General features: G+C 39.1%; 2 protein-coding genes and 1 long non-coding RNA gene across 3 annotated transcripts; all 3 read left to right on the plus strand.

Moving 5' to 3' along the window:
• Positions 1 to 17,326: 17,326 nt before the first annotated feature.
• LOC109203158 (uncharacterized) lies at positions 17,327 to 18,948 on the plus strand. The gene is made up of 3 exons (XR_002063081.2): positions 17,327 to 17,485; positions 18,427 to 18,455; positions 18,891 to 18,948. It is a non-coding gene; the product is annotated as an uncharacterized LOC109203158 (long non-coding RNA).
• A 4,852-nt stretch (positions 18,949 to 23,800) lies between these two features.
• On the plus strand, positions 23,801 to 31,159 carry LOC109203144 (uncharacterized). The gene is made up of 4 exons (XM_025909962.1): positions 23,801 to 24,904; positions 27,126 to 29,075; positions 30,664 to 31,000; positions 31,100 to 31,159. The coding sequence occupies exons 1-3, from the start codon at positions 23,801 to 23,803 to the stop codon at positions 30,667 to 30,669; spliced, it is 3,060 nt and encodes a 1,019-aa protein (XP_025765747.1). The 3' UTR covers positions 30,670 to 31,000; positions 31,100 to 31,159.
• Positions 31,160 to 50,618: 19,459 nt separating this feature from the next.
• Positions 50,619 to 61,606, plus strand: LOC102079583 (mast cell tryptase). The gene is made up of 6 exons (XM_019362108.2): positions 50,619 to 51,062; positions 51,646 to 51,660; positions 51,796 to 51,958; positions 58,590 to 58,858; positions 59,624 to 59,772; positions 59,951 to 61,606. Exons 1-6 carry the CDS (start codon positions 51,017 to 51,019, stop codon positions 60,263 to 60,265), a joined length of 957 nt encoding a protein of 318 aa, XP_019217653.1. The 5' UTR covers positions 50,619 to 51,016; the 3' UTR covers positions 60,266 to 61,606.
• The last annotated feature ends 9,626 nt before the right edge of the window (positions 61,607 to 71,232 follow it).

Raw genomic sequence — 71,232 nt, forward strand, 5'->3', positions numbered from 1 at the left:
TTATTATATTATTATATCTATTCCGTACGTTTTTTGTAGTCTACTCTTCAAAACCGTTCAACTTAGAAAAACCATTCAAACACCGTTAGATTCCTCTTCTTTTGGACATGACTGCTTCTACTTTCTCATTTTAACATTATATTTTTAATTTTATTCAACTTTTTTCAACAAAATTCCCATGTATTTCAATGGGAGACCCTTCAAATCCTCATTCAACTACTCATTTTAAACTGTATCTACTTCACATACGTTGACATAGATCCACCATTCAAACTTTAAAACGAAGACAAGACATTCACTATTCAACTTGTATTATCTTTTCAATATCTGTTATACTTTTCTTCAGTTCCAGTTTAAGTTCATGATGTTTTTCAGCCGTTCAGAGTTTATAATGGTGTGTATGGGACGGAATGTTGGGCTAGAGTGAGACGCTTCAACTGCCTAGAGTGAGAGGAGCGAAAAAATTATCTTAAAAATCTTTTTAAAACTGCTGCTGTGTCCGCAGCGTTTGCTCTACAGGTATGATTTTTACCCTCAAAACTAGCCATCGCTGTCCTCTTCATCCAATGTGTTTACTATTGTCCTAGGTGTTATGTCTTTCATAAATGTCACCAAAGCACAGACTCCTCCCTCCACTCCTCCATAGACTCAATGTTAAAATGGCTCAGAAGGTTCGTTTGAAAATCAGAAGAGCATGGTGTTTACACTGTCACCACGTCCATATAATAAACTCCACAGGCATGAAAACTGAGAATTAGGTAGACTGGACATTGCTGTCGCTCACGGTGAAAGAATTTTGTCAATAGGACCTGTACTTTTCATTTGGGAGCGATTTGTTTCGCCTGACTTTTCTGTTCATTTTAAGCAGCAAAAGTGAGGTGCATGTCTGTGTGCGTGTGTATGGAGCCATTGGGTGCAGTCACTATAGCAACCAGGCTCACACCTGCCTGCCTAACGAGCTCTCTCTCACTCTGCCAAGATTCATCTTAAACACTTCTCTTTCAACTGCTGCTGTGTCCACAGTGTGCTCTACAGCCATCATTTTACCCTCAAACGAAGCCATCGTTTTCTCTTTCCAACACTGTGTCTTTCAAAGCTCAGAGATGTAAACCTTTAAAACTGTGTGGATCCAAGTGGAGGGATCACATTTTAGTCATTCAGTGATTCAAAGAATATGAACTTTTAATATTCATTCAGATGTTTTCTGACTCTAAATTCTTTTCTCATTTCTTAGGTTTTTCTAATTTATTTAAAACTTTTCAGCTATTTTCCAACTTCTTCTGTGTTGTCAGCTTTTAGCAGTTCAGCACTTTTGTTTTCTGAAAATTTCTGTTTTTTCATCTCATTCAACATTTTTAACTTAAATTCAGCAATTAATTCATTTCAGTGCATACATTCAGATTCAAGCATTCACACTGCAGTTTCTTCAGAAAATGCACTTTCTAGTTATTAGTGTGAATGCTTGTAAAGCATTCACAGTATTGTTCTTCTAATCTTTATTATTATTTATTATATTTATTATATATTCCGTACGTTTTTTGTATCTATCTCCTTCAAAACCGTTCAACTTAGAAAAACCATTCAAACACCGTTAGATTCCTCTTCTTTTGGACATGACTGCTTCTATTTTTCTCATTTATAACATTTTATTTTTTAAATTATTCAACTTTTTTCAACAAAAATTTCCCATGTATTTCAATGGGAGACCTTCAAATCCTCATTCAACTTACTCCATTTTAAACTGTATCTACTTCACATACGTTGACATAGAGCCACCATTCAAACTTTAAAACGAAGACAAGACATTCAACTATTCAACTTGTATTTATCTTTTCAATATCTGTTATACTTTTTCTTCAGTTCCAGTTTAAGTTTCATGATGTTTTTTCAGCCGTTTCAGAGTTTATAATGGGTGTGTATGGGACGGAATGTTGGGGCTAGAGTGAGACAGCTCAACTGCTAGAGTGAGAGGAGCAAAAAAATTAATCTTAAAATTTTTTTAAAACTGCTGCTGTGTCCACGGTGTTTGTCTACAGGTATGATTTTACCCTCAAAACGTAGCCATCGCTGTCCTCTTTCATCCAATGTGTTTACTATTGTACTAGGTGTTATGGTTCTTTCATAAATGTCACCAAATGCACAGCCTCCTCCCTCCAACTCCTCCATAGACTCTAATGTTAAAATGGCTCAGAAGGTTCGTTTGAAAATCAGAAGAGCATGGTGTTTTTACACTGTCACCACGTCCATATAATAAACTCCACAGGCATGAAACTGAGAATTAGGTAGACTGGACATTGCTGCCGCTCACGGTGAAAGAATTTGTCAATAGGACTGTACTTTTCATTTGGAGCGATTTGTTTCGGCCTGACTTTTCTGTTCATTTTAAGCAGCAAAAGTGAGGTGCATGTCTGTGTGCGTGTGTATGGAGCCCTGGTCAGTCACTATAGCAACCAGGCTCACTCCTGCCTGCTAACGAGCTCTCTCTCACTGTGCCAAGATTCATCTTAAACACTTCTCTTTCACAGCTGCTGTGTCCACAGTGTTTGCTCTACAGCCATCATTTTACCCTCAAAACGAAGCCATCGTTGTTCTCTTTCCAACAGCGTGTCTTTCAAAGCTCAGAGATGTAAACCTTTAAACTGTGTGGATCCAAGTGGAGGGATCACATTTTAGTCATTCAGTGATTCAAAGAATATAACTTTTAATATTCATTCAGATGTTTCTGACTCTAAATTTTCTTTTCTCATTCTTAGGTTTTTCTAATTTACATTTAAAACATTTTCACTCTTTTCCAACTTCTTCTCTGTGTGTCAGCTTTAGCAGTTCAGCACTTTGTTTCAGGTAAAATTCTGTATTTTTCATCTCATTCAACATTTTTTAACTTAAATTCAGCAATTAATTCATTTCAGTGCATACATTCAGATTCAAGCATTCACACTGCAGTTTCTTCAGAAAATGCATTTCTAGTTAGTGTGAATGCTTGTAAAGCATTCACAGTATTGTTCTTCATCTTTTATTCTATTTTATTATATTCCGTACGTTTTTGTACTCTATCTCCTTCAAAACCGTTCAACTTAGAAAAACCATTCAAACACCGTTAGATTCCTCTTCTTTTGGACATGACTGCTTCTATTTTTCTCTTCATACATTTATATTTTAAAATTATTCAATTTTTTCAACAAAAATTTCCCATGTATTTCAATGGGGAGACCCTTCAAATCCTCATTCAACTTACTCATTTTCAAACTGTATCTACTTCACATACGTTGACATAGAGCACCATTCAAACTTTAAAACGAAGACAAGACATTCAACTATTCAACTTGTATTTATCTTTTCAATATCTGTTATACTTTTTCTTCAGTTCCAGTTTAAGTTTCATGATGTTTTTTCAGCCGTTTCAGAGTTTATAATGGGTGTGTATGGGACGGAATGTTGGGGCTAGAGTGAGACAGCTCAACTGCTAGAGTGAGAGGAGCAGAATTTGTTTCGGCCTGACTTTTCTGTTCATTTTAAGCAGCAAAAGTGAGGTGCATGTCTGTGTGCGTGTGTATGGAGCCTGGGTCAGTCACTATAGCAACCAGGCTCACACCTGCCTGCCTAACGAGCTCTCTCTCACTCTGCCAAGATTCATCTTGAACACTTCTCTTTCAACTGCTGCTGTGTCCACAGTGTTTGCTCTACAGCCATCATTTTACCCTCAAACGAAGCCATCGTTCTTCTCTTTCCAACAGCGTGTCTTTCAAAGCTCAGATATGTAAAGTTTTTAAACTGTGTGGATCCAAGTGGAGGGATCACATTTTAGTCATTCAGTGATTCAAAGAATATGAACTTTTAATATTCATTCAGATGTTTCTGACTCTATATCTTTTGTCATTTCTTAGTTTTCTAATTTAATTTAAAACTTTTCAGCTCTTTTCCAACTTCTCTGTGTGTCAGCTTTTAGCAGTTCACTTTTTGTTTTCAGGTTAAAATCTGTATTTTCAGCTCATTCAACATTTTTAACTTAAAATTCAGCAATTAATTCATTTCAGTGCATACATTCAGATTCAAGCATTCACACTGCAGTTTCTTCAGAAATGCATTTTAGTTAGTGTGAATGCTTGTAAAAGCATTCACAGTATGTTCTTTAATCTTTTTCTATTTTTTATAGATTCCGTACGTTTTTGTACTCTATCTCCTTCAAAACCGTTCAACTTAGAAAAACCATTCAAACACCGTTAGATTCCTCTTCTTTTGGACATGACTGTCTATTTTTTCTCATTTATAACATTTATATTTTTAATTATTCAACTTTTTTCAACAAAATTTCCCATGTTTTCAATGGGGAGACCTTCAAATCCTCATTCAACTTACTCATTTTCAAACTGTATCTACTTCAACATACGTTGACATAGAGCTACCATTCAAACTTTAAAACGAAGACAAGACATTCAACTATTCAACTTGTATTTATCTTTCAATATCTGTTATACTTTTTCTTCAGTTCAGTTTAAGTTTCATGATGTTTTTCAGCCGTTTCAGCGTTTATAATGGGTGTGTATGGGACGGAATGTTGGGGCTAGAGTGAGACAGCTCAACTGCTAGAGTGAGAGGAGCGAAAAAATTAATCTTAAAATATTTTTTAAAACTGCTGCTGTGTCCGCAGCGTTTGCTCTACAGGTATGATTTTACCCTCAAAACGTAGCCATCGCTGTCCTCTTTCATCCAATGTGTTTACTATTGTGCTAGGTGTTATGGTTCTTTCATAAATGTCACCAAGCACAGCCTCCCCTCCAACTCCTCCATAGACTCAATTTAAATGGCTCAGAAGTTCCTTTGAAAATCAGAAGAGGTGTCTTTACACTGTCACCACGTCCATATAATAAACTCCACAGGCATGAAAACTGAGAATTAGGTAGACTGGACATTGCTGCCGCTCACGGTGAAAGAATTTGTCAATAGGACCTGTACTTTTCATTTGGGAGCGATTTGTTTCGGCCTGACTTTTCTGTTCATTTTAAGCAGCAAAAGTGAGGTCCATCGCTGTCCTCTTTCATCCAATGTGTTTTACTATTGTACTAGGTGTTATGGTTCTTTCATAAATGTCACCATGCACAGCCTCCTCCTCAACTCCTCATAGACTCTAATGTTAAATGGCTCAGAAGGTTCGTTTGAAAACCAGAAGTACAGGCTGTCTTACACTGTCACAGTCCATATAATAACTCCACAGCATGAAAACTGAGAATTAGGTAGACTGGACATTGCTGTCGCTCACGGTGAAAGAATTTGTCAATAGACCTGTACTTTCATTTGGGAGCGATTTGTTTCGACTGACTTTTCTGTTCATTTTAAGCAGCAAAAGTGAGGTGCATGTCGTGTGCGTGTGTATGGAGCCATGGGTCAGTCACTATAGCAACCAGGCTCACACCTGCCTGCCTAACGAGCTCTCTCTCACTCTGCCAAGATTCATCTTAACACTTCTCTTTCAACGCTGCTGTGTCCACAGTGTTTGCTCTACAGCCATCATTTTACCCTCAAAACGTCGCCATCGTTGTTCTCTTCCAACACATGTCTTTCAAAGCTCAGATGTAACTTTAAAAGTGTGTGGATCCAAGTGGAGGGATCACTTTAGTCATTCAGTGATTCAAAGAATATGAACTTTTAATATTCATTCAGATGTTTTCTGACTCTAAATTTCTGTTTCTCATTTCTTAGGTTTTCCAAATTTACATTTAAAAACTTTTCAGCTATTTTCCACTTCTTCTGTGTGAACATCAGCTTTCAAAGTTCTGCACTTTTGTTTTCAGGTTAAAAACTCTGTATTTTCCAGCTCATTCAACATTTTATTTTAACTTAAAATTCAGCAATTAATTCATTTCAGTGCATACATTCAGATTCAAGCATTCACACTGCAGTTTCTTCAGAAAATGCACTTTCTAGTTAGTGTGAATGCTTGTAAAAGCATTCACAGTATTGTTGTTGTAATCTTTATTCTATTTTATTATCTATTCCGTACGTTTTTTGTACTCTTACTCCTTCAAAACCGTTCAACTTAGAAAAACCATTCAAACACCATTAGATTCCTCTTCTTTTGGACATGACTGCTTCTATTTTCTCATTTTAACATTTATATTTTTATTTATTCAACTTTTTTCAACAAAAATTTCCCATGTATTTCAATGGGGAGACCCTTCAAATCCTCATTCAATTACTCATTTTCAAACTGTATCTACTTCACATATTGACATAGAGCCACCATTCAAACTTTAAAACGAAGACAAGACATTCAACTATTCAACTTGTATTTATCTTTTCAATATCTTTATACTTTTCTTCAGTTCCAGTTTAAGTTTCATGATGTTTTTTCAGCCGTTTCAGAGTTTATAATGGGTGTGTATGGGACGGAATGTTGGGGCTAGAGTGAGAAGGCTCAACTGCTAGAGTGAGAGGAGCGAAAAAATTAATCTTAAATATTTTTTAAAACTGCTGCTGTGTCCACGTGTTTGTCTACAGGTATGATTTTACCCTCAAAACGTAGCCATCGCTGTCCTCTTTCATCCAATGTGTTTACTATTGTCTAGGTGTTATGGTTCTTTCATAAATGTCACCAAAGCACAGCCTCCTCCCTCCAACTCCTCCATAGACTCTAATGTTAAAATGGCTCAGAAGGTTCGTTTGAAATCAGAAGAGCATGGTGTTTTTACACTGTCACCACGTCCATATAATAAACTCCACAGGCATGAAAACTGAGAATTAGGTAGACTGGACATTGCTGCCGCTCACGGTGAAGAATTTGTCAATAGACTTATACTTTTCATTTGGGAGCGATTTGTTTCGGCTGACTTTCTGTTCATTTTAAGCAGCAAAAGTGGGTGCATGTCTGTTGCGTGTGTATGGAGCCTGGTGCAGTCACTATAGCAACCAGGCTCACACCTGCCTGCCTAACGAGCTCTGTCTCTCACTTGCCAAGATTCATTTTAACACTTCTCTTTCAACTGCTGCTGTGTCCACAGTGTTTGCCTACAGCCATCATTTTACCCTCAAAACGTCGCCATCGTTCTTCTCTTTCCAACAGCATGTCTTTCAAAGCTCAGAATATAAACTTTAAACTGTGTGGATCCAAGTGGAGGGATCACATTTCAGTCATTCAGTGATTCAAGAATATGAACTTTTAATATTCATTCAGATGTTTTCTGACTCTAAATTTTTTCTTTTTTAGGTTTTTCTAATTTACATTTAAAACATTTTCAGCTTTTTCCAACTTCTTCTCTGTGGTGTCAGCTTTAGCAGTTCGCTTTTGTTTTCAGGTCAATTTCTGTATTTTTCATCTCATTCAACATTTTTAACTTAAATTCAGCAATTAATTCATTTCAGTGCATATATTCAGATTCAAGCATCACACTGCAGTTTCTTCAGAAAATGCACTTTCTAGTTATTATTATTATTTATATTCCGTACGTTTTTGTATCTATCTCCTTCAAAACCGTTCAACTTAGAAAAACCATTCAAACACCGTTAGATTCCTCTTCTTTTGGACATGACTGCTTCTATTTTTCTCATTTTTAACATTTATATTTTTAATTTTATTCAACTTTTTTCAACAAAAATTTCCATGTATTTCAATGGGGAGACCCTTCAAATCTCTTCAACTTACTCATTTTAAACTGTATCTACTTCCACATACGTTGACATAGACCACCATTCAAACTTTAAACGAAGACAAGACATTCAACTATTCAACTTGTATTTATCTTTTCAATATCTATTATACTTTTTCTTCAGTTCCAGTTTAAGTTTCATGATGTTTTTTCACCCGTTTCAGAGTTTATAATGGGTGTGTATGGGACGGAATGTTGGGGCTAGAGTGAGACAGCTCAACTGCTAGAGTGAGAGGAGCAAAAAATTAATCTTAAAATCTTTTTTAAAACTGCTGCTGTGTCCACGGGTTTGTCTACAGGTATGATTTTACCCTCAAACGTAGCCATCGCTGTCCTCTTTCATCCAATGTGTTTACTATTGTACTAGGTGTTATGGTTCTTTCATAAATGTCACCAATGCACAGCCTCCCCCTCCAACTCTCCATAGACTCTAATGTTAAATGGCTCAGAAGGTTCGTTTGAAAATCAGAAGAGCATGGTGTCTTTACACTGTCACCACGTCCATATAATAACTCCACAGGCATGAAAACTGAGAATTAGGTAGACTAGACATTGCTGTCGTCACGGTGAAAGAATTTTGTCAATACGACTGTACTTTTCATTTGGGACGATTTGTTTCGGCCTGACTTTTCTGTTCATTTTAAGCAGCAAAAGTGAGGTGCATGTCTGTGTGCGTGTGTATGGAGCCATTGGGTGCAGTCACTATAGCAACCAGGCTCACACCTGCCTGCCTAACGAGCTCTGTCTCTCACTGTGCCAAGATCATCTTAAACACTTCTCTTTCAACTGCTGCTGTGTCCACAGTGTTTGCTCTACAGCCATCATTTTACCCTCAAAACGAAGCCATCGTTGTTCTCTTTCCAACAGTGTGTCTTTCAAAGCTCAAGATGTAAACTTTTAAACGTGTGGATCCAAGTGGAGGGATCACATTTTAGTCATTCAGTGATTCAAAGAATATGAACTTTTAATATTCATTCAGATGTTTTCTGACTCTAAATTTCTTTTCTCATTTCTTAGGTTTTTCTAATTTAATTTAAAACTTTTCAGCTATTTTCCAACTTCTTCTGTGTGATGTCAGCTTTTAGCAGTTCAGCACTTTTGTTTTCAGGTTAAAATCTGTATTTTCCAGCTCATTCAACATTTTTAACTTATAATTCAGCAATTAATTCATTTCAGTGCATACATTCAGATTCAAGCATTCACACTGCAGTTTCTTCAGAAAATGCACTTTCTAGTTATTATATTTTATTATATATTCCGTACGTTTTTTGTACTGTATCTCCTTCAAAACCGTTCAACTTAGAAAACCATTCAAACACCATTAGATTCCTCTTCTTTTGGACATGACTGCTTCTATTTTCTCATTTTTAACATTTATATTTTTAATTTTATTCAACTTTTTTCAACAAAAATTTCCCATGTATTTCAATGGGGAGACCCTTCAAATCCTCATTCAACTTACTCATTTTCAAACTGTATCTACTTCACATACGTTGACATAGAGCCACCATTCAAACTTTAAACGAAGACAAGACATTCAACTATTCACTTGTATTTATCTTTTCAATATCTGTTATACTTTTTCTTCAGTTCCAGTTTAAGTTTCATGATGTTTTTTCAGCCATTTCAGGTTTATAATGGGTGTGTATGGGACGGAATGTTGGGGCTAGAGTGAGACAGCTCAACTGCTAGAGTGAGAGGAGCAAAAAATTAATCTAAAATATTTTTTAAAACTGCTGCTGTGTCCGCAGCGTTTGCTCTACAGGTATGATTTTACCCTCAAAACGTAGCCATCGCTGTCCTCTTTCATCCAATGTGTTTACTATTGTCTAGGTGTTATGGTTCTTTCATAAATGTCACCAAGCACAGCCTCCTCCCTCCAACTCCTCCATAGACTCAATGTTAAAATGGCTCAGAAGGTTCGTTTGAAAATCAGAAGAGCAGGCTGTCTTTACACTGTCACCACGTCCATATAATAAACTCCACAGGCATGAAAACTGAGAATTAGGTAGACTGGACATTGCTGCCGCTCACGGTGAAAGAATTTGTCAATAGACCTTACTTTTCATTTGGGAGCGATTTGTTTCGGCCTGACTTTTCTGTTCATTTTAAGCAGCAAAAGTGAGGTGCATGTCTGTGCGTGTGTATGGGCCATTGGGTGCAGTCACTATAGCAACCAGGCTCACACCTGCCTGCTAACGAGCTCTCTCTCTCACTGTGCCAAGATTCATTTAAACACTTCTCTTTCAACTGCTGCTGTGTCCACAGTGTTTGCCTACAGCCATCATTTTACCCTCAAAACGTCGCCATCGTCTTCTCTTTCCAACAGCATGTCTTTCAAAGCTCAGAATTAAACTTTTAAACTGTGTGGATCCAAGTGGAGGGATCACATTTAGTCATTCAGTGATTCAAAGAATATGAACTTTTAATATTCATTCAGATGTTTTCTGACTCTAAATTTTCTTTTCTCATTACTTAGGTTTTTCTAATTTACATTTAAAACATTTTCAGCTCTTTTCCAACTTCTTCTCTGTGGATTTCAGCTTTTAGCAGTTCAGCACTTTTTTTCAGGTGAAATTTCTGTATTTTTCATCTCATTCAAATTTTTAACAAATTCAGCAATTAATTATTTCAGTGCATACATTCAGATTCAAGCATTCACACTGCAGTTTCTTCAGAAAATGCACTTTCTAGTTAGTGTGATGCTTGAAAAGCATTCACAGTATTGTTCTTTAATCTTTATTTATTTTATTATAATTCCGTACGTTTTTGTACTCTATCTCCTTCAAAACCGTTCAACTTAGAAAAACCATTCAAACACCGTTAGATTCCTCTTCTTTTGGACATGACTGCTTCTATTTTCTCATTTATAACATTATATTTTAAAATTATTCAACTTTTTTCAACAAAAATTTCCCATGTATTTCAATGGGGAGACCCTTCAAATCCTCATTCAACTTACTCATTTTCAAACTGTATCTACTTCAACATACGTTGACATAGAGCCACCATTCAAACTTTAAAACGAAGACAAGACATTCAACTATTCAACTTGTATTTATCTTTTCAATATCTGTTATACTTTTTCTTCAGTTCCAGTTTAAGTTTCATGATGTTTTTTCAGCCGTTTCAGGTTTATAATGGGTGTGTATGGGACGGAATGTTGGGGCTAGAGTGAGACAGCTCAACTGCTAGAGTGAGAGGAGCGAAAAAATTAATCTTAAAATTTTTTTAAAACTGCTGCTGTGTCCGCAGCGTTTGCTCTACAGGTATGATTTTACCCTCAAAACGTAGCCATCGCTGTCCTCTTTCATCCAATGTGTTTACTATTGTGCTAGGTGTTATGGTTCTTTCATAAATGTCACCAAAGCACAGCTCCTCCCTCCAACTCCTCCATAGACTCCAATGTTAAATGGCTCAGAAAGTTCTTTGAAAATCAGAAGAGCATGGTGTCTTTACACTGTCACCACGTCCATATAATAAACTCCACAGGCATGAAAACTGAGAATTAGGTAGACTGGACATTGCTGCGCTCACGGTGAAAGAATTTTGTCAATAGGACCTGTACTTTTCATTTGGGAGCGATTTGTTTCGACCTGACTTTTCTGTTCATTTTAAGCAGCAAAAGTGAGGTGCATGTCTGTGGCGTGTGTATGGGCCATGGGTCAGTCACTATAGCAACCAGGCTCACACCTGCCTGCCTAACGAGCTCTCTCTCACTGTGCCAAGATTCATCTTAACACTTCTCTTTCAACTGCTGCTGTGTCCACAGTGTTTGCTCTACAGCCATCATTTTACCCTCAAACGTGCCATCGTTTTCTCTTTCCAACAGCGTGTCTTTCAAAGCTCAGAGATGTAAACTTTAAAACTGTGTGGATCCAAGTGGAGGGATCAATTTTAGTCATTCAGTGATTCAAAGAATATGAACTTTTAATATTCATTCAGATGTTTTCTGACTCTAAATTTTCTGTTCTCATTCTTAGGTTTTCTAATTTACATTTAAAACTTTTCAGCTCTTTTCCAACTTCTTCTGTGTGATCAGCTTTACAGTTCAGCACTTTTGTTTTCAGGTGCAAATCTGTATTTTCATCTCATTCAACATTTTTAACTTAAATTCAGCAATTAATTCATTTCAGTGCATACATTCAGATTCAAGCATTCACACTGCAGTTTCTTCAGAAAATGCACTTTCTAGTTATTATTATATATTCCGTACGTTTTTTGGCATCTATCTCCTTCAAAACCGTTCAACTTAGAAAAACCATTCAAACACCGTTAGATTCCTCTTCTTTTGGACATGACTGCTTCTACTTTTCTCATTTATAACATTTATATTTTTAAATTATTCAACTTTTTTCAACAAAAATTTCCCATGTATTTCAATGGGGAGACCCTTCAAATCCTCATTCAACTTACTCATTTTCAAACTGTATCTACTTTAACATACGTTGACATAGAGCCACCATTCAAACTTTAAAACGAAGACAAGACATTCAACTATTCAACTTGTATTTATCTTTTCAATATGTATTATCCTTTTTCTTCAGTTCCAGTTTAAGTTTCATGATGATTTTTCAGCCGTTTCAGAGTTTATAATGGGTGTGTATGGGACGGAATGTTGGGGCTAGAGTGAGAAGGCTCAACTGCCAGAGTGAGAGGAGCGAAAAAATTAATCTGAAAATCTTTTTTAAAACTGCTGCTGTGTCCGCAGCGTTTGCTCTACAGGTATGATTTTACCCTCAAAACGTAGCCATCGCTGTCCTCTTTCATCCAATGTGTTTACTATTGTACTAGGTGTTATGGTTCTTTCATAAATGTCACCAAAGCACAGCCTCCTCCCTCCAACTCCTCCATAGACTCTAATGTTAAAATGGCTCAGAAGGTTCGGTTGAAAATCAGAAGAGCATGGTGTTTTTACACTGTCACCACGTCCATATAATAAACTCCACAGGCATGAAAACTGAGAATTAGGTAGACTGGACATTGCTGCCGCTCACGGTGAAAGAATTTCGTCAATAGGACCTGTACTTTTCATTTGGGAGCAATTTGTTTCGACCTGACTTTTCTGTTCATTTTAAGCAGCAAAAGTGAGGTGCATGTCTGTGTGCGTGTGTACTGAGCCATTGGGTGCAGTTACTATAGCAACCAGGCTCACACCTGCCTGCCTAACGAGCTCTGTCTCTCACTGTGCCAAGATTCATCTTAAACACTTCTCTTTCAACTGCTGCTGTGTCCACAGTGTTTGCTCTACAGCCATCATTTTACCCTCAAAACGAAGCCATCGTTCTTCTCTTTCCAACAGCATGTCTTTCAAAGCTCAGAGATGTAAACCTTTAAAAGTGTGTGGTTCCAAGTGGAGGGATTCACTTTAGTCATTCAGTGATTCAAAGAATATGAACTTTTAATATTCATTCAGATGTTTTCTGACTCTAAATTTTCTGTTCTCATTTCTTAGGTTTTCCAAATTTTAATTTAAAAACTTTTCAGCTATTTTCCAACTTCTTCTGTGTGAACATCAGCTTTCAAAAGTTCTGCACTTTTGTTTTCAGGTTAAAAACTCTGTATTTTCCAGCTCATTCAACATTTTTATTTTTAACTTAAAATTCAGCAATTAATTCATTTCAGTGCATACATTCAGATTCAAGCATTCACACTGCAGTTTCTTCAGAAAATGCACTTTCTAGTTATTATTATTATTATTATATATTCCGTACGTTTTTTGGCATCTAATTCCTTCAAAACCGCTCAACTTAGAAAAACCATTCAAACACCATTAGATTCCTCTTCTTTTGGACATGACTGCTTGTATTTTCTCATTATAACATTTATATTTTTAAATTATTCAACTTTTTTCAACAAAAATTTCCCATGTATTTCAATGGGAAGACCCTTCAAAATCTCCTTCAACTTACTCATTTTTAAACTCGTATTACTTCCATATACGTTGACATAGAGCCACCATTCAAACTTTAAAACGAAGACAAGACATTCAACTATTCAACTTGTATTTATCTTTTCAATATCTTTATACTTTTTCTTCAGTTCCAGTTTAAGTTTCATGATGTTTTTTCAGCCGTTTCAGAGTTTATAATGGGTGTGTATGGGACGGAATGTTGGGGCTAGAGTGAGACAGCTCAACTGCTAGAGTGAGAGGAGCAAAAAATTCATCTTAAAATTTTTTAAAACTGCTGCTGTGTCCGCGGCGTTTGCTCTACAGTATGATTTTACCCTCAAAACGTAGCCATCGCTGTCCTCTTTCATCCAATGTGTTTACTATTGTATAGGTGTTATGGTTCTTTCATAAATGTCACCAAGCACAGCCTCCTCCCTCCAACTCCTCCATAGACTCTAATGTTAAAATGGCTCAGAAGTTCTTTGAAAATCAGAAGAGCAGGTGTCTTTCCACTGTCACCACGTCCATATAATAAACTCCACAGGCATGAAAACTGAGAATTAGGTAGACTGGACATTGCTGCCGCTCACGGTGAAAGAATTTGTCAATAGACTGTACTTTTCATTTGGGAGCGATTTGTTTCGGCCTGACTTTTCGTTCATTTTAAGCAGCAAAAGTGAGGTGCATGTCTGCGTGTGTATGGAGCCATTGGGTGCAGTCACTATAGCAACCAGGCTCACACCTGCCTGCCTAATGAGCTCTGTCTCTCACTGTGCCAAGATTCATCTTAACTACTTCTCTTTCAACTGCTGCTGTGTCCACAGTGTTTGCCCTACAGCCATCATTTTACCCTCAAAACGAAGCCATCTGTTCTCTTTCCAACAGCATGTCTTTCAAAGCTCAGAATGTAAACTTTAAAATGTGTGGATCCAAGTGAGGGATACATTTAGTCATTCAGTGATTCAAAGAATATGAACTTTTAATATTCATTCAGTGTTTTCTGACTCTAAATTTTCTGTTCTCATTTCTTAGGTTTTCCAATTTTAATTTAAAAACTTTTCAGCTATTTTCCAACTTCTTCTGTGTGAACATCAGCTTTCAAACGTTCTGCACTTTTGTTTTCAGGTTAAAAACTCTGCATTTTCCAGCTCATTCAACATTTTATTTTTAACTCAAAATTCAGCAATTAATTCATTTCAGTGCATACATTCAGATTCAAGCATTCACACTGCAGTTTCTTCAGAAAATGCACTTTCTAGTTTTGATGCTGTAGCTTATTTTTCTATCTTTATTAGTGTGAATGCTTGTAAAAGCATTCACAGTATTGTTCTTCTAATCTTTATTATTAGTGTGAATGCTTGTAAGCATCACAGTATTTTTTTTTTTTTTATTATTAGTGTGAATGCTTGTAAAAGCATTCACAGTATTGTTCTTCTAATCTTTATTCTATTTTATTATAGATTCCGTACGTTTTTTGTACTCTATCTCCTTCAAAACCGTTCAACTTAGAAAACCATTCAAACACCGTTAGATTCCTCTTCTTTTGGACACGACTGCTTCTATTTTTCTCATTCATAACATTTATATTTTAAAATTATTCAACTTTTTCAACAAAAATTTCCCATGTATTTCAATGGGGACACCCTTCAAATTCTCATTCAACTCACTCCTCTTTAAACTGTATCTACTTCCACATACATTGACGTAGAGCCACCATTCAAACTTTAAAACGAAGACAAGACATTCAACTATTCAACTTGTATTTATCTTTTCAATATCTTTTATACTTTTTCTTCAGTTCCAGTTTAAGTTTCATGATGTTTTTTCACCCGTTTCAGAGTTTATAATGGGTGTGTATGGGACGGAATGTTGGGGCTAGAGTGAGACAGCTCAGCTGCTAGAGTGAGAGGAGCGAAAAAATTACTCTTAAAATATTTTTTAAAACTGCTGCTGTGTCCACGGTGTTTGGTCTACAGGTATGATTTTACCCTCAAAACGTAGCCATCGCTGTCCTCTTTCATCCAATGTGTTTACTATTGTACTAGGTGTTATGGTTCTTTCATAAATGTCACCAATGCACAGCCTCCTCCCTCCAGCTCCTCCATAGACTCTAATGTTAAAATGGCTCAGAAGGTTCGTTTGAAAACCAGAAGTACAGGCTGTCTTTACACTGTCACCACGTCCATATAATAAACTCCACAGGCATGAAAACTGAGAATTAGGTAGACTGGACATTGCTGTCGCTCACGGTGAAAGAATTTTGTCAATAGGACCTGTACTTTTCATTTGGGAGCGATTTGTTTCGACCTGACTTTTCTGTTCATTTTAAGCAGCAAAAGTGAGGTGCATGTCTGTGTGCGTGTGTACTGAGCCATTGGGTGCAGTCACTATAGCAACCAGGCTCACACCTGCCTGCCTAACGAGCTGTCTCTCACTGTGCCAAGATTCATCTTAAACATTTCTGTTTCAACTGCTGCTGTGTCCACAGTGTTTGCTCTACAGCCATCATTTTACCCTCAAAACTAAGCCATCGTTGTTCTCTTTCCACCAGCATGTCTTTCAAAGCTCAGAGATGTAAACCTTTAAAAGTGTGTGGATCCAAGTGGAGGGATTACACTTTAGTCATTCAGTGATTCAAAGAATATGAACTTTTAATATTCATTCAGATGTTTTCTGACTCTAAATTTTCTGTTCTCATTTCTTAGGTTTTCCAAATTTTAATTTAAAAACTTTTCAGCTCTTTTCCAACTTGTTCTGCGTGAACATCAGCTTTCAAAAGTTCTGCACTTTTGTTTTCAGGTTAAAAACTCTGTATTTTCCAGCTCATTCAACATTTTTATTTTTAACTTAAAATTATTTTTAACTTAAAATTCAGCAATTAATTCATTTCAGTGCATACATTCAGATTCAAGCATTCACACTGCAGTTTCTTCAGAAAATGCACTCTCTTCGTTTGAAAACCAGAAGTACGGGCTGTCTTTACACTGTCACCACGTCAATATAATAAACTCCACAGTTATGAAAACTGAGAATTCAGTAGACTAGACATTGCTGCTGCTCACGGTGAAAGAATTTTGTCAATGCGACTTTTACTTTTCATTTGGGAAGGATTTGTTTTCGGCTGACTTTTCTGTTCATTTTAAGCAGCACAAGTGAGGTGCATGTCTGTGTGCCTGTGTGTGGAGCCATTGGGTGCAATCACTATAGCAACCAGGCTCACACCTGCCTGCTTAACGAGTTCTGTCTCTCACTCTGCCATGGTTAAACCTAAAAATGTCTGTTGCATCTAAGCAGTTGTAGTAAGATTAACTTTTTCAATAGGTACAATAAGACAGATTTGACAGGGTTTTGCCACAGATTAATATCCCAACTAAGTAGACCATTGTGATTGGCCTGTTAAATTCAACCTTATAGTTTAGTGGTGGACTTGTCTTCTACACAGTGGTTTTTCAGATCTGGGCAGTTGGAGTCAGTTGATGACTTTAAAATAATCTTTTCTGACTGGATAATTAAAGCTCACAGCATTTACCTGTCTGTAGTTGATTTTCCCACATTTTAACTTTTAACTAATCTAATCTCATTTAATGTCTCTGTTTATAGTCTGTATAGTTTATCCCCCACTAACACACTTAAAGTAGTCTTAAAATAAAACCCACAAAACAGTTCAAGATGATATACTTTTATTTGCTCATTTAATGCCATTTGCCCTCTTTCTCTGTTTGTCACTCATTTGCTTATACTCACTCAAAGTACCAATTTGTACTGATGAGTCTAGTGTATTTTTTCCCTCTTTCTCTCTGTCTCACACACACAGACCAACACACAGACATGTATATGCTCATTATTGCTCTTCAAACTGATGGTCAAATTTCCAAGCACCACCTGAACGCCTCATTTGTTTTTAACCCATCACGGGACCAACTGTCGTCATTCCGCTTTGCTCTCTGCTGTGGTAAGTACAAAACACTCAGTATTGCACTGTTTTATTTTTATGATGGTAAAAATACATGTTTGACAATTAAACTCACATAACAAGTCCTTTTAAAGTTCAACAGAGTTCAAACAATAAAGAAAGCAAAAAAAAAGAATAACCTTCACTATTATTTATATAGGTTTATGACATTTTGCTGTTAGTAGCAGTGCTAATGCTAGCGTCAATGCTAATGCTAGCAACAATGCTAATACTAGCCTTAGTGCTAACACTAGCCTTAGTGGTTGTTAACTGTCAAAAAGAGTATTCCTGTGATATTCCTGTGATAGTTATTGGCAGTCAGTGAGACAAAAGTAACAAATGAGCTTTATTATTGCCACTGTGGCTCAGTTTTAACAGTAAGAGTGCTAGTGTTAGCACTGCTGCTAGCAGGAATGCTAACGCTAGCAGGAATGCTAATGCTAGCAGCAATGCTAATGCTAGCAACAATGCTAATACTAGCCTTAGTGCTAACACTAGCCTTAGTGGTTGTTAACTGTCAAAAAGAGTATTCCTGTGATATTCCTGTGATAGTTATTGGCAGTCAGTGAGACAAAAGTAACAAATGAGCTTTATTATTGCCACTGTGGCTCAGTTTTAACAGTAAGAGTGCTAGTGTTAGCACTGCTGCTAGCAGGAATGCTAACGCTAGCAGCAATGCTAATGATAGCAGCAATACTAGCGCTAGCAGCAATGCTAAGGCTAGCAGCAGTCTAACAGTAGCCTTATATAAGTGGAAATACTTCAGTTAATTAGTTTGAATTATAAAATGACTGCTGTGTCAGCTGGTGTGCTATATTACTCTATAATTAACCTGCTGACTATAAGTTCAGTGTATCATGTCGTGTGGGCTTTGTATTTCTGTTGATAGTCTGATAATACTGTACAGACAACTAACATTATTTCTCGTCTTACACTTTCAGGAACCTGACTGACATCTGTGCTTTGACTGGTAGGTGTGCACATACTGCAAGAGAAGTAGACCAAAATAAAAAGATAATCTGACTAATATAAGCTGTAAAGTGATGGGTTCAAACTTTGTGCTAGACCTTTTAAACACAATTTTATAATAAATACACATAAGTGCAGCTTAACAATTGGGCTAAAATATTTTTTCGTACATTTTTGTAGTCACACTACATGTGATTATTTAACGATTCACTCATTTATATTTTATTTAAAAATTTTATTATTGAATTGAATTAGATAATTATTATTCTAAAAAATACCCAACTTTTTAGATTAATAATTTTTTGCACATGGCAGCCACAACAGTTTAGCTTGAATATTTGTTTTGTCCTGTTTCAGTAGTCACAATTAGTTCATACAATTAACATGTGATATCATTTTAATAAAATTATTATTTTTTCTTCTTTTTTGTTCACAGTGTGCAGAAGAAGAACAAGGACGAGATCTCCAGTCTTCTGTCTCACATCCCAACCCCCATCCCCTCTATCCTCTGTCCTGCTCCACCTGTTGTCTCTGCCTTCTTTCCATCTGTATTTCACCCTGTGGTTTGTGAGAAATTTTGCCAAACCAAGAATCTTATTGCGGTTTGATTTCAAAGCCGTGTCTCTCCTGCTCTGTCTGTTCTCTCTGCTAAATTTTCTCTCTACCTGTTTTTCACTCTTTGGTTTGCTGCTGAAAAATGCACAAGCCAATAAAGCAATAAAGAGTGCATATTTTGCCTCAACCTATGAACAAACTGAACAAACAAAGAAAACTCTAATTCACGGTTAATTGGGATTTCCCAGCCGTGTCTTTCCTGCTCTGTCTGTTCTCTCTTCTAAATTTTCTCTCTACCTGTTTTTCACTCTTGGCTTGCTGCTGAAAAATGCCAAGCCATTAAAGCAATAAAGAGTGCATATTGCCTCTACCTGAGAACAAACAAAGAAAACTCTGCGGTTTGATTCCAAGCCGTGTCTCTCCTGCTCTGCCTGTTCTCTCTGCTAAATTTTCTCTCTACCTGTTTTTCACTCTTGGCTTGCTGCTGAAAAATGCCAAGCCATTAAAGCAATAAAGAGTGCATATATTGCCTCTACCCTGAGAACAAACTGAACAGAGAAAACTCTAATTCACGGTTTTATTTTGATTTACAAGCCGTGTCTCTCCTGCTCTGCCTGTTCTCTCTTCTAGATTTTCTCTCTACCTGTTTTTCATTCTGGGCTTGTTGCTAAATTGTGCCAAGCCAATAAAGAGAGTGCATAATATTCTCTCGACTGAAGAACAAACTGTCAAACAAACAAAGACATTGTTTTGAGAAATAAAAACTGAACTATAAAGAGAAAGAAAACATCTCCTGGTGTGTGCCACTCTTATTTTTGAATATATTTTCTAAAGACTAACAGAAACACTTAAAGGTGTGTAAAAATGCCAAAAAGCAGAAAAAGTCACAAGCTGCAAAACAACGCTGGAAGAAGTTCCATGAGTTTCACAAAGTACCAACATGTGAACAAGCTGAGTATGATTTTCCTCAGAGCTCTGCAGAAGACTGTGTGTCTGCAAAGACCAATGCTGATGGTGTCAAACGGGCAGGTCAACATGTTCCTGCACATGTACAACAGGTATCCTATGCGGATGCTGTAAAGAGTGGACTGCAGCATGAATTTAATGAACATCAGGTATATCATAGAGACCAACATAAGGTGTCAAGTACCCCACAGGTGGGTTATGCTGATGTTGTGAAAAGTTGCCGTCACACTGATGTGGCAGGACCATCTCATGCAGAAACAGTGAACCTTGAAAACCAGCCCTCTGTAACACATGTCTGTGCATCTCACAGCCAGGCACATCGTAAATATGGAGACTCCAGAAACAAGCAGTGCACATGTAACTCACTCACATTTCTTGCATTCCTTCATGAGAATGAAAACATGACTACAGCTGACCTTAATCTGGTCTTGGATAAAGGTGATGTGATGTACAAAGAGGCCAAGAAAAGATTTCCTAAAAATATTCATTTGGCAACCGATGAGCTGCCAGACAAAGTTTATGCTCGCAGGTCTATGTATCATGTCGACATGACACAGCCTTCCCGGTATGGGACATTTGAAGAACCTCCAGAAGAAGCAGTAGATACCTTTCTCAGCTTTGAAGCAGGACTGAGCTGCCTGTTGTCAGATGTGCAGTATGCCTTACTGATTATGAGTGGATTGTGTATCGCAGTGTTCAGATCCACATCAGGCAAATATGGTTTCTTTGATCCACACTCCAGAACAGCCTGTGGTCTTCCTCTACCACTACAGTCACGTAATCGTGGTACAGCTCTGATGCTCAAATTCACACTCCTCAGTGACATGATTAAGAGGCTCCAAGATTCTTATGAAATGATGGAGATATCACCTTTTTGTAACTATGAGCTGAAGCCTGTGCAATTCTACAGTATGAGCACAGTCAACCTGAGTGATACTATCACAGACACAGTCTGCAGACCAACAGCTGCCACTGCTGTGGCACCTACTCACTCTGATACAACTGTTGATGAAGCAAACTCCTCTACTCCAAGGAGAAATACAATCACTGATCTGACTGAGAACATCTTTTGTCAAATGTCCATTTGTACGCCACTGGTGAAACAAAAGAAGTCCACATGACTCAGTTCACATCATATGAAGATCAGAATGAACCTCCTAATATACCAACTGAAGAACTATGCAGTGAATTAAGTTTCCTTCCATCAAGGGATGCTTTTTCATGTCAATCAAATGCTGCAATAACAAATGTTGCTGCCTGTGATCTTTCTGATATAGTTTTACAAAAACTGAAAAAGTTAATAAACAACAAAGGCACAAAATGAAAAGAAGATTAATGGCATCAGAGAAACCCAGAAATCAGAGAAAAGAAAACCAAAAAAGGAAAGAACGACAAAAGTATGCTTCAAATAAAGATTACAAAGAAAAGAAAAAATCTTGCACAAGCGAGGCATATAAAAACAATCCTGAAGTTAGACAGAAAAAACAACAGTATGTTAAAAGACGTTACCATGCGAATGCTGAATTCAGAAAGAAACAACAACAGTATGTTAAAAGACGTTACTGTGAGAATGAAGAATTCAGAAAGAAACAACAACAATATGTTAAAAGACGCTACTGTGAGAATGCTAAAGTTAGACAAAAACAAAAACAATATATTAAAAGACGTTACTGTGAGAATACTGATTTCAGAGAGGAGAAAAAAAGCTACATCACTAAAAGGTATCGAGAAAACCCAGAATTCAGAGAGAGACAGAGACAACTGATGAAACAACTAATGCGAGACAGGTATCAAAGTAATCTTGCATTCAGGATTATGCACAACATGAGATGTGCCATGAAAATAAGAAGGAAATACAGATGGGTGAACAGACAAACCCAAGAGAGTGACAACAGTGTGATCAACGAGGCCATATCGGTGTTCAAATCACAAATCAAAGTTGGACCATCATACCCATGTACTGTCTGTTTCAAGGCTTCATTTCCAAACCAAGTACGACCCTGCACAAGGTCAAATTATGTCAAAAACCCACATGTGGTTGCAACATGTTTGACAGGAAAGTATGTTCATGTTTGTGATGAAAACTGCAGAACTGAGCAGTGCAATGTGCCTGATGAGAGAAAGAGAGAGTGGATTTGTCACACCTGCCACGATCATCTTAAAAATGGATCCATGCCAGCACTTGCTGTTGCCAATAAACTGGATCTTGCTGATATTCCACCTGAATTGTCTGATCTCAACATACTGGAGAGACATCTCATAGCCAAGTGCATACCATTTGCCAAGATTATTCCTCTTCCCAAAGGCAGGCAGAGAGCAATTAGAGGAAATGTGGTCTGTGTCCCATCAGAGGTACAGGAAACTGTTGAAGCATTGCCTCGATTGAGAATTAATTCTCAGGTGATGAGAGTAAAACTGAAGAGACGCTTGTCTTACAAAGGTCATCAGCTGTTTCAGACTGTAAGCTGGTCTAAACTTGTGCAAGCACTGCATAAACTCAAGCAGATTCATCCACAGTATAAGGATGTGAGCATCAGAGATGATGCTGAGCTGTGTGACCCAACACTTCCTGATGAAGATGATGAGGAGGAGGATGATGAAAACATGAATGAGGACGATTATGATGAGGCTGATTTAATGGAAATTGACAGCTGTGAGAAAAATGCACTGAGTGAAGCACAAAATAAAAATGAACAGGATATTGACATGTTACCCTGTGATGGTGAACAACCACATGAGCAGATGAGAGATGATTCAGAGCAAGCAGATGGACTGACTAATGGTGGTTTTGCACTTGAGTCCTGTTTGCAGCCCCCTGATGTGGCTGAGGAAATATTATGTTTCAGTGAAGGAATCTACTCTGTTGCTCCTGCAGAGAGAAACAATCCAATAAGTTTTTTCAAAACACCTAAACTGGAGGCCATGGCCTTCCCTGTGCAGTTTCCTACAGGCCAAAACACACTTGATGAAAGAAGGCTGATCAAAGTATCCCCCAGTGGGTATTTCAAATCAAGACTTTTCTGCACTGATGATCGTTTTGCCAGAGACACAAACTATTTGTTCTTTGCACAGTTTGTGACTGAAATACACTTGGCTACTTCCAGCATGACAATACAGTTAAGAAAGGCAAAGCCTTTGACCAGAGATGGGAGAAAAATAACCTCAGGCATGTTACAAGATAAACATGAGGTGGAGAAACTGGTGAAAAATAAAGATGCAGTGAGATTCATGCAGCCTCTGAGAGGAACCCCAGCCTATTGGGAGAAAACAACAAGAGATCTTTTTGCTATGATCAGACAGTTGGGAACTCCCACGTTCTTTTGCACATTTTCAGCTGCTGAAATGCGCTGGCCTGAAGTGATTGAGGCAATAACAAGGCAGCAAGGTGAACAAGTCAATTTTGAAGGACTCGACTGGTCAGCAAAGTGTGACATCCTGAGGAGCAATCCTGTCACAACAATGCGCATGTTTGACAAGAGAGTTGAAGCATTATTCAGAGATTTACTCTTATCTCCTGCAGAGCCACTTGGCAAAGTCATTGACTACTTTTACAGAGTTGAATTTCAGCACAGAGGAAGCCCACACATACACTGTCTCCTGTGGGTAGAAGGTGCTCCTGTGTTTGAGGAGGATGATGATCAAACTGTTGTTGATTTTATAAACAAATACATCACAGCTCAGCTGCCTGATCCACATAAACAACCTGAACTGTACAAGAAAGTAACAGAAGTGCAAAAACACAGTAAGAACCACACAAAGACGTGCTTTAGGAGTTTAAGCTCTGGGTGCCGTTTTGGTTTTCCCAAACCACCCTGCAATGAGACAATGATCACAAGACCAAGTGAGGATGATGAACTGGAGGTAGAAACAGCAAAGAACAAGCTCAGACCACTGAACCAGCTGCTGAATGAACCTGAAACTGCTTCCATGAGTTTAGAGCAGCTCTTGGCTCGATGCAAGCTGACGCATGCAGAATATGAGAGATACCTGAATAAAATGAACACAAGGAGTACGATCATACTAAAGCGTGATCCAAAAGACTCTTGGATAAACGGCTATAATCCACATCTGCTTGAAGCCTGGAACAGTAATATCGACATAAGCTTTGTTCTAGATGCTTTCGGTGCAGCAAATTATTTAATGAAATATATATCAAAAAAAGAGGGCGGGCTATCTGAGTACCTGAAAACTGTCATTGAGAACTCCCATAAGGACAGTGTAAATGAGTGCGATGAAATGAGAGCCGTCATGCAGGCATATTCAAAGAAGCGAGAGATCAGTGCACAGGAGTGTGTTGCTCGTGCATGTGGTCTTCACATGAAGCAATGTTCACGTGCTGTAATATTCATACCAACAGATGATAATCCTGTGAAAATGAGTCGTCCCCTGTCAGTTCTGGACAACACAACACCTGAGTCTTCCAATGTTTGGATGACATCTTTGAATGACAAATACAAAGCCAGACCTGAAACACCAGAGTATGAGGAGATGTGCATGGCAGACTTTGCTGCTACTTGCAGGATTGTCTATGGCCAACAGACAAAAGGTAAAGATGTTTTGCCCCTTCTCAATGAGATGGGATTTGTGCAAAGGCGCAAAAATGATAAGCCTGCTATCATCAGATTTCACCGCTGCTCACAAGAAAAACATCCAGAGCAATATTACGGAAGACTGCTTAAACTGTACCTTCCTCATCGTTCAGACCACGAACTGAAAACACCATCTTTGCCAACCTATCAGGCTTTCTATGGTGCTGGCTGTGTACAGCTACCAGGTACTGACCGTCTTGAGTACGTGCAACACATTGTCAAAAGAAACAGAGAGAAATATGAGAAAAACAGTGAGGAGATCGAGAGCGCTGTTGAGGAATATGAACAGAACAGAGGTATGACTGATGAATGGTGTAATCTGGCACCTGAATCAGATCTCGTAAGGTTGCCACTTGTTGAACAAGAAAGAGAGCGAGACAATGAAACCCTGGATTACTTCAGAAATTAAAGCTGTCCTCAAGCAGAAGAGGAGGGCCTTCAAATCCAAAGACAAAGAGGAGTTGAAAAGGGTGCAGAGAGAGCTTAGGGGACTGATAAGGAATGGGAAGGACAGCTACAGGCAGAAGATGGAGAACCAGCTTCAGCAAAACAATGTTGGTGAAGTCTGGAGAGGCCTCAGAACCATCTCAGGCCACAAACATCAGAACTCTCTGCCTGGGAGGGATGTGAGGTGGGCAAATGAACTGAATCATTTCTTCAACAGATTTGATTCAGCCATGAGGCAGTCTCCAACATCGGCTGCAGACTCACCCACCCCCACTGCTGCTGTTCCACCTCTGACACCTCAGACACTTCACACCTCCTCTATTCACCCTGCTCACTCCTCCCCACCCCCAACAACAGCATCCAATACACACTCAACACAAGGCTCCAGCCTGTCTCTCTCAACCACCCAGGTTCGGAGGGAACTGAGGAGGATTAAAGCCAAGAAGGCAGCGGGTCCAGATGGCATCAGCTCGAGGGTCGTCAGGTCCTGCGCGGACCAACTGTGTGGTGTGATGGAGCACCTCTTCAACCTGAGCCTGAGGCTGGGAAGAGTCCCACAGCTCTGGAAAACTTCCTGTGTTGTTCCAGTGCCAAAGACTTCACGCCCCAAGGACCTCAACAGCTACAGGCCGGTGGCTCTGACATCCCACCTGATGAAGACCCTGGAGCGGCTGGTCCTGGCTCAGCTTCGGCGCCTTGTGAGCTCATCACTGGACCCACTTCAGTTTGCCTACCAGCCTGGCATTGGAGCGGATGATGCCATCATTCACCTCCTACATCGTTCCCTTGCTCACCTGGAGACCGCTGGGAGCACTGTGAGAATCATGTTCTTTGATTTCTCCAGTGCCTTCAACACCATTCTTCCCTCGGTTCTGAAGGACAAGCTGGAGAACTCTGGAGTGGACCATCACCTCACTACCTGGATTTTGGACTACCTCACCGACCGACCACAGTATGTGAGGACTCAGGGCTGTGTGTCGGACAGGGTCGTCTGCAGTACGGGGGCCCCACAGGGAACGGTTCTGGCTCCGTTCCTCTTCACCATCTACACTGCAGACTTCTCCCACAACTCCACCCAGTGCTTCCTGCAGAAGTTCTCTGATGACTCTGCAATAGTCGGCCTCATCACTGATGGGGACGACAAGGAGTACAGAGGACTGACTCAAGACTTTGTGGACTGGTGCCAGCTGAACTACCTCCAGATCAACGCCAGTAAAACCAAGGAGCTGGTGGTAGACTTCCGCAGGCACAAGCATCCTCCACTGCAACCACTGAACATCCAAGGTATGGACATCGAGGCTGTGGACAGCTACAGGTACCTTGGTGTTCATCTGAACAACAAACTGGACTGGACTCATAACTCAGACGCCCTCTACAGGAAAGGGCAGAGCAGGCTGTACCTGCTTCGGAGACTCAGGTCGTTTGGAGTGGAGGGCCCACTCCTGAAGACCTTCTATGACTCTGTGGTGGCCTCAGCCATCTTTTATGGTGTGGTCTGCTGGGGGGGCAGCATCTCTGCTGGGGACAGGAAGAGACTGAACAGGCTGATCCAGAGGGCCAGCTCTGTTCTAGGATGCCCTCTGGACCCAGTGGAGGTGGTGAGTGACAGGAGAATGGTGGCTAAGCTGTCATCCCTGTTGGACAACATCTCCCACCCCATGCATGAGACTGTGACAGCACTGAGCAGCTCCTTCAGTGGGAGACTGCGGCACCCACGGTGCGGGACGGAGAGATTTCGCAGGTCTTTCCTCCCCACTGCTGTCAGACTCTACAATAAAGACTTTTGCAGCTGATCAAACACACAAACCCACACATGTGCAATAAGACTGCTATATGTGCAATTCTTCTTCTGACGAAGTTGTGTTTTTGTATTTTCCTACTCAGTTGTATATAGTATTTGTATTTCTATTTTATTCTATTGTATATATTATTCTATTCTATTTTATTCTATTGTATATAGTATTTTATTTTATTTTATTGTATTTTATTGCATTCCAGTGTTTTCTAATTTCTGCTACATAACTTTGCACTTTTGCTGTAACAAAACAAATTTCCCACCTGTGGGACTAATAAAGGCCATCTTATCTTATCTTATCTTATCTTAAAATGAACAGGAAGATGTGCCTGACTACAGCCGTCAGGCTGATGCTTCAACAGAAGTCAGAGCCATCAGGGAACCCCCTGCTATTGATCCCACGTTGTTACGTCAGATGTTTCAGAATCTGAATAAGAAGCAAGCCTGCATATTTTATGCAGTTAGAGACTGGTGCATTAAAAGAGTCTGTGCTCTAAATCCAGAGCAGTTTTTCTTTTATATTAATGGTGGTGCTGGAACAGGAAAATCACATCTTATCAAATGCATCTACTCAGAAGCATCTAAGATACTGAGCAAAGTGCCCAGATATGCAGACGACGTTGACATATCAAAACCCACTGTCCTGTTAACTGCTTTCACTGGGACTGCAGCATTTAACATTTCTGGAACAACACTGCATTCTCTTCTCAAGCTCCCGAGAAGCTTAAAACCTCCCATTCAGGGACTTGGCAATCAGCTGGATGAAGTCAGATCAGAACTTTTGAATGCTGAAATAATCGTCATTGACGAAGTGTCTATGGTGTCAAGACATCTCTTTGCATATGTAGATGCAAGACTCAAACAGATCAAAGGGACTCGGAGACCCTTTGGAGGCATGTCAGTCATTGCTGTTGGAGACTTCTATCAGCTACCCCCAGTGCGACAGTCTAAACCGCTCTGTGTGCACGACCCGTCCGAGATCGACCTGTGGCGGGAGCATTTTCAGATGATCACTCTGACTGAGATTATGCGTCAGAAAGATGATGTTGTCTTTGCTGAGATGCTGAACAGAATCCGTGTGAAAGGAAAGTTGGATGAGCTTTGCGAAGCAGATAGAGATTTGTTGTCACAGGCCATAACTGAACCAGCCCTTTGTCCGACTGATGCGTTGCACATTTTTGCAACTAATAAAGAAGTGGATGCACACAACTCTGCAACACTGGCTCTGCTCCATACTCATATCATTGACATCCATGCAGATGATTATAGAAAGGATCCTAGAACTGGCAGAATGGCACTTCAAGACAGACCATTCAAAGGAGGTAAAAACGAGTTACCAGACACACTGAAAGTTGCAGAAGGAGCTCGTGTCATGCTCACCAGAAACATTGACATACAAAATGGTTTGGTTAATGGAGCTTTTGGAAAACTACTTAGAGTAGTTTACTCTGAAAATGACCAACACATCATCAAGCTTGGACTTAAAATGGATAATGAGACATCTGGAAAGAATAACTGCACACCAGCAGACGACATGGTGTACATTGAGAGAGCAGAGGAGAATCTAAAGCAGAAAGGAGTGGTACGAAGACAGTTCCCAGTAAAGCTGGCCTTTGCATGTACAATACATAAGGTACAGGGTATGACAACCACATCAGCTGTTGTCTCTCTTAAGAGCATTTTTGAGCCCGGCATGGCCTACGTAGCTGTCAGTAGAGTGACGTCTCTCAGTGGACTGTATCTTCTTGATATGGAGGAGAAAAAAATATTCACCAACCCAGAAATCACTGCAGCGCTTGAGAACATGAGACAAGCCAACCTTGATGACATGATGCCTCTTCTACACGTGAGAAAAACACTGAGCAGGTCAGAGGTTTTCACCATTGTTCATCATAATACAGAGGGACTGCCAGCTCACATTAATGACATCAAGAGTCACCATGAATTCTGTCTAGCAGATGTTTTGTGCCTAACAGAAACACACCTGCGGGGCTCTTTTGTCGCAGAGAGTCTCCACTTGGAAAATTACAATTTGTTCAAACGCAACAGACACCTGTCCTACACAAACTTTCCCCAGATGGCAAACAGAAGTGGTGGTGGAGTTGCTGTTTATGTGAAAAGTGACATTAAAGTGCATGAAAAACAGTACATCCATAATGTAACTGACCTTGAATTTCTGGCTTTAAAGGTTGAAGCACCAGTCAGTGCACTGATTGCAGTTGTATACAGACCTCCAGACTACACTCTGAGGCCATTCCTGAAAAACCTGGTAAGCCTATTAGACTCATTAGAGATCATGGACTGTCATCCCATCATAGTTTGTGGTGATTTTAATGAGAATGTTTTATCCAGTGCAAATAAACCAATCCTGGAGCTGTTTGAGTCTAGGGGATACGCACAGGTCATCACTGCCCCTACTACAGAGAAGAACACACTGCTTGACCTTATTTTCATTTCTCAGCCAGAGCGATGTCTCCATTCTGGAGTCATGAAGACCTACCATAGTTACCATGACCCTGTATACTGTGCATTGTCCTGTGATGATTCATGATCTAGATCTTTGACTACAGTAAGTAATTTTTATATTTTTGAATGACTTAAGAAAGTAGAGCGATATTTAAAAGTTGACTTAAGAAAAAACGCCCTGCATTGCAGTATAATGTTTGAATTCTTTTTACATAAAATACAATTAAATGAATAAAGTAATGATATCAGTAAAATATGACAATTTTATTTATTACAGAAAATCTAAAAATCAGTAATCTATGAATGTCAGAAAAATCAAATATAGCAGTTTAAAACGAACAGTGTAGGCATATCCTCTGCAGCCAGGCTTCAAAATCCTTTCAGGCTGCCCCAGTCTCACTGTGGCTGGGAGGGAGGGAGGGTGGACCAGAGGATTGCCCACACAACACATAAATGTTCAACAGCTTCTTCATTGTTTCTGAGAGAACAACAATGACTAAAGGTTGCTTTTTTTAAAAAAAAAAAGAAAAAGGAAAAAAAGAAAAACCTAATTACAGCAATAATGACAGTTAAGCCAGTTTATCTGTGCCTCTATTTTGAAATAATATTTACAAAAATGTTATTGATTTCAGTTTGTTATAATCTTTAAACTTTTTCAAAAGTATATGATTATATTTTTGGACAAATCTTTCAATGAAACATACATTTTTATGAGCTTTTATCGTGTTTCAGCCAGTGCATTTATCAGGGTGGGTCTGGGTCTGGGTTGATAAATGCACTGGCTGATAACTGCACATTTCTGGATTTCTGGCCAGAAATGTTTCAGCAGTGTCACATATGTACTACATATGTTACACTTGCTTTTGTTACCAGCTGATACCCTACATTTGTATAGACATTGGATGGTGTGAGGCTGGGGAGTTGAGTGGAGTGGGTAGGTGGGAGTTGAATGGGGGGTGGGGGTGCGGTGGGAGGTTGTTAGGTTTCTTTTTTCTTTTTTCTTTCAAGAGAGACACAGTCCTCCTGTGTCTTCTCCAAGCTTCACATGTAAAATCCAACAGTGTGAAGCACATAGCAGCCAGAAACTGTAATGCCACAGATCAGAGAGGCTTCATCATCACCATCTTCATCGCCGTACGATCAGAGCGTGAGACTTCACATCTGGAGCACAGGAGACATTCTGTGATAAGTCCTCCTTCTAGCTTGTCCCACAAGCAGTTGGTGAGATTTACTCACAACAAAAAGGGTTAATGACATTATTTCCATGAAAACATGTATTAATTCTTTGTAAAGTGTTTAAATTGTGTTTTCACTTGACCTTAGGAGTGTTATGTTGAGTGTATTTTAATGTCTCTACTCAGGTGTTTCCCTCTGTGATCCATCCCCTTCAGAGCTGAGACACTCAAGACTGAACAGACTGCACAGTTTCTGTGACTGAGCCTCCAAAACACCTTCTTTGAAACCACACATGATAGAAGGGCTTTATATTTGCAGCAGCACTACTAAAGGTATTCAGTTTATTACAGGATGTGTTTGTTTCTTAGGACCAGCTCTAAGTGCACACTACCTAACATATACACCTTTCTGTTCATTACAAACCAACTACTCTGGATCATATGGCCAGTCGGCAGGAATGTTTCTGCAGGAAAACATCACTGGAGATCACCATCATTGTCAGACTGACTGTGCCTCCTCTGTGCAGTGTCAAGATCCTCCTTAAATGAGTGTGTAAGTTAACATTTTCATTATTTTATTCCTTTTGACAAGTATCACCGGTATTTACATTTACAACTACATATGTTCCTGTTTTCTGCTCTTCTTTTAAAGTCCTCAGCTATCCTGCTTCTGTGCTGCTTGCCACACATCAAACACTGGCCGGATGACAGGAGGATCCACTCTGAAGTCACTGGACATGATGAGGATCATATGGGACTTTATAGTTTCACAGAAATGTTGTGCTCTTTGATTACAGGTTTTAAATGGACATAATGACTGCCTCTCTCTGATCAACAGGCTAAAGGATTGTTTTCATTGTTAGAGCTCTGTACAATGTATGCTTATTTAATATTTCATCACAGAGCAAACCTTTATTTATTTAACATATTTTTATTTTGTTTTAATGTTGAATTAACTGTGGGGATTTTTTTAACTGGGCACTCGGGATGTCATATGACCAGAAATGTGGTAACTGGAATTCAACAGTATGGGGAAAAAAAATCTGCTGAGAACGAAACAGACGAAAAACCCCAAGAGAACTCAAATTCATTCCATGTAATCCAATCTAAAACATTTTAAACTTCTGAACAGCAACACAAACAGTGTTAAAAAACAGTGTTAACAGAATGATTATGATGGGTTTGTACCAAAGTTTCAGGTCACATGGCACACCTAGTGTGTAGTGTGGGGTATCAGCTGGTAAGTATAGGTTTTTTCATATTTGTGTCCTTAGAGTTCAGATAGATAAAGCCTTGTGTATAATAATTAGTCATAACCACAACTCAAAGTCAGGGACTAACTAAATTTGGGACTTTGTGTCTGAGCCCAGGTTAAAACACAGTGCTAAAAAGCATTAGTGGCATGGCTGAACAATGCTGTAAACTAATGATACTTATTTGTCCATGTTCACAAAAAGGACTAATGTGTTTATTTGATTATTTGCATGTGGTAAACTGTGTCACCACCTTAGGCTTTCATTTGAGTTTACTCAAAAATCTCTATACAGTTCTCTTTTACCACTGTGTGGACTCTGTTTACATTAAAACATAAAAAAGAATGAGTAATAAAAGGATGTGTAGACAGATCAGTAGATTAAGTAGACCGATAGAAACAGCTGTTCAGCCATGTTCTAAGAAACCAACACAATTTAAAGGTTCAGGATTGTGGTTTTAAAAGTTGAATTTTCATGTATTTCATATGTTGCTTATTATTTTCATTTAGTTATTTAATTTAGATATTTTTTATTTATTCTACTGTGAAGTGTTTAACAAAAAAAAGCTACTTTAATTTCAATTTTATTTGTTTGTTATTTTGTAATTTGTTCTTTAAGAATGGAGTCTGTGCCAAAAACTAAAGTTGAACAGACACATGACAGGATCAGATTATTAACACCTTAAAACATTGCAAACGTCTCTTTTTAAAATGATTTTTATTCTATTTTGAAAAAAAAACATTTGTTGAACTAATTTAAGTCCTTTTCAGAAAGAAGCTGTACAATATGACTTAAGATTTTTATGTTATTTTCTATGAAATACAAAACAAATTGATGTATGTAATACCATTAAACATGATATACACGTGTATATGTCTGAAAAACATTATGCTGTATATTAAAGCTTGTATTTTCTCCAGAATGTTTGTTCATCTGTTCAGCTCAATTCAACAAATTTGTTTTTACATTTATTTTTATTTTTTTTTTATGAATTAGAGATTTATAATACATAATTCCACTCTTTAAGTGATTAGAAGAATATGAACTTCTGTTATTCATTCAGAGGTTTTCTGACTCTAAATTTTCTAAATTTTCTTTTGTCATTACTCATCTTTTTCTAATTTACATTTTAAACATGTTCAGCTATTTTCCAACTTCTTCTGTATGAAAATTAGCTTTCAAAAGTTCTGCACTTTTGTTTTCAGGTTAAAAATTCTGTATTTTCCAGCTAATTCAGCATTTTTAGCTTAATATTCAGTAATTATTTCATTTCAGTGCAGACATTCAGATTCAAGCATTCACACTGCAGTTTCTTCAGAAAATGCACTTTCTAGTTAGTGTGAATGCTTGTAAAAGCATTCACAGTATTGTTCTTCTAATCTTTATTATTCTATTTTATTCTTCCGTACGTTTTTTGTACTCTATCTCCTTCAAAACCGTTCAACTTAGAAAAACCATTCAAACACCGTTAGATTCCTCTTCTTTTGGACATGACTGCTTCTATTTTTCTCATTTCTAACATTTATATTTTTAATTTTATTCAACTTTTTTCAACAAAATTTCCCATGTATTTCAATGGGGAACCCTTCAAATCTCTTCAATTACTCCTCTTTAAACTGTATCTATTTACATACATTGACGTAGAACCACCATTCAAACTTTAAAACGAAGACAAGACATTCAACTATTCAACTTGTATTTATCTTTTCAATATCTATTATACTTTTTCTTCAGTTCCAGTTTAAGTTTCATGATGTTTTTTCACCGTTTCAGAGTTTATAATGGGTGTGTATGGGACGGAATGTTGGGGCTAGAGTGAGACAGCTCAACTGCTAGAGTGAGAGGAGCAAAAAAATTAATCTTAAAATATTTTTTAAAACTGCTGCTGTGTCCGCAGCGTTTGCTCTACAAGTATGATTTTACCCTCAAAACGTAGCCATCGCTGTCCTCTTTCATCCAATGTGTTTACTATTGTACTAGGTGTTATGGTTCTTTCAGAAATGTCACCAATGCACAGCCTCCTCCCTCCAACTCTTCCATAGACTCTAATGTTAAAATGGCTCAGAAGGTTCGTTTGAAAATCAGAAGAGCATGGTGTCTTTCCACTGTCACCACGTCCATATAATAAACTCCACAGGCATGAAAACTGAGAATTAGGTAGACTAGACATTGCTGCCGCTCACGGTGAAAGAATTTTGTCAATACGACTTATACTTTTCATTTGGGAGCGATTTGTTTCGGCCTGACTTTTCTGTTCATTTTAAGCAGCAAAAGTGAGGTGCATGTCTGCGTGTGTATGGGGCCATTGGGTGCAGTCACTATAGCAACCAGGCTCACACCTGCCTGCTTAACGAGCTCTCTCTCACTGTGCCAAGAAACATCTTTAACACTTCTCTTTCAACTGCTGCTGTGTCCACAGTGTTTGCCCTACAGCCATCATTTTACCCTCAAAACGTCGCCATCGATGTTCTCTTTCCAACAGCATGTCTTTCAAAGCTCAGAAATATAAACTTTTTAAACTGTGTGGATACAAGTGGAGGGATCACACATTTCAGTCATTCAGTGATTCAAAGAATATGAACTTTTAATATTCATTCAGATGTTTTCTGACTCTAAATTTCTTTCTCATTCTTAGGTTTTTCAATTTACATTTAAAACATTTTCAGCTTTTTCCAACTTCTTCTGTGTGAATTTCAGCTTTTAGCAGTTCAGCACTTTTGTTTTCAGGTGCAAATTTCTGTATTTTTCATCTCATTCAAATTTCCTAACTTAAATTCAGCAATTAATTCATTTCAGTGCATACATTCAGATTCAAGCATTCACACTGCAGTTTCTTCAGAAAATGCACTTTCTAGTTATATTTTATTATATATTCCGTACGTTTTTTGTACTCTATCTCCTTCAAAACCGTTCAACTTAGAAAAACCATTCAAACACCGTTAGATTCCTCTTCTTTTGGACACGACTGCTTCTACTTTTCTCATTTTTAACATTTATAATTTTAATTTTATTCAACTTTTTTCACCAAAATTTCCCATTATTTCAATGGGGAGACCCTTCAAATCCTCATTCAACTTACTCATTTTCAAACTGTATCTACTTCACATACGTTGACATAGAGCCACCATTCAAACTTTAAAACGAAGACAAGACATTCAACTATTCAACTTGTATTTATCTTTTCAATATCTGTTTACTTTTTCTTCAGTTCCAGTTTAAGTTTCATGATGTTTTTCAGCCGTTTCAGCGTTTAAATGGGTGTGTATGGGACGGAATGTTTGGGCTAGAGTGAGCCAGCTCAACTGCTAGAGTGAGAGGAGCGACAAAATTAATCTTAAAATATTTTTTAAAACTGCTGCTGTGTCCGCAGCGTTTGCTCTACAGGTCTGATTTTACCCTCAAAACGTAGCCATCGCTGTCCTCTTTCATCCAATGTGTTTACTATTGTACTAGGTGTTATGGTTCTTTCATAAATGTCACCAAAGCACAGCCTCCTCCCTCCAACTCCTCCATAGACTCTAATGTTAAATTGGCTCAGAAGGTTCTTTGAAAATCAGAAGACATGGTGTTTTACACTGTCACCACGTCCATATAATAAACTCCACAGCATGAAAACTGAGAATTAGGTAGACTGGACATTGCTGCCGCTCACGGTGAAAGAATTTCGTCAATAGGACCTGTACTTTTCATTTGGGAGCGATTTGTTTCGGCCTGACTTTTCTGTTCATTTTAAGCAGCTAAAGTGAGGTGCATGTCTGTGCGTGTGTATGGAGCCATTGGGTGCAGTCACTATAGCAACCAGGCTCACACCTGCCTGCCTAACGAGCTCTCTCTCTCTCTCACTGTGCCAAGATTCATTTTAAACACTTCTCTTTCAACTGCTGCTGTGTCCACAGTGTTTGCTCTACAGCCATCATTTTACCCTCAAAACGAAGCCATCGTTGTTCTCTTTCAACAGCGTGTCTTTCAAAGCTCATAGATAAATTTTAAATGTGTGATCCAAGTGGAGGGATCACATTTTAGTCATTCAGTGATTCAAAGAATATGAACTTTTAATATTCATTCAGATGTTTTCTGACTCTAAATTTTCTTTTCTCATTTCTTAGGTTTTTCTAATTTTAATTTAAAAACTTTTCAGCTATTTTCCAACTTCTTCTGTGTGACCATCAGCTTTCAAAAGTTCTGCACTTTTGTTTTCAGGTTAAAAACTCTGTATTTCCAGCTCATTCAACATTTTTAACTTATAATTCAGCAATTAATTCATTTCAGTGCATACATTCAGATTCAAGCATTCACACTGCAGTTTCTTCAGAAAATGCATTTTCTATTTATTATTATATATTCCGTACGTTTTTTTGCATCTAATTCCTTCAAAACCGCTCAACTTAGAAAAACCATTCAAACACCTTAGATTCCTCTTCTTTTGGACATGACTGCTTGTATTTTTCTCATTTAACATTTATATTTTTAAAATTATTAACTTTTTTCAACAAAAATTTCCCATGTATTTCAATGGGAGACCCTTAAATTCTCCTTCAACTTACTCATTTTAAACTGTATTACTTCCAATACGTTGACATAGAGCGATCATTCAAACTTTAAAACGAAGACAAGACATTCAACTATTCAACTTGTATTTATCTTTTCAATATCTGTTATACTTTTTCTTCAGTTCCAGTTTAAGTTTCATGATGTTTTTTCAGCCATTTCAGAGTTTATAATGGGTGTGTATGGGACGGAATGTTGGGGCTAGAGTGAGACAGCTCAACTGCCAGAGTGAGAGGAGGAAAAAAATTAATCTGAAAATATTTTTTAAAACTGCTGCTGTGTCCGCAGCGTTTGCTCTACAGGTATGATTTTACCCTCAAAACGTAGCCATCGCTGTCCTCTTTCATCCAATGTGTTTACTATTGTACTAGGTGTTATGGTTCTTTCATAAATGTCACCAAAGCACAGCCTCCTCCTCCAACTCCTCCATAGACTCTAATGTTAAAATGGCTCAGAAGGTTCGTTTGAAAATCAGAAGAGCATGGTGTTTTACACTGTCACCACGTCCATATAATAAACTCCACAGGCATGAAAACTGAGAATTAGGTAGACTGGACATTGCTGCCGCTCACGGTGAAAGAATTTCGTCAATAGGACCTGTACTTTTCATTTGGGAGCAATTTGTTTCGACCTGACTTTTCTGTTCATTTTAAGCAGCAAAAGTGAGGTGCATGTCTGTGTGCGTGTGTATGAGCCATGGTGCAGTACTATAGCAACCAGGCTCACACCTGCCTGCCTAACGAGCTCTGTCTCTCACTGTGCCAAGATTCATCTTAAACACTTCTCTTTCAACTGCTGCTGTGTCCACAGTGTTTGTCTACAGCCATCATTTTACCTCAAAACGAAGCCATCGTTGTTCTCTTTCCAACAGCATGTCTTTCAAAGCTCAGAGATGTAAACCTTTAAAAGTGTGTGGATCCAAGTGGAGGATACATTTAGTCATTCAGTGATTCAAAGAATATGAACTTTTAATATTCATTCAGATGTTTTCTGACTCTAAATTTTCTGTTCTCATTTCTTAGGTTTTCTAATTTACAATTAAAACATTTTCAGCTTTTTCCAACTTCTTCTCTGTGATTTAGCTTTTAGCAGTTCACACTTTTTTTTCAGGTGAAAATTCTGTATTTTCATCTCATTCAAATTTTTAACTCAGAATTCAGCAATTAATTATTTCAGTGAATACATTCAGATTCAAGCATTCACACTGCAGTTTCTTCAGAAAATGCACTTTCTAGTTATTATTATATATTCCGTACGTTTTTTGGCATCTAATTCCTTCAAAACCGCTCAACTTAGAAAAACCATTCAAACACCTTAGATTCCTCTTCTTTTGGACATGACTGCTTTATTTTCTCATTTATAACATTTATATTTTTAAATTATTAACTTTTTCAACAAAAATTTCCCATGTATTTCAATGGGGAGACCCTTCAAATCTCATTCAACTTACTCATTTTAAACTCGTATTACTTCACATACGTTGACATAGAGCCACCATTCAAACTTTAAAACGAAGACAAGACATTCAACTATTCAACTTGTATTTATCTTTTCAATATCTGTTATACTTTTTCTTCAGTTCCAGTTTAAGTTTCATGATGTTTTTCAGCCGTTTCAGAGTTTATAATGGGTGTGTATGGGACGGAATGTTGGGGCTAGAGTGAGACAGCTCAACTGCTAGAGTGAGAGGAGCGAAAAAATTAATCTTAAAATCTTTTTTAAAACTGCTGCTGTGTCCGCAGCGTTTGCTCTACAGGTATGATTTTACCCTCAAAACGTAGCCATCGCTGTCCTCTTTCATCCAATGTGTTTACTATTGTACTAGGTGTTATGGTTCTTTCATAAATGTCACCAAAGCACAGCCTCCTCCTCCAACTCCTCCATAGACTCAATGTTAAAATGGCTCAGAAGGTTCGTTTGAAAATCAGAAGAGCAGGTGTTTTACACTGTCACCACGTCCATATAATAAACTCCACAGGCATGAAAACTGAGAATTAGGTAGACTGGACATTGCTGCCGCTCACGGTGAAAGAATTTGTCAATAGACTGTACTTTTCATTTGGGAGCGATTTGTTTCGGCCTGACTTTTCTGTTCATTTAAGCAGCAAAAGTGAGGTGCATGTCTGTGCGTGTGTATGGAGCCATTGGGTGCAGTCACTATAGCAACCAGGCTCACACCTGCCTGCCTAACGAGCTCTGTCTCTCACTGTGCCAAGATTCATCTTAACACTTCTCTTTCAACTGCTGCTGTGTCCACAGTGTTTGCTCTACAGCCATCATTTTACCCTCAAAACGTGCCATCGTTTTCTCTTTCCAACAGCATGTCTTTCAAAGCTCAGAGATTAAACTTTAAACTGTGTGGATCCAAGTGGAGGGATCACATTTAGTCATTCAGTGATTCAAAGAATATGAACTTTTAATATTCATTCAGATGTTTTCTGACTCTAAATTTTCTTTCTCATTTCTTAGGTTTTCTAATTTAATTTAAAACTTTTCAGCTATTTTCCAACTTCTTCTGTGTGAACATCAGCTTTCAAAAGTTCTGCACTTTTGTTTTCAGGTTAAAAACTCTGTATTTTCCAGCTCATTCAACATTTTTAACTTAAAATTCAGCAATTAATTCATTTCAGTGCATACATTCAGATTCAAGCATTCACACTGCAGTTTCTTCAGAAAATGCACTTTCTAGTTATTAGTGTGAATGCTTGTAAAAGCATTCACAGTATTGTTCTTCTAATTAATGCTTTACTTATTTTTATTTTATTATTATTATATATTCCGTACGTTTTTTGGCATCTATCTCCTTCAAAACCGTTCAACTTAGAAAAACCATTCAAACACCGTTAGATTCCTCTTCTTTTGGACATGACTGCTTCTATTTTCTCATTTATAACATTTATATTTTTAAATTATTCAACTTTTTCAACAAAAATTTCCCATGTATTTCAATGGGGAGACCCTTCAAATCCTCATTCAACTTACTCATTTTCAAACTGTATCTACTTCACATACGTTGACATAGAGCCACCATTCAAACTTTAAAACGAAGACAAGACATTCAACTATTCAACTTGTATTTATCTTTTCAATATCTATTATACTTTTTCTTCAGTTCCAGTTTAAGTTTCATGATGTTTTTCAGCCGTTTCAGAGTTTATAATGGGTGTGTATGGGACGGAATGTTGGGGCTAGAGTGAGACAGCTCAACTGCTAGAGTGAGAGGAGCGAAAAAATTAATCTAAAATCTTTTTTAAAACTGCTGCTGTGTCCGCAGCGTTTGCTCTACAGGTATGATTTTACCCTCAAAACGTAGCCATCGCTGTCCTCTTTCATCCAATGTGTTTACTATTGTACTAGGTGTTATGGTTCTTTCATAAATGTCACCAAAGCACAGCCTCCTCCTCCAACTCCTCCATAGACTCTAATGTTAAAATGGCTCAGAAGGTTCGTTTGAAAATCAGAAGAGCATGGTGTTTTACACTGTCACCACGTCCATATAATAAACTCCACAGGCATGAAAACTGAGAATTAGGTAGACTGGACATTGCTGCCGCTCACGGTGAAAGAATTTCGTCAATAGGACCTGTACTTTTCATTTGGGAGCGATTTGTTTCGGCCTGACTTTTCTGTTCATTTTAAGCAGCAAAAGTGAGGTGCATGTCTGTGTGCGTGTGTATGAGCCATTGGGTGCAGTCACTATAGCAACCAGGCTCACACCTGCCTGCCTAACGAGCTCTGTCTCTCACTGTGCCAAGATTCATCTTAAACACTTCTCTTTCAACTGCTGCTGTGTCCACAGTGTTTGCTCTACAGCCATCATTTTACCCTCAAAACGAAGCCATCGTTCTTCTCTTTCCAACAGCATGTCTTTCAAAGCTCAGAGATGTAAACCTTTAAAACTGTGTGGATCCAAGTGGAGGGATCACTTTAGTCATTCAGTGATTCAAAGAATATGAACTTTTAATATTCATTCAGATGTTTTCTGACTCTAAATTTTCTGTTCTCATTTCTTAGGTTTTCCAATTTAATTTAAAACTTTTCAGCTATTTTCCAACTTCTTCTGTGTGAACATCAGCTTTCAAAAGTTCTGCACTTTGTTTTCAGGTTAAAACTCTGTATTTTCCAGCTCATTCAACATTTTTTAACTTAAAATTCAGCAATTAATTCATTTCAGTGCATACATTCAGATTCAAGCATTCACACTGCAGTTTCTTCAGAAAATGCACTTTCTAGTTATTAGTGTGAATGCTTGTAAAAGCATTCACAGTATTGTTCTTCTATTATGTGAATGCTGTAAAGCATTCACAGTATTGTTGTAATCTTATTATTATTATATTCCGTACGTTTTTGGCATCTATCTCCTTCAAAACCGTTCAACTTAGAAAAACCATTCAAACACCGTTAGATTCCTCTTCTTTTGGACATGACTGCTTCTATTTTCTCATTTATAACATTTATATTTTTAAATTATTCAACTTTTTTCAACAAAAATTTCCCATGTATTTCAATGGGGAGACCCTTCAAATCCTCATTCAACTTACTCATTTTCAAACTGTATCTACTTCAACATACGTTGACATAGAGCCACCATTCAAACTTTAAAACGAAGACAAGACATTCAACTATTCAACTTGTATTTATCTTTTCAATATTATTATACTTTTCTTCAGTTCCAGTTTAAGTTTCATGATGTTTTTCAGCCGTTTCAGAGTTTATAATGGGTGTGTATGGGACGGAATGTTGGGGCTAGAGTGAGAAGCTCAACTGCAGAGTGAGAGGAGCGAAAAAATTAATCTGAAAATCTTTTTTAAAACTGCTGCTGTGTCCGCAGCGTTTGCTCTACAGGTATGATTTTACCCTCAAAACGTAGCCATCGCTGTCCTCTTTCATCCAATGTGTTTACTATTGTACTAGGTGTTATGGTTCTTTCATAAATGTCACCAAAGCACAGCCTCCTCCCTCCAACTCCTCCATAGACTCTAATGTTAAAATGGCTCAGAAGGTTCGTTTGAAAATCAGAAGAGCATGGTGTTTTACACTGTCACCACGTCCATATAATAAACTCCACAGGCATGAAAACTGAGAATTAGGTAGACTGGACATTGCTGCCGCTCACGGTGAAAGAATTTCGTCAATAGGACCTGTACTTTTCATTTGGGAGCATTTGTTTCGACCTGACTTTTCTGTTCATTTTAAGCAGCAAAAGTGAGGTGCATGTCTGTGTGCGTGTGTACTGAGCCATTGGGTGCAGTCACTATAGCAACCAGGCTCACACCTGCCTGCCTAACGAGCTCTGTCTCTCACTGTGCCAAGATTCATCTTAAACACTTCTCTTTCAACTGCTGCTGTGTCCACAGTGTTTGCTCTACAGCCATCATTTTACCCTCAAAACGAAGCCATCGTTCTTCTCTTTCCAACAGCATGTCTTTCAAAGCTCAGAGATGTAAACCTTTAAAAGTGTGTGGTTCCAAGTGGAGGGATTCACTTTAGTCATTCAGTGATTCAAAGAATATGAACTTTTAATATTCATTCAGATGTTTTCTGACTCTAAATTTTCTGTTCTCATTTCTTAGGTTTTCCAAATTTTAATTTAAAAACTTTTCAGCTATTTTCCAACTTCTTCTGTGTGAACATCAGCTTTCAAAAGTTCTGCACTTTTGTTTTCAGGTTAAAAACTCTGTATTTTCCAGCTCATTCAACATTTTATTTTAACTTAAAATTCAGCAATTAATTCATTTCAGTGCATACATTCAGATTCAAGCATTCACACTGCAGTTTCTTCAGAAAATGCACTTTCTAGTTATTATTATGTGAATGCTTGTAAAGCATTCACAGTATGTTTTGTAATCTTTATTATTATTATTATTATTATTCCGTACGTTTTTGTATCTACTACTTCAAAACCGTTCAACTTAGAAAAACCATTCAAACACCGTTAGATTCCTCTTCTTTTGGACATGACTGCTTCTATTTTCTCATTTTAACATTTATATTTTTAATTTATTCAACTTTTTTCAACAAAAATTTCCCATGTATTTCAATGGGAGACCCTTCAAATCCTCATTCAACTTACTCATTTTAAACTCTACTACTTCCACATACGTTGACATAGACCACCATTCAAACTTTAAAACGAAGACAAGACATTCAACTATTCAACTTGTATTTATCTTTTCAATATCTGTTATACTTTTTCTTCAGTTCCAGTTTAAGTTTCATGATGTTTTTTCAGCCATTTCAGAGTTTATAATGGGTGTGTATGGGACGGAATGTTGGGGTAGAGTGAGAAGCTCAACTGCCAGAGTGAGAGGAGCGAAAAAATTAATCTTAAAATATTTTTTAAAACTGCTGCTGTGTCCGCAGCGTTTGCTCTACAGGTCTGATTTTACCCTCAAACGTAGCCATCGCTGTCCTCTTTCATCCAATGTGTTTACTATTGTCTAGGTGTTATGGTTCTTTCATAAATGTCACCAAAGCACAGCCTCCTCCCTCCAACTCCTCCATAGACTCTAATGTTAAAATGGCTCAGAAGGTTCGTTTGAAAATCAGAAGAGCATGGTGTTTTTACACTGTCACCACGTCCATATAATAAACTCCACAGGCATGAAAACTGAGAATTAGGTAGACTAGACATTGCTGCCGCTCACGGTGAAAGAATTTCGTCAATAGGACCTGTACTTTTCATTTGGGAGGATTTGTTTGGGCTGACTTTCTGTTCATTTTAAGCAGCAAAAGTGAGGTGCATGTCTCTGTGCGTGTGTATGGAGCCCTGGCTCAGTCACTATAGCAACCAGGCTCACACCTGCCTGCCTAACGAGCTCTGTCTCTCACTGTGCCAAGATTCATCTTAAACACTTCTCTTTCAACAGCTGCTGTGTCCACAGTGTTTGCTCTACAGCCATCATTTTACCCTCAAAACGAAGCCATCGTTGTTCTCTTTCCAACAGCGTGTCTTTCAAAGCTCAGAGATGTAAACCTTTAAAACTGTGTGGATCCAAGTGGAGGGATCATATTTTAGTCATTCAGTGATTCAAAGAATATGAACTTTTAATATTCATTCAGATGTTTTCTGACTCTAAATAGTCTTTTCTCATTACTCAGGTTTTTCTAATTTACATTTAAAACATTTTCAGCTATTTTCCAACTTCTTCTCTGTGCTTGTCAGCTTTTAGCAGTTCAGCACTTTTGTTTTCAGGTGAAAATTTCTGTATTTTTCATCTCATTCAACATTTTTAACTTAAAATTCAGCAATTAATTCTTTCAGTGCATATATTCAGATTCAAGCATTCACACTGCAGTTTCTTCAGAAAATGCACTTTCTAGTTATTATTATTATTATATCATATTCCGTACGTTTTTGTGCATCTATCTCCTTCAAAACCGTTCAACTTAGAAAAACCATTCAAACACCGTTAGATTCCTCTTCTTTAGGACATGACTGCTTCTATTTTTCTCATTTATAACATTTATATTTTTAAAATTATTCAACTTTTTTCAACAAAAATTTCCCATGTATTTCAATGGGAGACCCTTCAAATCCTCATTCAACTTACTCATTTTCAAACTGTATCTACTTCAACATACGTGACATAGAGCTACCATTCAAATTTAAAACGAAGACAAGACATTCAACTATTCAACTTGTATTTATCTTTTCAATATCTGTTATACTTTTTCTTCAGTTCCAGTTTAAGTTTCATGATGTTTTTTCAACCGTTTCAGAGTTTATAATGGGTGTGTATGGGACGGAATGTTGGGGCTAGAGTGAGACAGCTGAACTGCTAGAGTGAGAGGAGCGAAAAAATTAATCTTAAAATCTTTTTTAAAACTGCTGCTGTGTCCGCAGCGTTTGCTCTACAGGTATGATTTTACCCTCAAAACGTAGCCATCGCTGTCCTCTTTCATCCAATGTGTTTACTATTGTACTAGGTGTTATGGTTCTTTCATAAATGTCACCAAAGCACAGCCTCCTCCCTCCAACTCCTCCATAGACTCTAATGTTAAAATGGCTCAGAAGGTTCGTTTGAAAATCAGAAGAGCATGGTGTTTTTACACTGTCACCACGTCCATATAATAAACTCCACAGGCATGAAAACTGAGAATTAGGTAGACTGGACATTGCTGCCGCTCACGGTGAAAGAATTTCGTCAATAGGACCTGTACTTTTCATTTGGGAGCGATTTGTTTCGGCCTGACTTTTCTGTTCATTTTAAGCAGCAAAAGTGAGGTGCATGTCTGTGTGCGTGTGTACTGAGCCATTGGGTGCAGTTACTATAGCAACCAGGCTCACACCTGCCTGCCTAACGAGCTCTGTCTCTCACTGTGCCAAGATTCATCTTAAACACTTCTCTTTCAACTGCTGCTGTGTCCACAGTGTTTGCTCTACAGCCATCATTTCACCCTCAAAACGAAGCCATTGTTCTTCTCTTTCCAACAGCATGTCTTTCAAAGCTCAGAGATGTAAACCTTTAAAAGTGTGTGGATCCAAGTGGAGGGATTACACTTTAGTCATTCAGTGATTCAAAGAATATGAACTTTTAATATTCATTCAGGTGTTTTCTGACTCTAAATTTTCTGTTCTCATTTCTTAGGTTTTCCAAATTTTAATTTAAAAACTTTTCAGCTATTTTCCAACTTCTTCTGTGTGAACATCAGCTTTCAAAAGTTCTGCACTTTTGTTTTCACGTTAAAACTCTGTATTTTCCAGCTCATTCAACATTTTTATTTTTAACTCAAATTCAGCAATTAATTCATTTCAGTGCATACATTCAGATTCAAGCATTCACACTGCAGTTTCTTCAGAAAATGCACTTTCTAGTTATTATTATTATTAGTGTGAATGCTTGTAAAAGCATTCACAGTATTGTTGTTGTAATCTTTATTCTATTTTATTATCTATTCCGTACGGTTTTTGTACTGTATCTCCTTCAAAACCGTTCAACTTAGAAAAACCATTCAAACACCATTAGATTCCTCTTCTTTTGGACATGACTGCTTCTATTTTTCTCATTTTTAACATTTATATTTTTAATTTTATTTAACTTTTTTCAACAAAAAATTCCCATGTATTTCAATGGGGAGACCCTTCAAATCCTCATTCAACTTACTCATTTTTAAACTGTATCTACTTCCACATACATTGACATAGAGCCACCATTCAAACTTTAAAACGAAGACAAAACATTCAACTATTCAATTGTATTTATCTTTTCAATATCTATTATACTTTTTCTTCAGTTCCAGTTTAAGTTTCATGATGTTTTTTCACCCATTTCAGAGTTTATAATGGGTGTGTATGGGACGGAATGTTGGGGCTAGAGTGAGACAGCTGAACTGCTAGAGTGAGAGGAGCAAAAAAATAAATCTTAAAATATTTTTTAAAACTGCTGCTGTGTCCACGGTGATGGTCTACAGGTATGATTTTACCCTCAAAACGTAGCCATCGCTGTCCTCTTTCATCCAATGTGTTTACTATTGTCCTAGGTGTTATGGTTCTTTCATAAATGTCACCAATGCACAGCCTCCTCCCTCCAACTCCTCCATAGACTCTAATGTTAAAATGGCTCAGAAGGTTCGTTTGAAAATCAGAAGAGCATGGTGTTTTACACTGTCACCACGTCCATATAATAAACTCCTCAGGCATGAAAACTGAGAATTAGGTAGACTGGACATTGCTGCCGCTCATGGTGAAAGAATTTCGTCAATAGGACCTGTACTTTTCATTTGGGAAGGATTTGTTTGGGCCTGACTTTTCTGTTCATTTTAAGCAGCAAAAGTGAGGTGCATGTCTGTGCGTGTGTATGGAGCCATTGGGTGCAGTCACTATAGCAACCAGGCTCACACCTGCCTGCCTAATGAGCTCTCTCTCTCTCACTGTGCCAAGATTCATCTTAAACACTTCTCTTTCAACTGCTGCTGTGTCCACAGTGTTTGCTCTACAGACATCATTTTACCCTCAAAACGTCGCCATCGTTCTTGTCTTTCCAACACTGTGTCTTTCAAAGCTCAGAGATGTAAAGCTTTAAAACTGTGTGGATCCAAGTGGAGGGATCACATTTTAGTCATTCAGTGATTCAAAGAATATGAACTTTTAATATTTATTCAGATGTTTTCTGACTCTAAATTTTCTTTTCTCATTACTTAGGTTTTTCTAATTTACATTTAAAACATTTTCAGCTATTTTCCAACTTCTTCTCTGTGCTTGTCAGCTTTTAGCAGTTCAGCACTTTGGTTTTCAGGTGCAAATTTCTGTATTTTTCATCTCATTCAACATTTTTAACTTAAAATTCAGCAATTAATTCTTTTCAGTGCATATATTCAGATTCAAGCATTCACACTGCAGTTTCTTCAGAAAATGCACTTTCTAGTTATTATTATTATTATTATCTATTCCGTACGTTTTTTGTAGTCCTACTACTTCAAAACCGTTCAACTTAGAAAAACCATTCAAACACCGTTAGATTCCTCTTCTTTTGGACATGACTGCTTCTATTTTTCTCATTTTTAACATTTATATTTTTAATTTTATTCAACTTTTTTCAACAAAAATTTCCCATGTATTTCAATGGGGAGACCCTTCAAATCCTCATTCAACTTACTCATTTTTAAACTCCTACTACTTCCACATACGTTGACATAGATCCACCATTCAAACTTTAAAACGAAGACAAGACATTCAACTATTCAACTTGTATTTATCTTTTCAATATCTGTTATACTTTTTCTTCAGTTCCAGTTTAAGTTTCATGATGTTTTTTCAGCCATTTCAGAGTTTATAATGGGTGTGTATGGGACGGAATGTTGGAGGTTAGAGTGAGAGCTTCAACTGCCAGAGTGAGAGGAGCGAAAAAATTAATCTTAAAATATTTTTTAAAACTGCTGCTGTGTCCGCAGCGTTTGCTCTACCGGTCTGATTTTACCCTCAAAACGTAGCCATCGCTGTCCTCTTTCATCCAATGTGTTTACTATTGTCCTAGGTGTTATGGTTCTTTCATAAATGTCACCAAAGCACAGCCTCCTCCCTCCAACTCCTCCATAGACTCTAATGTTAAAATGGCTCAGAAGGTTCGTTTGAAAATCAGAAGAGCATGGTGTTTTTACACTGTCACCACGTCCATATAATAAACTCCACAGGCATGAAAACTGAGAATTAGGTAGACTAGACATTGCTGCCGCTCACGGTGAAAGAATTTCGTCAATAGGACCTGTACTTTTCATTTGGGAAGGATTTGTTTGGGGCTGACGTTTCTGTTCATTTTAAGCAGCAAAAGTGAGGTGCATGTCTCTGTGCGTGTGTATGGAGCCCCTGGCTCAGTCACTATAGCAACCAGGCTCACACCTGCCTGCCTAACGAGCTCTGTCTCTCACTGTGCCAAGATTCATCTTAAACACTTCTCTTTCAACAGCTGCTGTGTCCACAGTGTTTGCTCTACAGCCATCATTTTACCCTCAAAACGAAGCCATCGTTGTTCTCTTTCCAACAGCGTGTCTTTCAAAGCTCAGAGATGTAAACCTTTAAAACTGTGTGGATCCAAATGGAGGGATCATATTTTAGTCATTCAGTGATTCAAAGAATATGAACTTTTAATATTCATTCAGATGTTTTCTGACTCTAAATAGTCTTTTCTCATTACTCAGGTTTTTCTAATTTACATTTAAAACATTTTCAGCTATTTTCCAACTTCTTCTCTGTGCTTGTCAGCTTTTAGCAGTTCAGCACTTTTGTTTTCAGGTGAAAATTTCTGTATTTTTCATCTCATTCAACATTTTTAACTTAAAATTCAGCAATTAATTCTTTTCAGTGCATATATTCAGATTCAAGCATTCACACTGCAGTTTCTTCAGAAAATGCACTTTCTAGTTATATTTTATTATATATTCCGTACGTTTTTTGTAGTCTATCTCCTTCAAAACCGTTCAACTTAGAAAAACCATTCAAACACCGTTAGATTCCTCTTCTTTTGGACATGACTGCTTCTATTTTTCTTATTTTTAACATTTATATTTTTAATTTTATTCAACTTTTTTCAGCAAAAATTTCCCATGTATTTCAATGGAGAGACCCTTCAAATTCTCATTCAACTCACTCCTATTCAAACTGTATCTACTTCCACATACATTGACGTAGAGCCACCATTCAAACTTTAAAACGAAGACAAGACATTCAACTATTCAACTTGTATTTATCTTTTCAATATCTATTATACTTTTTCTTCAGTTCCAGTTTAAGTTTCATGATGTTTTTTCACCCGTTTCAGAGTTTATAATGGGTGTGTATGGGACGGAATGTTGCCGCTAGAGTGAGACAGCTCAACTGCCAGAGTGAAAGCAGGTCGAAAATTAATCTTAAAATCTTTTTTAAAACTGCTGCTGTGTCTGCAGCGTTCGCTCTACAGCCATCATTTTACCCTCAAAACGTAGCCATCGCTGTCCTCTTTCATCCAATGTGTTTACTATTGTAATAGGTGTTATGGTTCTTTCATAAATGTCACCAATGCACAGCCTACTCCCTCCAACTGCTCCATAGACTCCAATGTTAAAATGGCTCAGAAGGTTCGTTTGAAAATCAGAAGAGCATGGTGTCTTTCCACTGTCACCACGTCCATATAATAAACTCCACAGGCATGAAAACCGAGAATTAGGTAGACTACACATTGCTGTCGCTCACGGTGAAAGAATTTTGTCAATACGACTTGTACTTTTCATTTGGGAACGATTTGTTTCGGCCTGACTTTTCTGTTCATTTTAAGCAGCAAAAGTGAGGTGCATGTCTGTGTGTGTGTGTATGGAGCCATTGGGTGCAGTCACTATAGCAACCAGGCTCACACCTGCCTGCTTAACGAGCTCTCGCTCTCACTGTGCCAAGATTCATCTTAAACACTTTCAACTGCTGCTGTGTCCACAGTGTTTGCTCTACAGCCATCATTTTACCCTCAAAATGTCACCATCGTTGTTCTCTTTCCAGCAGCGTGTCTTTCAAAGCTCAGACATTTAAATTTTTTAAACTGTGTGGATCCAAGCGGAGGGATCACATTTTAGTCATTCAGTGATTCAAAGAATATGAACTTTTAATATTCATTCAGATGTTTTCTGACTTTGAATCTTAGGTTTTTCTAATTTACATTTAAAACATTTTCAGCTATTTTCCAACTTCTTCTGTGTAAAAATCAGCTTTCAAAGGTTGTGCACTTTTGTTTTCAGGTTAAAAATTCTGTTTTTTCCAGCTCATTCAAAATTTTTAGCTTAATATTAATTCATTTCAGTGCATACATTCAGATTCAAGCATTCACACTGCAGTTTCTTCAGAAAATGCACTTTCTAGTTCTTTTTGCACATCACCTAATCAAATTCACCACTACTAGCAAGCCTGAAGTCTGTTGTGCCCATCTTGTAGCACGGACCCTGTGCAGCAGGAAGATAAAATATGAGTACATAGGATGGTGAGCAACCACCCACAACATGGGAATCACTCTGTTTAACTTTCATGGCAGGTTTTATATTCATTTTTTAAAGTGATGTGGTTTTAACACCATGCACCATTACATTATTAAGTAGCCTAGTGAAAGTCCAACTGGATTGTTTGTTCACCATCTTGCCTTGCATATAAAACTTTATACATATTGTTTTTATTAACATAAGTAACATCTGGCATCCTGAGCAATAATATAAACCTGCCCAGGTTAGGGCAGATGAACCAAGTGACGGCTGGACATCAGTTGACCCCATCTGAGGAACTGGTATGGGTGCAGGAAATGGCTGGACCTTAGTCGCCCTGGGAAGAGGAACAGGTGGACAGGTATGCTTGGGGATGATCACAGGAAGACGAACAGTCTTCACAGCCACAGGCTGGGAGCCATGAATAGTCTTTTTGATGACTGGTTGAACATTACAAAAAGTTTCTATAGATGAAGGCGGGACAGCACAAACAGTTTCTGGGAAAGCTGGTTCAAAAACATGGAGAACAGATTCAAACCGACACAAATGTGGAACACAAAACTCAACCTGATCTGAAGCACTCAGACCAAATAGCCAGCTTAAAAATAGAGGATGCCTTCTAATTGTCCTTAACATTTCAAACAGTATCAATTATTAATCATGGCAAAAGCGATTGAAACCAAGTGAGAGCATGTGGGCTGGGAAGCCATTTCAGCATTATATTATCATGTTACGGTCATGTGGTTCTGTCATGTGATTAGAACTTACTGATTACTGAGCAGCACACATACAAGGAGGGAATGACACTGGTGTGACAAAGAAGAGTGGGAAACTGAGGACTTAAATAGACATGATTAAGAGACACAGCTGGGGAAAACAAGGCACAGGTGAACAGAATCAATTAATGAGCAAGAAAAAAGCAAAACTGAACACACACACACACAGGAGAAGAGACTATCAAACTATAACAGGTAACACTGAGACTGAGGCCAACACACGTGAACCTGACAGGCCAAAGTAAACACAAAGACAAAACATGGAAGAAACAGAAACACAGACTTGGCATCGGGAACGTAGGAGGGCTGGCAAAAGAATAACAAAGAATATGTTAAACACAAAATCAGAATAAAAACCCAAGCAAAGCGAAGGTAAAGTTTAAACTGAAAGCTAACAAAGTCAAATGGGAATATGAAACAGAAAATAGAGTCCTAAATATATAACACTTAAGTTATGCTGGAATGTTGAGAAACAGGTTAGAATAGGGAGTGAAAGAAAACTATGACAATCTGCCACCTCTGCCTAATGTAAATACAACTTTACTGTGAGCGCACAGGATGGCAGCCTGGATCCTCTTGGTGTGTGCGCTCATCACTCTGCAAGGTGAGCCCTAATCTTTAACAGCTTTTTTGGTTTTGTTTTAGAGCTATTTTGTATAATGTTTGAGAATCTGGGTAATGATGGTTTTGTATTGAAGTGTACTGTGTAAAAAATGTAAGAGAAAGTAAAGTGAAACAAACCCGCTGCTGTCAGTATGAACTTTATGAAAACAGGAATTACAGCAATGCTGCTTCATTAAACAGCCTTACTGTTGGTTATCAGCAATGCTTAAATTGTTTTTGTTAACCTTTTGCTTAGTAACTTAGTAACAACAAGTCTTCAATGTGTCAGAACAAACCACAATGTAATATCACATAGTAGAACGTTTTTCATGTATTCAACAGAAAGACAGTACGGCCTGCATCAAGTCAAATTTGTTGACTTGAAATAATGCAAGTAATATGTGATCTAAGAACTCATAGTACTATTTGTCACTTAGCTGTATTTACAGTTAAGGAAAAGGTAAAGAAAGTAAGGGAAAGTAAGGAAAAAAAGCTGTAACTCTAGTGTCCCCATGTGGCTGTTGTTACATATATGGCAACATTAAGGTTATAATTTCTAGTAACTTCTTCTCTTATTCTTACAGGCTCGAAGGCTCAGGGTGAGCACATCACATTTCATATATACCAAACAACTGTGTAAATACTCTGAATGTTCATATTCCAGTGTGACTAGAATCAAGTATGAGAAATTTTATTGCATATCAACTGACACCCAGCTGTCTATGCTCTGTCAGATTGTGGGGTGGCACCTCTCAATACAAGAATAGTGGGTGGTCAGAATGCCCCAGCTGGGTCATGGCCCTGGCAGGTGAGCGTACACTATCAATCATCTCATATCTGTGGAGGCACCCTCATCAGTGACCAGTGGGTGCTCACAGCAGCTCACTGCATTATAAAGTAAGATATACTCTTTGTTTCATTCTCTATTGCACGTTTTTACCGGAAGCCTATGTGGGAACATTGTGTTACAAATTCAGTATTTTAGAGACCAAAATACAGACTTCAAAGAAACCAAACATCAGTGAGAGACTCAAAAAATAAGTGAAGCATGTGAATTAAAAGTTGAGTAAAATATCCCGACAGACGCGTTCACAGAGCAGTTTTAATAAAGTTAGCTGATACAAATCAATATTTGTTGGTGACAGATAACTAGAATAACTAAGATACAAGTTCAACTGGTTCACTATTGTGCAGAAGGTGTTTCCACAGTGAATAATGGTGATTCCAGCTCATCAGAACAAATATTTATGTTAAGAAACTATTAAAAGAACGGCTATATAAAATCAAATTAACATACAGGGAGTGCAGAATTATTAGGCAAGTTGTATTTTTGAGGAATAATTTTATTATTGAACAACAACCATGTTCTCAATGAACCCAAAAAACTCATCAATATCAAAGCTGAATGTTTTTGGAAGTAGTTTTTAGTTTGTTTTTAGTTTTAGCTATTTTAGGGGGATATCTGTGTGTGCAGGTGACTATTACTGTGCATAATTATTAGGCAACTTAACAAAAAACAAATATATACCCATTTCAATTATTTATTTTTACCAGTGAAACCAATATAACATCTCCACATTCACAAATATACATTTCTGACATTCAAAAACAAAACAAAAACAAGTCAGCGACCAATATAGCCACCTTTCTTTGCAAGGACACTCAAAAGCCTGCCATCCATGGATTCTGTCAGTGTTTTGATCTGTTCACCATCAACATTGCGTGCAGCAGCAACCACAGCCTCCCAGACACTGTTCAGAGAGGTGTACTGTTTTCCCTCCTTGGAAATCTCACATTTGATGATGGACCACAGGTTCTCAATGGGGTTCAGATCAGGTGAACAAGGAGGCCATGTCATTAGTTTTCCTTCTTTTATACCCTTTCTTGCCAGCCACGCTGTGGAGTACTTGGACGCGTGTGATGGAGCATTGTCCTGCATGAAAATCATGTTTTTCTTGAAGGATGCAGACTTCTTCCTGTACCACTGCTTGAAGAAGGTGTCTTCCAGAAACTGGCAGTAGGACTGGGAGTTGAGCTTGACTCCATCCTCAACCCGAAAAGGCCCCACAAGCTCATCTTTGATGATACCAGCCCAAACCAGTACTCCACCTCCACCTTGCTGGCGTCTGAGTCGGACTGGAGCTCTCTGCCCTTTACCAATCCAGCCACGGGCCCATCCATCTGGCATATCAAGACTCACTCTCATTTCATCAGTCCATAAAACCTTAGAAAAATCAGTCTTGAGATATTTCTTGGCCCAGTCTTGACGTTTCAGCTTGTGTGTCTTGTTCAGTGGTGGTCGTCTTTCAGCCTTTCTTACCTTGGCCATGTCTCTGAGTATTGCACACCTTGTGCTTTTGGGCACTCCAGTGATGTTGCAGCTCTGAAATATGGCCAAACTGGTGGCAAGTGGCATCTTGGCAGCTGCACGCTTGACTTTTCTCAGTTCATGGGCAGTTATTTTGCGCCTTGGTTTTTCCACACGCTTCTTGCGACCCTGTTGACTATTTTGAATGAAACGCTTGATTGTTTGATGATCACGCTTCAGAAGCTTTGCAATTTTAAGACTGCTGCATCCCTCTGCAAGATATCTCACTATTTTTGACTTTTCTGAGCCTGTCAAGTCCTTCTTTTGACCCATTTTGCCAAAGGAAAGGAAGTTGCCTAATAATTATGCACACCTGATATAGGGTGTTGATGTCATTAGACCACACCCCTTCTCATTACAGAGATGCACATCACCTAATATGCTTAATTGGTAGTAGGCTTTCAAGCCTATACAGCTTGGAGTAAGACAACATGCATGAAGAGGATGATGTGGACAAAATACTCATTTGCCTAATAATTCTGCACTCCCTGTATTTAAGTCTGGCCTTCAGTGCTCTTTGTACCTCTAAATGTTGAAATGAGTTATTTCCTGTATCTTATCTTGAATACAATGGTGCTAAGTGGCACTCGTCTTCTGGTGCTTAAACTGTTGAACAGGCAAGCAAACAATAGTAATGAACTGATGCGAACCCCCCCCCCCATTTTGTGCTTTATATAGGATCTAGTTTCTTTCTACTGACTTGCCGCCACAAACCATAACTGCGCAGAAGGAAGTGTGTGTCTAAGTGTGACTACAGGCTTGTTCCTGAGACAGAATGATAAGGTGTAAAACACTGATAGCAGTGTTAGCTGGCGGTACCTTTTTGACTGGAAGTGGCCCTTTCCTTTACATTCAATCATCAAACCTGGTGATGTTTCACTGCTTTGCTTTGACATCTGATTGATAAACAAGAATTCCACGAGTAAGATATTTTCCTCATTAATTGTAACTTGTATTTTTGCTTGTTGCACAATAGTCAACCTGTATGATAACAATTTTGTACCATGACAGGCGTCTGCCAATGGATGGAGAAATATCCTCTTAGCATGTCTTCCTATTTAATTTCGTGTCATACACAGTACATTTAAAGGTCACACATTCAGACTAGTCACCCTGACGTTAGTGACAATAACATGATGAGCTAAACCTGATGCTGTGTGGGTGAACTGACCTAATTAATCCAGTTCAGTAGTTTGAAGAAGCATGTATATGTACAGAACACTTCATGGCTGACTGCAAGGTGCTGTGGGTGTTAAAATCGTCACGCCTACACCACATGATCGACTAGTGGTGTGAAGTGTGTGTGCTGACATGCTGCGTTTGGTTTTTACTGTACATGGTAGTGTACATTATGGACACCTTTTCTCTACTTTGATCTTATTAATTCAAAGGAAACTGTTGCAAAGGTTTTGTGGTTTGTTCAAATGAAACTTTGCAAACATGAACAATGTTTCCATCTTTTGTTTTGTTTCTTTCTTAGAGAGAAGACGCTTTCTCTTGGCAGCTCTTTCTTCTTTCTTCAGTGTTTTTTTTTAATTGTACTGTGATGAGCTCTAACATTTAGCATGCTACCCGCGCCTAACCCTTTTTTAAAGTGATCATTTGCTGGGACATCCACTCCTGGATAGATTGCGCCATCGTGTGAACGCACACCTGAATGCTTCAGACCAGCAAACTGCCAGAACATCAGAGCTGCTGATGATCAGATAAGCACTTGATTGCTACTGATCCTCGTAATTCCTATCCAATCAGTGGGATGTGCTAAGTTTTACAGGACTGTGCAGAGTCCTGTAAAAAACGCTCTTTTTTCCTGGATGGACTTTGCTGCTATGTAAATACTGCTGGATATTATGAGGCAGGAACTCACACGTTCTATTTCAGTTCCTTCAAGCTGTAAGTTTTGTCACAGTGTTTGCTACAATGCACATACAAAAGTCATGTGGTAAAGGAAGTGAGTCTTGGTACATAAGTAGGTCAAATACAAGGCTTTCACTCACTCACACAAGATTGTGTCATGTGAAAAAAAAAAAAGCTAAAGTTACATTTTTTTCTTTAGACTTTTTTTTAAATTATTTTTTTCTGTGTTTCTGTGCAGTTTGGGTAATTTAATCCAACAAAGCCTCTACATTACATTTATAAAACTGTCCCACTTTCCCTTCACATGAACCCAAGTGGGAATTCAGTTTTGACTTTTGTCTTCTGGGTGAATGTCTTGTGTCTGACCCATTCATCCAGCAAAACCTGCTCTTTATACTGGTCTTTTTGTTCTCTCAAAGGATTTCCTATTCTTTCTGCCAGAAGGCAAATGTCCAGGTCAACACCTAACTGAAACTTGGTGGTGGTGACTCATTTTACTGCCTAATAAGCAACATATCTGCTTAATTAACAGTCAGATCAGTCACCAGGAATTAATTTTGACTGAAACAGGTTCACCCACTACACTGTTTGTAATGACCCAAATAAAGGTCTCCTAATTCCTTATTTATATGCTTCGAGTCTTTCCAGTCTTGGTGATACATGAGCATACTGCAAAATAAGGGCTTTTAATTTTATGTTTTATTGCTTATTCTTGCTTATGTAAAAGCATTTTTGGCTTTACTTGAAAGTCAGAGAGAAGCAGGGAAGCAGAAGGATATGCTGAAAAGTTATGCCACAGTGGGGAAGTGAGTCATGAATTCACTGCTTATGGTATTTGCTTCCATGTGGTAGAAATTATTATACAATAGAGCCAATTTTTTATTTATTTGGAGAACTGAAATTTACAGATTTACTACCATGTCTATGACAGTTTCTTACAGCCAGTATTGTGGTTGTTACTCAAAAAAGTAATCTATTAGACATTAATCATTACTTTTTAAAAAAGCTAATGCATTACACTACTTAACTACTCCCTTGAAAAAAAAAATTGTCACACTACTTGTTACATTCCTTCGGCATCACTCCATAACATGACCCGATATACATTGTCACATAATAACCAATATATAACTTAGGCTACATTATGCAGATAACTGAGCAACTTGGATAACACAAGTAAACACATAATTATAACTGTAACCCGTTTAGTCAGTTCAGTGCAGTAATGTGCTACATTAATGTATTACAGATTGTGACCACAGTATGTTTTGCACAGCTGTAATGACGCTGTAATAAGTGGGATGCAATAGTTTTTAACCTTTTACTTTATCACTTTGCTTTCTTGTAACACACTTTGTGCTCAATGTACTCTAAATAGAGCTCCTATATAGACTTTTATAAATATAAGTCTCGTGTTCAAACCAAGGCGTGGCCAAGTATAGACAGTAAATAATTTAAATAACAAGTTACTGTCCCTGTGATGGCTGGTTTTGATTATACAGTTACAAGAACACCAAATTTGAAAATGATGATGCAAAGATCGTGTTGTGTTGTGTTTGGATCTTTCAATTTGGGTCAAATTCCAGATTTAGGATTTATCAGTTAAGACAGGTTTTGGGAGCATTTGTTGAACATGTGCACATCTTATCTAAATATGAACTTATCCTCGTTTCAACAGAATTTGCCTCTCGGCTAGATATCTTTCGCTCTGTGCATACAAGAACCAGGGTTATGTCTGGGTTATTCTAGAGCAGGAGTGTCGAACTCCAGGCCTCGAGGGCTGGTGTCCTGCAGGTTTTAGATAACACCCTGGGTCAACACACCTGCATCAAATGATTAGTGCATTACCAGGCTTCTGGAGAACTGCAAGACATGTTGAGGAGGTAATTTAGCCATTTAAATCAGCTGTGTTGGATCAAGGACACATCTAAAACCTGCAGGACACCGGCCTTCGAGGCCTGGAGTTTGACACTTGTGTTCTAGAGAGAGCCCAGCAACGAACTCGAAGCCAAATAAGTCAGTGAAAAATGAACTTTAAAAGCTGACAAAAATGTAAAACCTGGTTAAAATAAGTAAAAGTGCAAATCCAAAAGTTCAGAAACGAATAAAGGAGTACGGGCAACAAGATCATAGAAAAAAATGCAACAACAAAAAGAAAGACAGGGCTCTATACTCTATACACAAACACAGATGTGAAACTAGTGAAGGAGAAAAAAAGTAGAATTAAACAGAAAAACAAAAGACAAAAACACTGAGATCTGTAGATTAACAATAAACCTGATGAGGGAAACAGGAGGATACAGGAGGCCGAAGAAATAAATAGAAACACAACAGAGCCACTATATTTAACAAGGACCAAGGAAAACACATCAGAAAAACCAAGGACCATGAGACAAATGTTACACTGTGTCACACAGCCCCACATTATGGGGGTGATTTTAGTTTAGGCTGTCAAAGGATGCTGCATGTACTCTTTGTTCTGTATGTTTATTCATATCAATTCTTACTGTCCATAAAAAACTACTTTGGGCCTTATTTACCAGTGTATACATGCAAAGAAAGTAGTTATTTTGTACAAAATTACCACCCACATAAGCTACTTTTCTGTTTCATAACTTTATATTAATGTGTTTGTTAGATAATTTAACTCAATAGTGGTCATGGAAGGTCTGTGGCAGTTCTATTTGTTTATACAACACGTACAAATTCAGTTGAGGAAATATTGATGGTTTGTATGCATAATTAAAAGTTTTGCGTACATAGGTGGAAAGTTTTTTTTTACAGTTAGCTTCTGACCCTGTGGTTTGTGAAATTAGTATAAGTCAGGGTGACCCATAAACACACTGTTTATCTAGTTCATCATTTGGGTTTAATTGACTTTGATTGGGCACAAGCTTCTGTCATCACACCTTGTTTTGTTTTTTTAAATTTGCACACATGTTTCTATCAGGCAGCATGGAGTTGCGGTGTCACCATTCACCGAGAAGGTCATGGGTTCAAATCAGGTTTAAGCCTTTCTGTGTGGGTCTACTCTCACAGCTCAAAAACATGCATGGAGTTAGATTATGTGATTATAATTTGGCCATACATGTGAATGGTTGTCCTGCCCAGGGCGTTCCCTGCCTTTTGCCCCATGACAGCTGGGTTAACTCATGTGACTCTGAATAGGATGAGATAATGGATGTATGTTTCTACTAGTGGTTAAATACAATAAAAAACAATTGCCATCAAAATAGGACACGACAGATTTGAGAAAATATTCTAAATCCATGGACTGATTTCATTATTATTCATTTAATACAGAAACTCACTTAGTGCATGGACGCTCTACTTCGGGAGAGAGACTCAGGCTGGGCCTAACACTCATGAGGTGAAACGGAGTGTGTCGCAGGTCATTGTCCACCCTAACTACAACAATTCTTACTTGAACAACGACATTGCCCTGATGAAGCTCAGCAGCCCTGTCAGCTTCACTGACTACATCAGACCTATCTGCCTGGCAAGTAGCTCCAGTCAGTTCTACAACTCCACATCCTGCTGGGCCACTGGCTGGGGCAAACTTGGAAAGAATGGTGAGATTTTTATTTTATTTGTGTAGCTAGTGGCAGTGGAAGCATCACATCAGGTTTTTTCTAGTCTCGCTTTGTCACTTAAATGTATATTTGCATGTCAACTGTCAGGGGCTGGGTCTGTGACCCAGTGTTTCTTATTGTCAAGCTTGTTTTGTCATGTCTCTCAATGTTTCCTGTTTTATTTTGAAGAGCCAGGATTTTCCATGTTCAATGTGTTTTGCTCGACTTCCCCCGTGGTGTCATTGTGTCCATTACAGTCAGCTGTTTCCCCATGTGTTTCCACTTCCCCTGATCACCTCCTGTGTGCATTAAGGCCACGTTAACATTGCAGGTCTTAATGCTGAATTCCGATTTTTTGATCAAACCCGATTTTTTTGGTCTGGTTGTTCACACTACAAATAAAATGTGACAGCAAACGCGCTCTAGTGTGAACAGTTCATGGCCCTCAAAGCGGCCTGCACACACAAAAGAAGACGTCACACACAAAGCGCTCTTTGTTACTTCCTTTAAAAGTTGTTGCTATTAAAGTTTTTCACCCTGCAAGGTGGGCAGTTCACACATTCGCATAATATGTTTGGTGCCTGAACTACTAGACAGATGCACAAACTGTCTGTTGCTGACAGGAATGTCAGTTTTTTGTGGGAGTTTAGATATTGAATGATCTCGTCATCATTCGTGTTATCGTTTGCACATATCCATTGAAAATACTTTTGAATTCGTGAGACTGGATGAGAGTGGACTCATTTCATTCTTTGTCTTTCACAGAGACTTTGCCAGCTAATGCACCCCTCCAAGAAGTTCAGATTCCTGTTATTGGAAACAAACAGTGCAGCTGTGATTATATCCCAGAAAAAGATGCGAAAATCACTCAGCAAATGATTTGTGCGGGGCAACAGAACAAAGGAGCATGCCAGGTTAAAACAAAAGCAAATTGTTGTAATATATATTCTCCCTTACAGAAAAACAAGTTGTTTTTTTTTTATTTTTTTTGACAATTTCAGCCCTATAATGTAAATATGGACTTTTTTAGTTTTGAGAATATGCTGTTTCAATCCCCTTCTTAATGTTTGTGTTTTATCCTACTTTTTTCAGGGGGACTCTGGTGGACCTTTGCAGTGCAAACAGGGTTCCAAGTGGATCCAGGCTGGTATTACTAGTTTTGGAGTACCTTGCGCCCTGGCAGGTTTCCCTGAGGTCTACGCTCGAGTGTCTGAATTCCAGACTTGGATCACAAATCAAGTAGCGGGGGCGAATGTGGGCTTTGTGACCTTTACTTCTAGTGGCACTGACACAGACAGCAGCTTTGTGTGTCGCAGCAACAACTCTGGAAACTCAGCCAAGTTTGCACCTGAGCTTGGATTTTTTATCTTCTCAGTGAAAATGTTGCTAGACCGCATTTTAGTTTAACACTAAAAATATCTACTCTTTTACATATATTACATAATCTTAAATCTTAATCTTAAATACTTACATAAATTGTTAATTGTTTTTTAAAGTATTTTGATTTTAAAAAACAGAGTTGAGTTTGACATAACTGCACTGCAGTTCGGGTGCATCAGCTTGTAATTTTCTTTCACTATGATACTGTTACTGAACATTATGTACAAGACTGGAAGAGATATGCAGAATATATATGAATATATATATATGCTCAGTTGTATATGTTCAGACGTAACGTACAACATCTACTAGATTTTTGGTTTTGGCTTTTTGTTCTTCCTTTTATAGATTTTTAATTCAGGGGTTTCTCATGTCATTTTAAACCTTCCCAGAACTCTGAAATATGAGTTTTATATTTGTGATCTGAGTCTTTGAGGAGACAGGGAAATTGTGGGTGGGAACATTTGGGGAAGCAATTTTTAAGAGAGATTCTGCATTGATACACTTATGGATGTGGTCACGATGACTTCTGTCTCGGGCTTGTGAGCTGTCGCCAGTTATACTCTTTGAAACCATCCTTCATGGTCAAAGGATTGATCTGAAACTGCAACTCATGCGCCCAATGACATTTTCTTTGTCCAAGAGAATGGCTGACACCTTTGAATTTGACATGTAGCTCTTCCTGTTACGCCATGCTCAAATCTAATCAGAGAAAATGGAAATTTTAGATCAAGAAACCAATATTTTAAACTCAGGCTTCTTACATAAACCTGGATGTATCAAGGATTGTTCAAGTGGATCTGTTGTGCTTATCTCCTGTTAAGTTTGGTGAATGTCTTGTTACATTAATAGATACTCATCAGATACTCATTGTCAGGGTGATATTTTAGGATTGTCATTTGTACTTAGAAACAAATAATCATTTATGCTTAGAGATATATAATCGTTTGCATGTTGATAAACTGTCTCATCCTTATTCAGGTCACAAGGTCAAGTTCATGGGAAAGGCATCTAATCTTGTGATATATAGTATGGGAGGACACCTACTCTGTATCTGCTTAAGTACAAGCGCCCTTTGTTTAGGTGGGCCGCTGGACTCCTGGCGCCAGCTTTCTGAGGAGGCGTTCACAGGGTCATATTTTGACACACAGCCACATTTACACACACATACCAGCACACACAGACAGATACTCTTTATTCATACATCTGCCTATTTAAGATGTCACATGTTGATGAAACTATGCATATTCATGAAACCACAATAAAGAGCAGTGCTACGGAGGGGCTGACCGAGAGTGACTGGGGTTCAAGCAGTAGGAACAGCGTTTGGTCTCGGTCATCTCCCTCGTGCACGAGATCACACAAAGAGCCTGGGTATCTTTTGTGTTGTTTTTGCCACTGCAGTAGATTGTCTCTTTGTTCCAGCAAAGGGTTTTACTTAGATGAACCTAACAGTCATAGCACCAAATCACAACAACAATTGCCTCGTGACGCTTTATGTTGTAAGGTAAAGACCCTGCAATAATACAAAGAAAACAGAGTAAACCCCAACAGTCATACTGACTCTCTATGAGCAAGCGCTTTGGTGACAGTGGGAATGAAAAAAACTTCCTTTTAACAGGAGTAAACCTTCAGCAGAACCAGGCTCAGGGAGGGGCGCTGGGTGAGGAGATGAGAGGAAGACAGGACAAAGACATGCTGTGGAAGAGAGCCAGAGTTTAATAATAACTGATAATTAAATTTAGAGAGGTGTATAAAAACATAGTGATTGAAAAAGGTGACTGAAGAAGAAACACATGGGAATCCCGCAGCAGCCTACACCTATTGCAGTGTAACTAAGGGAGGATTCAGGGTCACCTGATCTAACCATATGACGTGCTCTGAAACCTGACTGAAAATCTTCAAATAAACCATTGCTCTGCAGATGATTAGTTGTTTTAAAATTACTCAAAAAATTTTAATACAGACAAGTTGATCATATTTATAATTGAAACATTAATGAATGATAGGAGTTCTTTGAGCAGCTGCTCTATGACACCCCCCATTAATGTTTAAATACCTGGGACTCTCCACCATTTGGTTTCAGAACTGAAAAAGATTCTTGGATGGAAGGTGAAGCGAGATCGATCAACTGTAGACCAGACAACAAACGACGGAGGCCCAGAAAAGTACAATCAAACGATGAGTCTATTGACAACGGAGAACAACCGTCAGCATATGGCGTATTTGCTCTGACCAAAATACACTGAGTTCTGGTTTTATAGCATAGAGGATGACACCCCCACATACACGTCAATACAGGTCAAAAATACATTATGTCCAGTCATTGTTTACAGACAAGGGTACATCTTGTACATCTCTAATAACTATGAACAGACATATAACTTCTCTTTTTGATAACACCTTCCTTTTAAGGTAATAACTTCAAGCTTCAGGGCCTCTAAGGGCTAATAATGGACCCTCGTCCTCAATCACTAAGTAGACTGAATTGGCGCAGGTCTCAAATAAGAAGCAGAAGACACTTGGGCCTTCGCTCAGGCCTGCTACTAGATTTATGTGTATTGTAAGCATGCATGCAATTAACCTGCTATGTTCTCATCTTCCCTCAACATGTATCACCTGGACACTCTCACCAGTGAAGCTTAAAACCCTCTTGGATAGAACATCAACTCTAAACAAGCACAGTTATGCAATGTGTATAGAATGAACTAAACCTGTGAATAAAATGAATGTGATGACAAACATATTCAATGCAATATGAACCCTGTAAACAATATTACTGATAAAATAATACTGTAGAACATGTTATTAATGCATTTATCATAAGGCAGATTATATGGCAGCAATAAAAGAATCTCTAAATCCCAACAAAGGTAAAACCTCTTCATGGACCCTAAAGGAGTCCAGTAGGTTTCTTTCAAAGCTCCTTGGACTATCATGACCTACTAGTAGTAGTAGTTGGTTGATGTGGGTTCATCACTACCAGAAATGTGAAATAAGTAAACATCCAATCCATTTATATTTTAATCTAAAGGGAACTTAAAAATGAAACAGTGTTTCATGAAGTGCTGTATGAAGCAGCAAAGCATCACACAGCAATAAGACAATAAACAGTGATGACTACAAGGTAAGAACACAGCACTATCATTCTGGGTTTAAAGCCAAGTAGTACAAATTAGTTTTAACATGTGTTTTAAAAAACAGGCAACCAGCGGGACATCCTAACATGGGCAGACAGATCTTTCCAAAGTCTATGGGTGTGATAGCTGGAAACAAAACAAAACAAAATCCCGAAACAGGAAACATCAATCAGTGCACCCTAAGCAGAAGTGAACAACAATAACAGCAGGATTATGAAATTTAAATCCAGTAAATGGTACACCTGTGTTTCCTGTTTGTCAGACTGTCTCCTGTGTAATAACAGTCTCTGTCATGGCCCTGGGCAGTGGCGGTCCTAGCCTGTTTGGCGCCCTGGGCGAACACTCGAACACTCCCTCTGGCGCCCCCCCCCCCACACACACAAAACATGTTAAGGATTGTACATTAACATAAAACTGTTGTCCACACACACATATAAAGAGAGAGAGAGAGCACACATAGTATGCAAACGGCTACCAAACAGCCATCATAATTCGTCATACAATGAGAACAGGACAAATCAACAACTGACAATGACTAATTAATATTAAAATCTGTAACATAATGTATTGTTTGGAGTTTAGTCTGTTACTGTTACTATTTTTACCATTTCTTCTTGGGGCAACTGTAACCCACATAATTTCCTTAGGGATTAATAAACTATTCTGATTCTGATTGTTTCAGGATGACCTGCCATTATCCAATGACACATCTGCTTACCTGTATCTTTTGTTCATTTCTCCTCCTCTTCTTTTCTCTTTTTTCTAAACTGAGCACCTGATGGCTTTGAACTTTTCTTGTCCATCTTCCATTGGTTTTAATTTTGCACTCCAGTATGAACACCCATCCCTCAACCAGAGGATCACCACAACATAACCTAATAGACCTACACCTTAGTTCACATATTCACTAGGGTGTATTTCTGGGATTTCACACAACCCAGGATTCAAATCATGAATACATAATGGGCTTGGATTTACAACATTATGAATGAAATGTGCTTTATTTGGAAGCAGCAGGTCTCCCTCCCCTTTCGACGGGTTATGTGTGAGACTTTAAATCATCAAACTGTAAATTATAAATTTTAAATTGTTATTGATCCCTTTACCCCTCGTCCTAAAGTGTATATTTATTTTCTTACTCTACTATATTTATTGTTCGTTTATTTGCACTGCTGTAACTGGAGCCTCGTCGTCTCGTCTCTCTATATACTGGACTGTATGTAGCGGAGATGACAAAGTTTACTTTGACTTCAGCAGTGCGCAGGCGCACCGAGGGCTCTCGCGCTCAATTTTTGTGTATAGAATTTCGAAAAAACATCGGTGCAAATTATAAGTCTGTATCATAATGTCCGGTGTTTTCGTGTTTGTTGTTTTGTTGTTATTTTGTTTTATTTTGCGAGTTGGTTATTAGATGCTGCTCCAGCCAGCCAGAGAATCCCCCGCCGCCCCGCCCTCTCCTCCCTGTGCTGCAACCAGCAGGCGCACCTCGCAAACGGAGGGCGTTCTTACTCCCAGCAAATGGGCGATAGAAAACCGATCGGTGCCTATGACATTCCCAATATGCGCTGGCTGCCGTCGGGGCAGCATGAGTACGAGCATTTTTTTTTTTTTTTTGCCGATGCCCGTGATGCCGCCCCGGGCAACCGCCCGTGTCGCCCGTATCTAAAACCGCTACTGGCCCTGGGTCATGTGACCCAGTATTCTGAGTTTCTTGGTGTTTTGTTATTCTTTTTAGTCTAGTTTCATTTCAGCTTATCTAGTTACATTCTGCCATGTTTTGTGTCCAAGTTTTCCTTGTTTGTCAAGTTCAAGTCATGGCTGTGTCTTCTTATGTTTCCTGTTTTATTTTGAAAGAGCTTTGTGTTTTGTGTTTATTGTATTTAGTTTCACGTGTCCTGTCATTATGTTAATTGTTATCAGCTGTTTTCCCCTTGTGATTCTACTCCCTTTGATCATTCCTTATGTGTATTTAGTCTGTGTGTTTCCACTCAGTCAGTGTCAGATCGTCTGTTAACCTCACCACAGTTTTCATAGGTTTACTCCATTGTTTCTCTGTGTTACCTAGTTTACTCAGTGTTCATAGTTTGTCATAGTTTTTCACTGAGTGTCACAGCCTTCTGTTAACACAGTGTTCATAGCCTCCTTAGTTTCCCTAGTTCCATGTTTTTCTTCTGCAATCAGCCAATAAAGGCTCGCTTTATTTTTGAAACTACGTTTTTGTCTCCACCGTGTCTGCATCTGGGTCTACCTCTTTCCTCACACTGGCGCACCCCGCCATGACAGTACGATCTGACCATGTCAGACCCAGCGGACAGTCCGGATGAGATTGGGGAGGAGCTGCAGCGGATCAGCCGGCTCATGACGCGCATCTGTGGGTGCACGGACCCCAGGGGGTGAGTGACTGTGTGTCTGTGTCTCACGATCCTTCTATAGAGGAGAGCAAGATGTGCATTGATTCGCCGAGGCCAGAAACTATAACTGAATCGTGTTCTGAGACTGAAAGTACAGTGTTTAGTCGTTTAGAAAGACCTACTACAGAAATCATGGAGTTCGACCTCTGTGATCGGCAGCAAGCAGCTTGCACCCACCTAGAGGAGGAGCTCCAGGGAAAGCCGTGGCTAACCCCCGATTGTCAACACATCTTTCGGGGAACACGCCTGGCTCTCGGGGGCCCTCGGAGCTGCCAGGATCTGCCACCCCTCACTTCTCCAACAGCCAATGCTTCAGCCTCAGTGGTTTCTTCAAAGAAGAGGCGACGTCCACGTCGCTGCAGCACCGCGCAGCAGCTGGAGGTTGGTGGAACTCTCGTTTCCTCTCAGACTCCGTTAATAATAGAGGTTAGTGACAATCTTTCGCCTCAAAGTCTTCCTAAGTTGCAGGAATGTGACTGTCATGAAAGGTCTGCAGACGCTCCAGAGATAAAGACAATTTCTACATGTGCTGGAGGAGCGATAGCGACCCAGTGCTCCTCAACACCACCCATTCCCTTAATAAATGATGAAAGTGTTGATCAACAGACGTTTCCAGAGACAGAGGACCCGAACAAGTAGTGTCATTAAAGGATCTGTCCTACATTCATCGCCATGAATTCAAAGTTCAAGGAGGCCAAATTGGAGATCACTCATCTGATATCAGTTTTAACAGTGTTTGCAGACAGATAGAGGAGGGGATAAAGGACAATTTCACTGAGTCTGAGATCGTGAGAGGTGTGCTAAGGATAATAAAGCCAGGGGATTTCAAGGACATGCTGGTCAATAAAGAAGACATGACTGTGGCTGAGCTCAAGGGATTCCTTCAGTCACACTTAGGTGAGAGGAATAGCACAGAATTATTCCAAGAACTAATGTGTGCCAAACAAAATGAGCATGAAACCCCTCAGCAGTTCCTCTACCGTGTTATTGGACTGAAGCAAAGAATATTGTTTGGGTCAAAACAGCCAGGGACTGATATCAGGTATAGCCCAGGCACAGTACAAGATGTCCGACCAGCAGTTTGTTTTGCTGAGATCTGTATTCGTCTGTTTTGCTCTTTGAAATGTGTTACGATCGAGAGTAGGAGCTAGCTTAGCTCACCGCATGCTGGAGTAGCCGTTGGCTTTTTTGTTTCCTAAACTTAAGGCACCTTCTTGTAACAAAAGTACACCACGGCTCCTGTATATTTGAGTTAATGTGTTCGCAGCGACAGTTTGGTGTGTTGTCACTGTTATTGTCTAAAGTTAGTATACTAATCTGTAATAATTCTGATCGCTCTGCAATGCTGATGTGGCGATTTACACTATACAGATATGCCATTAGTATATGGTACAGTGCTGGAATGTTTGCTTTATCAAACTATGTGTGGGGAAAAGAGTGTGATTTAAAGCTCTTAGTAACAATCAACAGAGATGACTGTTTAGAATTTTGTTTATATTATTGTGGCGAGCTCAGACAAGGAGGAGACAGAGGTATCATTTGGTCTTGCTTCCCGTGAGCTAGCCAGGAATTACAGCCGTTTATTAGCATAGGCAGACGAGCATACAACGCTAACACCACCGCTCGGCGCAGCAACAACAACAACACACAGGGCGCTCTCTCACCCCGGGAAACACACAGTCGCAGAGAGAGCGTCACCTGTAACCATGGCAACGTAACAACAAAACATGACTGTCAAAACAAAACCCCGAACAGCCCTGGCCCGCTACATAGCCCCCACCTAAGGGGTCAGTCGTCCCCGACAACCCCATTACCCAACACAAAGTCCTGCAAATGTCCATGTGTCTTCCTTCGGCGCGCAGGCCGATCTCGACCAGCAGGGGAAGAGTCACTCGGATGAGAACCTGGGGTGCCACCAGCATCCCCTGCCCCGGCGGCTGCTGGAGCGGGCGGGCGGTACGGTGAGAGCCTGTCCTGGTGCAACACCGCCACAGAAGCAACCTGTTGCTGAATAGGCTCCTCTGATTGTTTACGACCATGTGCAAAGGATGCCCAGCATTGTCCATAATGTCCAGCAGTGTCTTTAATGTCCTTTTCTCTGCCACTGTCACCAGAGTGTCCAACTTCATGCCAACCACAAAGCCCGCCTTCCTGATTAGTTTCTCCAGCCTGGATGAGTCCTTCTTTGCTGTGCTGCTCCCCCAGCACACCACAGCATAGAAAAGTACTCCAGCAACCACCAACTGGTAAAACATTGTTACGGCTGTGGCCATAAGATCTCTGTGTGGGCTGTTTTGTTCTGTCTCTTTACTGTGCTTAAGACTCTTTGCAGGTCCCTCCCTTAATGAAGAGTAGTGAGCAGCTGATTGGACTGTGGAACACGTGACCGTGTTCAAAAAGCCGTTCTGACAGCTCCCGCCGGGAAGAGAGAGAGAGAAGCGAGCAAGCAGTTTGACAGCCGACGCGGTCCTGGCCCTGGTTTCCAGCCTATACCTTTGCTGTGTGTTTGTGTGAGCGTGCTCTGTGAGAGCCGCTCCTAGTGTATTAACTTAGTGCCTAGGCATCTATAGGCTGAAGCGGAAGGGGTGAGCTGCCTTTTTTCTTTGGACCAGTTTTCTCCTGTTTTCCGGGTTAGGGAGCGAGGGTTAGTATTGTCATTTGTTTGTTTTGTTTCTTTCTTAGGGTTTAGTTAGTTTTCTTTGGTGGGACTTAGTTGGTTTTGTTTATTATTTTGGCCTGGGTTCACCCCGGAGCTATGCTTCATTACCTTTAATAAAATCACCTTTTTTTACGCACAACTGGTTTTGGATGTTTGGCTTGGGAACCAGGGCGGGTATCTGTCTTTCTCTCCTCCAACTTTTTATGTGCGTCCCTACACGCCTAGACTAGGGGCGTAACATAAATGGGGGCTCGTCCCCTTTTGTTCGTGTGATTGGTTCGCTTCCTTTTCGCTTTTGCGGTGGGGGAAGAGTCATTGAGGGTGTGTGGGTAGAAGGAGAGTTTCATTCGTCTATGCGTTAGGCGCGTGTTTTGCGGCCCTTTAGTGAGCGGATGCTGTTAGTTGTCTGCAGAGTTGTGTTTTTCTTTTTTGCTTTGCTCGTGATGTCGTTTGACATGGATGATTTTGCACAACAGCCCTCCATTGAGAAGTTGGAGCGGATTTGCTATTAGTGGCTAATTTATTCAATGTGGATGTTCCGTTGAATTCTAAGAAGGCGGAAATTAAACAGTGTTTGGTGGACAAACTGGTGGACAGGGGAGTGTTTGGGAGGATGAAAACTTCGCCGGGTGGGTCTGGGAGTTTGGAGACGGCGGTGGGGGCGGAAGCTGCTGGGGCCGTCCCGAAACCTTCCAAGGGGCGAATGACGTCGGGGGCGGAGGCTCCTGTCACCGTTCAGTCTCCTACATTTGACCCGATTGGCCAGGTTGCGGCGGGTTTGGTGACGGAGGATCTTAAGCTTGCCCTTCGCTTGAAGGAGGTGGAGCTGGAGGCTAAGGCTAAGGAAGTCGAGCTCATGCACCTTCGCATACGAGCTATGGAGCTGGATCCTTCTCGAGCGAGAGACGCTACTCCCGTCCCTGTGAGTACACTCCCCGACACTTCCACTGTTGACCAGTTTAACGCTAGCAAGCAAATTGTTTTGGTACCTCCTTTTAGGGAGGGGGAGGTTGATTCGTATTTCACTGCTTTTGAGCGCATCGCAACCACTTTAAAATGGCCAAAGGATGTCTGGAGTTTATTGTTGCAATGCAAATTAGTAGGAAGAGCGCAGGAGGTTTGTGCGAGTCTTTCCATTGCTGACAGTCTGGATTATGAGGTTGTCAAATCCACTATTTTGCGGGCTTATGAATTAGTCCCGGAGGCTTATCGGCAAAAGTTTCGTGCCTGTAGCAAGTCCGACAGTCAGACATTTGTGGAGTTTGCACGTGAGAAAGCTGTCTTATTTGATAAGTGGTTGGCTGCCAGTAAAGCGGAGGACTTTACTCAGCTGAAAGAGTTGATCCTGTTGGAGGAGTTTAAGACATGTCTCCCTGAAAATATTGTGGTGTACCTTAATGAACAGAAGGTGGAGTTACTGTCTAAAGCCGCTGTCTTTGCCGATGAATTTGTGTTAACCCATCACGCAACACTTTCGACAGCACGCCGTGAGTACGCTTCCCCGACTCAGCATGCCAAAAGTTATAGGGTTTCTCCTAAGCGACAGACGCATTCTGCTGCTATTCCTGTGTCAGACCGCTAATGTTTCTATTGTCATGAAGTCGGTCACCTTGTCGCTGCTTGTCCATCACTACAGCGCAAAGAGCAGGCTCACACGGTAAGGAAGCCGAAAAGTGTTGGTTTCGTTCGTTCTATGTCTGCTTCCACTTCACCTGACAGTGAAGTGAGAAGTGACAGCCTTGATGACAGCTACCGTCCTTTTGTGTCTGAAGGATTTGTTTCTCTGAATGGAAAGGAGGAGGATCGGGTGCCGATCACGATTCTGCGTGACACCGGAGCCGCGCAGACACTTATTTTGAGGGGTATTTTGCCTTTTTCTGATGTCTCTTTTTGCGGTTCAGATGCTCTTGTCTGGGCAGTAAAAATGGATGTGTTGCGGGTACCACAACACAAGGTGTTTCTTCAATCGCCGCTCGTTTCGGGTCCGGTAACGGTTGGAGTGCGCGATCATCTGCCAGTGCCCGGAGTTGCGATGATTCTGGGGAATGATTTAGCAAACGGGAAAGTGTTTTCTGCTCCGAGAGTGGTTGAGAATCCTGTGCCTGATACTTTGTTATCTGACCTTGCTGCTGGGCGCTCACCCTCTGTTTTCCCCGCTTGCGCTGTAACTCGCGCGCACAAGCGCAAGTATGGTGACGTTGATCTGTCTGATTCTTTTCTCTGCGCTGGTGGTGAGCCGGAGTCTGAATCTAAAACCTGTGACCCGCTGATAGGCGACTCTGAGGCGATGCTGTCTATTAGCCCATCCGTGACATCTCAACTGCCTTCCGGAGTTAACAAAAAGGATTTTGTTTTGGCACAACACAGTGACCCGACTCTGGTGGGTTGTTTTTCAGCTGCCCACTCTAGTGACCAGTACCCTCGTGTTTATAGTGTTGAGGATGATGTGTTGATGCGTACCTGGTATCCGCCTGCAGCTGGTGATCTGGGTTGGAATGTGTCTAAGCAGGTTCTGGTGCCTCTACAGTACCGGCACAAAGTTCTTAGTCTTGCCCATGACAATTTTTCTGGACATTTAGGTATTAGGAAAACCTACCACCGCATTCTGCGCCATTTCTTTTGGCCAGGACTGAAGAATGACGTTGCTAAGTATTGTCGTTCTTGCCACACCTGTCAGATTAGCGGTAAGCCTAACCAAGTCATTCCACCCGCTCCATTACATCCTATCCCAGTGTTAGGGGAACCTTTTGAACACATACTCATCGACTGTGTTGGTCCACTCCC

Source organism: Oreochromis niloticus, linkage group LG8 (assembly GCF_001858045.2).
Source record: "Oreochromis niloticus isolate F11D_XX linkage group LG8, O_niloticus_UMD_NMBU, whole genome shotgun sequence".
NCBI lineage: Eukaryota > Metazoa > Chordata > Actinopteri > Cichliformes > Cichlidae > Oreochromis > Oreochromis niloticus.

Bases quoted from the DNA above. Each gene is read 5' to 3' on its own strand.
- LOC109203144 (XM_025909962.1), top strand. From the start codon at position 23,801: ATGATCACAAGACCAAGTGAGGATGATGAACTGGAGGTAGAAACAGCA. The intron at 24,905-27,125 runs GTAAGGTTGCCA...TAAAATGAACAG, and splicing joins TGGCACCTGAATCAGATCTC to GAAGATGTGCCTGACTACAG.
- LOC102079583 (XM_019362108.2), top strand. From the start codon at position 51,017: ATGGCAGCCTGGATCCTCTTGGTGTGTGCGCTCATCACTCTGCAAG. The intron at 51,959-58,589 runs GTAAGATATACT...CATTTAATACAG, and splicing joins GCAGCTCACTGCATTATAAA to AAACTCACTTAGTGCATGGA. The intron at 58,859-59,623 runs GTGAGATTTTTA...TGTCTTTCACAG, and splicing joins GGGCAAACTTGGAAAGAATG to AGACTTTGCCAGCTAATGCA.